The following is a 72,089-nucleotide window of genomic DNA, read 5'->3' on the forward strand; positions in this document are numbered from 1 at the left end:
CCTCCTCCTTATGACACCCTTTTAAATACCTGAAAACTGCTATCATGTCCCCTCTCAGTCTTCTCTTTTCCAAACTAAACAAACCCAATTCTTTCAGCCTTCCTTCATAGGTCATGTTCTCAAGACCTTTAATCATTCTTGTTGCTCTTCTCTGGATCCTTTCCAATTTCTCCACATCTTTTTTGAAATGCGGTGCCCAGAACTGGACACAATACTCCAGCTGAGGCCTAACCAGAGCAGAGTGAAGCAGAAGAATGACTTCTCGTGTCTTGCTCACAATACACCTGTTAATACATCCCAGAATCATGTTTACTTTTTTTGCAACAGCATCACACTGTTGACTCATATTTAGCTTGTGGTCCACTATAACCCCTAGATCCCTTTCTGCCGTACTCCTTCCTAGACAGTCTCTTCCCATTCTGTATGTGTGAAACTGACTTTTCTTCCTAAGTGGAGCACTTTGCATTTGTCTTTGTTAAACTTCATCCTGTTTAACTCAGACCATTTCTCCAATTTGTCCAGATCATTTTGAATTATGACCCTGTCCTCCAAAGCAGTTGCAATCCCTCCCAGTTTGGTATCATCCGCAAACTTAATAAGTGTACTTTCCATGCCAATATCTAAGTCGTTGATGAAGATATTGAACAGAGGCGGTCCCAAAACAGACCCCTGCGGTACCCCACTCATTATGCCTTTCCAGCAGGATTGGGAACCATTAATAACAACTCTCTGAGTATGGTTATCCAGCCAGTTATGCACCCACCTTATAGTAGCCCCATCTAAATTGTATTTGCCTAGTTTATCGATAAGAATATCATGCGAGACCGTATCAAATGCCTTACTAAAGTCTAGGTATACCACATCCACAGCTTCATCCTTATCCACAAGGCTTGTTATCCTATCAGATTGGTTTGACATGATTTGTTCTTCACAAATCCATGCTGGCTGTTCCCTATCACCTTACCACCTTCCAAGTGTTTGCAGATGATTTCCTTAATTACTTGCTCCATTATCTTCCCTGGCACAGAAGTTAAACTAACTGGTCTGTAGTTTCCTGGGTTGTTTTTATTTCCCTTTTTATAGATGGGCACTATATTTGCCCTTTTCCAGTCTTCTGGAATCTCTCCCGTCTCCCATGATTTTCCAAAGATAATAGCTAGAGGCTCAGATATCTCCTCTATTAGCTCCTTGAGTATTCTAGGATACATTTCATCAGGCCCTGGTGACTTGCAGGCATCTAACTTTTCTAAGTGATTTTTAACTTGTTCTTTTTTTATTTTATCTGCTAAACCTACCTCCTTCCCATTAGCATTCACTATGTTAGGCATTCCTTCAGACTTCTCGGTGAAGACCGAAACAAAGAAGTCATTAAGCATCTCTGCCATTTCCAAGTTTCCTGTTACTATTTCTCCCTCTTCACTAAGCAGTGGGCCTACCCTGTGTCTTTGGTCTTCCTCTTGCTTCTAATGTATTGATAAAAAGTCTTCTTGTTTCCCTTTATTCCTGGAGCTAGTTTGAGCTCATTTTGTGCCTTTGCCTTTCTAATCTTGCCCCTGCATTCCTGTGTTGTTTGCCTATATTCATCCTTTGTAATCTGTCCTAGTTTCCATTTTTTATATGACTCGTTTTTATTTTTTAGATCATGCAAGATCTCGTGGTTAAGCCAAGGTGGTCTTTTGCCACATTTTCTATCTTTCCTAACCAGCGGAATAGCTTGCTTTTGGGCCCTTAATAGTGTCCCTTTGAAAAACTGCCAACTCTCCTCAGTTGTTTTTCCCCTCAGTCCCCTAAGCCCCATGGGACCTTACCTATCAGCTCTCTGAGCTTACCAAAATCTGCCTTCCTGAAATCCATTGTCTCTATTTTGCTGTTCTCCCTTCTACCCTTCCTTAGAATTGCAAACTCTCTGATTTCATGATCACTTTCACCCAGGCTGCCTTCTACTTTCAAATGCTCAACGAGTTCCTCCCTATTTGTTAAAATCAAGTCTAGAACAGCTTCCCCCCAGTAGCTTTTTCAACCTTCTGAAATAAAAAGTTGTCTGCAATGCAGTCCAAGAATTTGTTGGATAGTCTGTGCCTCGCTGTGTTATTTTCCCAACATATATTTGGATAGTTGAAGTCCCCCATCATCACCAAATCTTGGGCTTTGGATGATTTTGTTAGTTGCTTAAAAAAAGCCTCATCCACCTCTTCCACCTGGTTAGGTGGCCTGTAGTAGACTCCTAGCATGACATCTCCCTTGTTTTTTACCCCTTTTAGCCTAACCCAGAGACTCTCAACACTTCCGTCTCCTATGTCCATCTCTACCTCAGTCCAAGTGTGTACATTTTTAATATATAAGGCAACACCTCCTCCCTTTTTCCCCGTCTATCCTTCCTGAGCAAGCTATACCCATCCACACCAACATTCCAATCATGTGTATTATCCCACCAAGTTTCAGTGATGCCAACAATGTCATAGTTGTATTTATTTATTAGCACTTCCAGTTCTTCCTGCTTATTACCCATACTTCTCGCATTTGTATATAGGCATCTAAGACACTGGTTTGATCTTTCCTCCCAGTTTTGTCCTAACCCTCCTTTCTCTCTGCCAGTTTAGCCCACACTCCCTCTCGTTTCCGACCCATCTTCCAGGTCTCCATGTTCCCCACTATTTGGCCAGTAATAGAACAAAACTTGACTTGCAAGATCTAAAAATCTCTCATTTTCCACAAAGCTCTAACTTCAGGGGAATTTCACTTCACTTCATTTTAAACATTGATATGTGTATAGTCATTATAATCCAATTTTTTGCACTTATATCTTCAAGTATCTCAAACTGCTTTACAAATGAGGTTTAGGATTATTACTGTTAACTTCAGGTGAGGAAACAGAGGCACAGAGAGGGCATGTTACTGGCCAAAAATGCCAGAGTGAGTCAGGGAGAGTTAGGAATACAACAAAGATGCCAACTGCTCTAACCACTTGACGTTGCTGTCTCCAAGTCCTTCCAACACAGTGGAAAAAATACAAAGGATTTTTTTTTAAGTTCAGTTGACTTATTATTGAAATGTAATTTTTCAGAGCTAATGTGGATGGACTGCATGATTTCTATTGTCAGCAGGGTAAAACATGTCAACAAACTTGCAGCAAAAAGATAAGAGATTAATAATGGTTACTCAATAGAGGCTTATCTATTTTTTCTGATTTTTTTCACATAACCTTAAGAAACAACCCTGCAATGATATGCAGCCTTCATTTTTGGGTTCCTGCTCTATGAAATAGTGCACTGGACCTAGATGCATTAAATAATTCCTAAAAGCATATCACAGATCATAGAGCTTTTGAATTGGCAAGTCTTTATAATTTGCAAGTACAGGAAGAAAATGAATCTCTGAATATAGTTGATATTGGAGATTTATTAGATTTTCATTTCTATGAGAAATGACATGGGCTAGGTGCAGCATAAACTCTGTTCGACTGTCACATGATGCAGTCATACCACTTAAATAGGCTTGGGAGGATTTTTCATAATTGTGGGAAATTATTGGGGAGTGGAGTTATTTAATGAGAGTGGATGTTGGAAGTTTAACTTTCAAAAAGTTAAAGCTTTATAACCATTAACACACAAATTACCAACATCACATGTCAAAATATACAAAGTAAATATTCTTAAATCAAACTCTAATAAATTCTGAAACAACATTTTTCTTTCTGTGCCTATCTGTAAATTTTGATTATTACCCACGGAAATATTTCCCCATCAATTTGTGTGTGTACAGTTTATTGACATTTACCAATAAAAATCTAATCCTTCCAAGCCTATATATAACTGAGAAGGTAGGAAAAATTTTGGCAGAAATGTCATTGAAGTCTGCTTATGTTCAAAGACTACTAAGGAAATAAACACCCCACAGCAATCCTAAATATATCTACATTATATGTCACTCTTGAAAGTACTTACTAAATCTCTTGAAAACTCAACCAAGTTCCAATTAGTTCTTTATTATTTAGTTTGCAAAGCAAAGTTTTTAATCTAATTGCACATGAGCAAGAGTTGAAAAAATATTTCTGATGTAGGAAAAAACTAGCCCATGATTTGATTTGTAGAAAAAAATGTGGCTAATGAATAAATTAGATTTCAATCTTTATGGCTATAATTCCATAAGGAAGGGACAAAGCTGTTGAAAGCAGAGATGTTGTATTGTCCATTATTATGAAATTGATTATGTTACAAGATAATTACATAGAAACTGATGTAAATGGTAACCCAACAGCATTCACAATTGTAAAAATCCATTTGCTAACGGCTTTGCATACAATTCTTTCAAAAAAAGTTTAGACACAATATGAAGAGATTACACTGGGGTTAGACAAATCTGTTGTCTGCTGTGGATAATTTAGTAATTCCAATACTTTGTACAATGAGAAATTGTTCAAAACTCAAATGATAGCTGCCTAGAAAAAATAATAAAATTACAATTTAGTTCTCAGAACATAGTCATCAAAGGACACCAGGCAAGGGACATTTCTTTGCTGATATTCAAGTGCAGTGATTGCTAGCTACCCTTGGTGCTAACTTGAAATGAATACTGTCAGCTCTCTAATATGAATAAATTATTTTCAGTACTGAGGTGAAATAATTGGGGCCAGTTCCCACCTCTTCCGCTCCCCTTTGACTTCTTCTGCACCACTCCAATCTGAGCTAGGGGGAACTATGCTTGCATATGCTAGGGTATAATTTGGTCATTGGTGTAGGGTTGGTGAGGCTATAATGAAAGAACGCAATTTGGTCCACTGGGACCTAATAAAACCCCTATGAGCTCAGTGAGAGACTTTTCATTGACTTTAATCAGAGATGGATTGGGCCATTGTTACATTTTCCTATTCGTTATCATTAGATGATAACTCCAATGTAATTATTCCTACTTAGGCAGGCTTATGCAAAGGTTCAGGTTCAGTTTTCTATGACATTGAATATCCTCTATAGCATGGATTGGCAACCTTTGGCATGCGGCTCCCCAGGGTAAGCACCCTGGTGGGCTGGGCCGGGCTGGTTTGTTTACCTGCTGCGTCCGCAGGTTCGGCTGATCGCGGCTCCCACTGGCCACGGTTCGCCGCTCCAGGCCAATGGGGGCTGAGGGAAGCAGCGCGGGCCGAGGGATGTGCTTGACTCAAGCTTCATACCCACTACGTCCTGGGATCCTGCAATTTGTGTATAGATAGAAGTGGGTTAGGCTTGAACCTTAGTTCAAACTCTGGGCTTACACTGCAGTGTACACATACCCTATGTTGACTGGCATAAAGTCCCTTAAAGCATTCTGGGGGTTTATGATCCAGAATAAAGTGTGCAGAGGGAGTTTTGAAATCTCTGGCCACCCACTCAAAGAACCCCTCAAAATATCAACTGCTTACAGTAATAATAAAAAACAAAGAATTACCCCATGCAGGGATTAATCTAAGTAATCTACACAGCAAGGTACTTAGGCATTATTACCAGAGAAAATTCTCCAGTCTCTACTTTGTATTTCTGATCTCCATTCTGAATAAGCAAAAATCACTCCACTCTGAGATGGATACTGTGGACCCTGAGCATGCTCAGTAAGAAATTAGGATTTCTTTAAAAAAAAAAAAATAATTAAAAAGTGCCCTGGCAGAAAGCCCAGAATTTCCAAGATGGCACCTTGGCAAAAAGCCAAGTGTGCATAGGGCATAGGTGCCGACTCCAGGGCATACCATATCATCAAAGGGGCTGACAAAGGAGGTGCTGTAGTCATAATGAACAAGTCGGATTATGAACAGGAGGCTGCCAGGCAACTCTCCAAGACCACATTCTACAGGCCACTATCCTCTGATCCCACTGAGGAATACCAAAAGAAACTACACCATCTGCTCAAGAAATTCCTAGCTACAGTACGGGAACAAATCTACATGGACACACCCCCAGAACCCCGACCAGGGGTATTCTATCTGATACCCAAGATCCATAAACCCGGAAACCCTGGACGCCCCATCATCTCAGGCATTGGCACTCTTACAACAGGATTATCTGGCTATTTGGACTCTCTCCTCAGACCCTACGCTACCAGCACTCCCAGCTACCTTTGAGACACCACCAACTTCCTGAGGAAACTACAATGCATTGGTGTTCTTCCTGAAAACACCATCCTGGCCACCATGGATGTAGAAGCACTTTACACCAATATTCCACATGAGGATGGACTACAAGCTGTCAGGAACAGTATCCCTGATGAGGCCACAGCATACCTGGTGGCTGAGCTTTGTGACTTTGTCCTCACCCACAACCACTTCAGATTTGGGGACAACTTATACCTTCAAGTCAGTGGCACTGCCATGGGTACCCGCATGGCCCCACAGTATGCCAACTTTTTTATGGCTGACTTAGAAGAACGCTTCCTCAGCTCTCGTCCCCTAGTGCCCCTCCTCTACTTGCGCTACATTGATGACATATGGACTCATGGAAAGGAGGCCCTTGAAGAATTCCACCTGGACTTCAACAATTTCCACCCCACCATCAACCTCAGCCTGGACCAATCCACACAAGAGATCCACTTCCTGGACACTACAGTGCAAATAAGTGATGGTCACATAAAAACCACCCTATACCGGAAACCTACTGACCGCTATACGTACCTACATGCCTCCAGCTTCCATCCAAGACACATCACACGATCCATTGTCTACAGCCAAGCCCTAAGATACAACCGAATTTGCTCCAACCCCTCAGACAGAGACAAACACCTACAAGATCTTTATCAAGCATTCGTAAAACTACAATATCCACCTGGGGAAGTGAGGAAACAGATTGACAGAGCAAGACGGGTATCCAGAAATCACCTACTACAGGACAGGCCCAACAAGGACAATAACAGAACACCACTGGCCATCACATACAACCCCCAGCTAAAACCTCTCCAGCGCATTATCCACGATCTACAACCTATCCTGGAAAATGATCCCTCACTCTGACCGACCTTGGGAGGCAGGCCAATCCTCACTTACAGACAACCCCCCAACCTGAAGCAAATACTCACCAGCAACTACACACCACACCACAGAAACACCAACCCAGGAACCAATCCCTGTAGCAAACCTCGTTGCCTACTCTGTCCCCATATCTACTCTGGCGACACCATCAGAGGACCCAACCACATCAGCCACACCATCAAGGGCTCATTCACCTGCACATCTACTAAGGTTATATATGCCATCATGTGCCAGCAATGCCCCTCTGCCATGTACATTGGCCAAACCGGACAGTCCCTCCTCAAATGAATAAATGGACACAAATCGGACATCAGGAATGGTAACATACATAAGCCAGTAAGTGAACACTTCAATCTCCCTGGTCATTCTATTACAGATTTAAAAGTCACTATCATTGAACAAAAAAACTTCAGAAACAGACTTCAAAGAGAAACAGCAGAACTAAAATTCATTTGCAAATTTAACACCATTAATCTGGGTTTGAATAGGGACTGGGAGTGGCTGGCTCATTACAGAAGCAGCTTTTCCTCTCCTGGAATTGACACCTCTTCATCTATTATTGGGAGTGGACTACATCCACCCTGATTGAATTGGCCCTGTCAACACTGGTTCTCCACTTGCGAAGTAACTCCCTGCTCTCCATGTGTCAGTATATAATGCCTGCATCTGTAACTTTCACTCTATGCATCCGAAGAAGTGAGGTTTTTACCCACGAAAGCTTATGCCCAAATAAATCTGTTAGTCTTTAAGGTGCCACCAGACTCCTTGTTGTTTTTATATGCTATTATGGTTCAAGTGCTCTTTAACTTGCAATAAGGGATTTATGTCTCAGGGATTTTGTGCTTTATTTAGGATTTTTAGAGTACACTGTTTGTGGGATTATTAGATACTTTAATAAAAAGATACTTTGTTTTGGAAAGATTACTGTCTGTCTCAATTACTTTATTGGAAGGTTATATCTGTGTCTTTTGAGTGTTTCCTTAGAAACCCTGGGAACTTTTATCTCAGGAAGAACAGATTAAGGGGGCAATAGGCAAGTTAGTATAGCAGCACCCCAAAACTCATTTTTCAGGATAACAGCATGTGGTACTAAAGTTGTCCTACTTCAGAAAGGTACTTAAGCATACACCTAATTTTAAACATATGAATAGTTCTATTGATTTCATGTGATTTCTATGGGACTACTAGGGTTGCCAACTTTGTAATATTTAAAAACCGGACACTCCAGCAGGAATGCCAGAACTTCCCCTGCCCTACCATTTCCCCCCAAGGCCCTGCCCCTTCCCCAGGCCCCGCCCCTTACCCAGCCCCCATCTCTGCCCTGGACCTTCACCTGATGTCATGCTCCACCTCTTTCTCCAAGGCCCCATCCCCGGTTCGCTCCTCTTCCCCCCCTTCCAGTCGCTCTCTGCTTTTCCATTCTTCCTCCCCTCTCCTCCCCCGCCCATCTCGCCGCTGCAACCTGGGTTGGGATGGACTCACCTGCGCAGCTGGGGCTGGGAGCTGCAGCCATCCCATGCAGGTAGGAGGCGGTCCTGGCTGAGTAGGGGCTGGCATGAGTGATGACCCAACACCTCCCCGGCTCTCCAGCCCGCAGTAGCCAGACTTTGGGTCTCCAGTCAGTGGATCTGACCGGACACTGTCAGTTCCCCTTTTCTAACAGACTTTCAAACCAGACACCTGGCAACCTTAGGGACCAACTCATGTGCTTAAAGTTAGGTGCATGCTTAACAAGGCATCTTTGGTGCATGCTTTATCCAGTAACAATTAGAAAACTGAAACTACCCACAAAAAGTTTGTGAAAAAACAGAAATGGTTTTAACTCTTTGTTTCAAGAGAAAAAAAATCATCACATGAAACTGTCAGTCACTAATATCCAGCCACTCAATTTTCCTGTGGAAAAAAAACCACACACACAAATGGCTTTCATTATTTAACTGCAGCTGTAAGAACTTTAATCAACTTAAACTGTTTAGTCTTTTTCCCTGAGGAAAATCATAAGTCAAATTCAAATTTAAACCAGTTTAAACTGCAGCTCCTGTCAGCACCTTTGTTTATATTAATATTATAGACATGAAATGCACTAAAATAAGAATAATGTTATACTGTCTTAAGAGTACATTGTTAACTTAGGTCTCATACAAAAACTGGGGAAGACAGGCTGAAGATTGTAAATGATTTTTATGTATTTCTTATATTTATGTGAGGAGATTTCTTCTACCTGTTTAACAGTTGCTCTGAGTTCCTAAATATCTTTTTATCAAGCTGTTTCTTCAGGGTATTCTCTGCCTATCAAGGGCCAGATTTTCAATAGGACTCAGCAAATGGGTGCACCACTGGGCATTGAGCATTTTTGAAAACTGGACCTCAAGCTCTTTCAGAAACCTGTCCCTAAATATCTAAAGCCAAGATTTCTCAGTTCTAGTCAGTGAACCTCAGACCCCTGTGACTTATTTCACCAACCGAAGAATGTCCTTAGGAAGAAATTTAACCAACTTGTAAAACAAACCAGCTAACAACAGGAGAACAGAGATGCTAGAAAAAGTCTTAGAACTGGTGGATAAGTGACCTTGGACAAACCCCAATATGGAATTTCATTAATCTTTCTGAATAGAAGCAAACCAGTCAAGTGACCAAAATCTTACCTTGAGAATAAAATTCAGGTTTGTTTCCACACTGGGTTTTGAAATTAAAGTTTGTTAAGCACTTTAAGATTAAAAATATCCACTGTCGGGATTATTTTCCTGAGGCCTGGAGAGATCAAGGGATTAGTAAAGCAACATACAGTGAAGCATGTTACCTCCTGAGTCAGTGGTTCAAATGATGCCCAAAACACTAAGTGATTAATATGTGATGGCCTATGTGAAATAAGTCTGTAACCTTTGTGCAATTTCTGATGGACAGATGTCCATAATATGGTGCCAGTTGCTTAACACTTGCCACTTGCTGAAAATCAGGCCTTCTTAAGGTATCTCAAGTTAGGCATCCAAAATCACTAGTCACTTTTGAAATTTAGGTTAGTACTTCATAAGTGAATGGATCTGTTTCTGCATTCCTGATCCTGATGCATTCAAAACTCCCACCTACTTGTATGAAAGATTTTTGGCAGCAACAGTAGTGTAGTGTTACGACTAGTGTTAGATTTGTAAAGAGCTCTACAGAAGAAAAATGCAATATACGTGTATATTATTTCAGCATATTTCCTGGCATTTAAGGCTCTAGGTGCTACTGCAATATAAGTATAATAATAGTTATAGTTTAGTAATAATAAGCATATCCAAACATTTTCAAAGATGGGACTACAACTTCACCTAGTGTAAATTGGCATAGCCCCTCTGAAATCACCTTGAAGTCACTGAGAGTTTTGCCCTTGGTTTCCCTGGTATCGGGATTATAAATTTACAACTATTACACCTGTGTCAACTGAGGACTTTTTACAGATGTGGTTTTGGAAACAGTCTTGCATTCTAGCATTAATCTTGATTTTCTTCTTTGGTTGTCCTCTACAGTCTTTACTGAGATTCTTCTTGATTCACAAATTATAAAAAAAGCCTTAAAAGAACTGAAAATATTTGAAAACTAGGTGAGATTGCACATCCTTTTAGGTAAAGTTTGCTGATGAGAACCATTACCGCAACAGAGGTAGTTTCCTTCTACTTTTTATCAGTTTGTTTTTGGTCTTAGGACATTATTTCCTCAGTAGAAAGGTATAACAAGAAGGGTAAAACATCAGAATTAATGAGATAAAGTTCAATATTGTTGGATAAAGAACAGGAGTACTAGTGGCACCTTAGAGACTAACAAATTTATTAGAGCATAAGCTTTCATGGACTGCAGCCCACTTCTTCGGATGCATATAGAGTGAAACATATATTGAGGAGATATATATACACTCATATAGAGAGCATGAACAGGTGGGAGTTGTCTTACCAACTCTGAGAGGCCAATTGAGTAAGAGAAAAAAACTTTTGAAGTGATAATCAAGATAGCCCAGTACAGACAGTTTGATAAGAAGTGTGAGAATACTTACAAGGGGAGATAGATTCAATGTTTGTAATGGCTCAGCCATTCCCAGTGCTTATTCAATCCTGAGTTGATTGTATCTAGTTTGCATATCAATTCCAGCTCAGCAGTCTCTCTTTGGAGTCTGTTTTTGAAGTTTTTCTGTTGTAAAATAGCCACCCGCAGGTCTGTCATAGAATGACCAGACAGGTTAAAGTGTTCTCCCACTGGTTTTTGAGTATTATGATTCCTGATGTCAGAGTTGTGTCCATTAATTCTTTTGCGGAGAGACTGTCCGGTTTGGCCAATGTACATGGCAGAGGGGCATTGCTGGCACATGATGGCATATATCACATTGGTAGATGTGCAGGTGAACGAGCCCCTGATGGTATGGCTGATGTGATTAGGTCCTATGATGATGTCACTTGAATAGATATGTGGACAGAGTTGGCATCGGGCTTTGTTACAAGGATAGGTTTCTGGGTCAGTGTTTTTGTTCAGTGATGTGTGGTTGCTGGTGAGTATTTGCTTTAGGTTGGGGGGTTGTCTGTAAGCGAGGACAGGTCTGTCTCCCAAGATCTGAGAGAGTAAAGGATCATCTTTGAGGATAGGTTGTAGATCTCTGATGATGTGCTGGAGAGGTTTTAGTTGGGGGCTGAAGGTGACAGCTAGTGGTGTTTGTTATTTTCTTTGTTGGGCCTGTCTTGTAGGAGGTGACTTCTAGGTACTCGTCTGGCTCTGTCAATCTGTTTTTTCACTTCAGCAGGTGGGTATTGTAGTTTTAAGAATGCTTGATAGAGATCTTGTAGATGCTTGTCTCTATCTGAGGGATTGGAGCAAATGCGGTTATATCTTAGAGCTTGGCTGTAAACAATGGATCGTGTGGTGTGTCCTGGATGGAAGCTGGAGGCACGTAGGTAAGTGTAGCGGTCAGTAGGTTTCCGGTATAGGGTGGTATTTATGTGACCATCGCTTATTAGCACAGTAGTGTCCAGGAAATGGACCGCTTGTGTGGATTGATCTAGGCTGAGGTTGATGGGATGGAAATTATTGAAATCATGGTGGAAATCCTCAAGGGCTTCTTTTCCATGGGTCCAGATGATGAAGATGTCATCAATGTAGCGCAAGTAGAGTAGGGGCGTTAGTACTCCTGTTCTTTTTGCGGATACAGACTAACACGGCTGCTACTCTGAAACCTATTGTTGGATAGTCAATTTGTGGAAGCAAGATGCAATTAATTGCTCTATTTCATTTCGAATTAGTCTAATAGTTTTCATGATGAGTTTACTTATGACTGATGACTGTCTTAACTTGAATGGGGTTCAAGTTTTGTATTTTTTAAACAGAGGGTAAAACAAATTATGCTGTGGGTATCGTAATATGAAGGGCCTCTGTGATGGAGTTGATAATGTCCAGGAACAATGTTCATAGGAAAACACTTTTCACAAATCAGGTTTCAGAGTAGCAGCCGTGTTAGTCTGTATCTGCAAAAAGAAGAGGAGCACTTGTGGCACCTTAGAGACTAACAAATTTATTAGAGCATAAGCTTTCGTGGACTACAGCCCACTTCTTCGGATGCATACTTTTCACAAAGACTACTTTCTGGTTTTTAATTTTGTTTTTAAAGACTGCATTGGAGTGGGTACTCTGAAGCTGAATTTAGCATACTGGTATCCTGTTTTGCTTTGGCAGTCTGAATGTGGGTATTGCAAACACACAGTCTGGATGCTCCAAATGCTAACACTTATAGGCCACTGACTGGTCTCCCTCCACTATTGAATTCAATGGGAATTTTGCCAGCATCTAGAGTGGAAACAGAATCAGGACAAGATAGCATGTTTCATCTGTGGATCTAAAAACACCTTATCAATAGATCTGGATAGAAAACTGTTTTCCTATTCTCTGAGAATTTTGAGATTTCAAAAATATTTTGCTTTATGAATCATTTTGTTTTGATGACTTCAAAATGTTTAATTTTGGCTTTAACTTTTAAAAAAAATTCAGCTTTTTTTAAACTACAAATTAACTTAAAATTTTGAAACAAACAGTATGTTTCAACAATTTGACAACTTTTTTTCCCCAAAAAAGTTTTCAGAAGGGAAGTTTGTCAAAAGCAACCCTTTCCCACAAACCATTTTAATGAATTGGTATCCAACAAAACAGATAATAAAAATTTCATAACTATTCCTACTTAATATTATTTAAATAAGATTCACACCACTCTTGGGAGATGGTAAGTATTCTATGCACTTAACAGATAGGTAAACCGAAGTACGGAGTGGTTATCTGTCTTTGGTCGTGAACACTGAAATTAATCCAGACAAATCTCATGCAAAGATATGTTTAAGTCCAAGAACCTCTCACAGAAACGGAAAGTAAAACATAGTGCTTTCTCTGGATAATGTTCAAGCCTCGTTTCTGATATTATACATATTTTGCTGAAACTTGTGATAACTTTGTAACAAACACACAGTGCACAAAGCTTAGTGAAACTCCCATTTTACTTTTGACACACTGGTTTCCAACAAATCCTTCTCTTAAGATGAAACTAGCAGGGTGTGAAACCATGATATGACCTCAAACTGATGGGTAAGTTTGAATAACACATGTAATCCAAAACCAGCAATTCTTACAGAACTGTAGTTTTGATCTGAAATCAATACATCCATTTCCTAATTATTTTAACCCTGATAACAAATGAGTTATTACTGTTGCAATAAATACATTTTCATTTAGATTCTCTGGATAACCCTCAAAGGCTTAGTGAGCTTCTTAAAATACAAATAAGGTGTTACTAAATGTACATACGATACTAATGAGCTGCAATACAGAAAATACAGTACAAATAATAAAGTGGATTTATTGCCATTAGCTCAGGGCCAGTCACAAAACATCCATTAAATCAATCACTAGTCAGATTTTCTTAATTGAGCATAACAATGATGCTCTAAACGATCTCATTTTATTTTGTCATGTGTTTTTTTTTTAATATTATTAATATTTTTTTAAAGCTCACTGTGTTCTACTCAATGGAATTTGTCCTTCTGTGATAGACTATTTAGGAAGTAAGCTTTGCCTCCCTCCTCATGCCGTCTTTCAAATCCTCAACAGCACATTCTCTATGGAACTCCCATCTCTTCACAAAGCTCAGCTAACTATAATCAATATGACTGGACCTTCTTCCACAGTCTTCCAAAAGTAATTATTGTACATATTAAATTCCCTTCTCACTGCTACCCAGATCACATTCTTTAATCAACTACTCTTCGGATGTAATAAATTGTCCTTCTCAAATTCCTTCTCACTTTCCTCTTTCTCTTCCTCATTTTCCTACATCCGTCAACGTCTATGACCTTTACTTTGGATTCGTAGGCAGAGTCGCAGCCAGTATAAGTCACTGGAGCATATAATGGATTTACATCAACTGAGAATCTAGTCATCAGTGTCAAGATACTATTGCACCACTTACATGGAGGGATCCCAGTGAATCATCATACTAACTACTTTGCAGGGCACAGGAAGAGAATGATAAGATAGAGGTCTATATATTGATTGTGTGACAGTGTTACAATGTCTTGTAGGCCATTTGATAAGATTACAAAAATTACAGCAATTCATTGAGGAATGTAAAAGACACACAATATCTAGCAAGCTACTTCATTACTTAATTTTTTTACAAATGAATTGAAATTGGAGTAGGTAATTTTATTCTATTACAAAAAAAACCCTGCATAAGCGCTACCAATACAAATGCCAAGTTTCCGACACTCTGTAGGATTAGTTATAGAATTGTTCTCAACTATACTTTGCTCTCATTTGCCTTCAAAAAATAGTAAGATAAAGCTATATCTAAACAGTTAAGCTTTCTGGAAAAGACAAGAAGGCGAGCCCATGCCTCGTCAGTGGGATCTAAATTCCAAAGTTGAAGCTTGTGTCCCTTTTTTCTTTGTTATCAGTCACTGGTGCATCCCTAGTTAGATTCACATGGGACTGTAGTTCAGTTTTCATGTTGTGAATCTGACCTGCCCCAGCTGCAATTCACTTATCTACATTCAATTTTTTACAGTGTAATCTTCAGCACTTGCATTTTAATTGCTTGGAAACACAGAGTTGTTTTGGTTCAGTCAAACCACAGAGGCGACATTTATCACAACCGTTACATTGCGAACTGGTTCAGTTCTCACCAAAAGGAACTGTTATTCCCATCAGTGACATTGTGTTCTGAAAACAAGGCTACTGATTTGGCTAAAGTAAACAAAACAGCCTTTCTCACTCCAAGATAGCTACTAGACTCATCTCAACTGCAGAATAGAAGAGAGATGCCAAAGGACCAAGGATATTACAGCTCCTGGAGGACCATGTTACTGATATAGGGCCCAGTTCATAGTGAGTGAAAGAAAGTTGCTTCATTTAGTTCTGTCCTTCTCATGGATAAAAAAGAACCTTAAGGCCTCTTGTAAGAAAACAATATGATCCATATTTATGTTGGGGCTACTGTAAAATGTAAATATGGCTTAACACTATTCCTGCTCCAAAATGTATCATGTATAATCACCAGAGGAGAGGTGGGGCAGAGAGAGAGAGTCATTATTTAGGCTACAGGTGGCTGAATCACATGGGGATGGGGGGACAGAATCAAAAATGTCTTTTAAGAGCCTAAAGTTATGTTCCTAAATCCATGATTAAGTAACTACCTGATTTTCAGTGTTGAGCACCAGCAAGTGGACACTTTTGAAACTCAGGAAGTTGCCTAAATACCAGCCTACCTTTAGGCTTCTATTTTTGAAAATCTTGGCTTGGTATCATAAATGGTCTTTGCTGGTGGTCTCAGCAGAGAAATCAAGGACTGAATGTACATGGGATGGGAATTTCAAAACGTCAGCAGTGGCCTAACTTTGTTCCCACTAAAGCCAGTGGCAAAACTCCCATTGAGATCAATGGGAATCAGGCCAGCATTTCTGAAAATCCAACCCATGGAGACAACTACTTTTCTTCCTAATCAGGGTTGTTTCACATTGGTGGAATGCCATAAGGACACTTACACTGTCACTATGTGTGCTGTACCCCCATTCTATTGCTAAACAGGAGACTCTAATGACCAAGACTTAGATCCTGCAACTTCTTCCTGCATGGGCAGACCCTGGCTCCAGGACACAGCTCTGTTAAAGTTAGTTAGCAAGGACAGAGTGCTAATTTTTCCAGGTTTCAGAGTAGCAGCTGTGTTAGTCTGTATCTGCAAAAAGAACATAAGTACTGTGGCACCTTAGAGACTAACAACTTTATTTGAGCATAAGCTTTCGTGGGCTACAGCCCACTTCATCAGATGCACAGAATGGAACATATAGTAAAATATATATATATACAACCAGAGAACATGAAAAGGTGGAAGTAGCCACACCAACTGTAAGAGGCTAATAAAGTAAGATGAGCTATTATCAACAGGAGAAAAAAAACTTTTGTAGTGATAATCAAGATGGCCCATTTTAGACAGTTGACAAGAAGGTGTATTTTGCTTACTATATGTTCCATTCTATGCATCTGACGAAGTGGGCTGTAGGTGCCACAAGTACTCCTGTTCTTTTTGCTAATTTTTCCAGATCCTGCAAACTGAGGCCCACGTTTTTTAAAAGAAGATTTGACAGGGTAGATATAGAAGCAACACAATATTATCCTGCAAAACTCCATGTTACCTAACAGACTCAGAAAGATGTTTATCTTGATTTAATTATAGCTAAATTGTTTGTTTTTGAAGCTTCCTAAGGTAGAGCCAGCTTCTTACATTGTTACTCACCTTGAGTGTAGTGGTTTGCTTTGATGTCACTGACACCACTTGTGGATTAAGGTGGTACTCCATGAGAGTATGGGTATCAGAATTTGGCCCATAAACATTAGCTGAGGTCCAGTCTTTTGAAGATGCTAATGCTTTCAACCCTTCTAAAAATTCTTACTTTACAGATTTTTATGCAGAATATCCTTAGCTACTGAATTTAATAGAGTTGTGAAAAACGTTACTGATAAGTAGAAAGCCAATTCCATTAGAAAAATTTTACAATATCTCTCACTATGATTCAGTTACTTGGCATCCAGATACTTGTAGTCTATTTAGATTTTGTAATAATTTTCATGTTTCCCCCCACTTCTTGTGTTGTATTAACTGTAATGTGCCAGCAAATTCTTCATGTGGTTTAAAAACTAATATATATATATATATATAAATACTTGTATAAAAAAGCTTGGATCTCAGAATCACTCCATGACCAAAAGCTGATGGTGATTATGTCACTGTGATAGCTCCATTTCATTATACTGAAAATATGGGATTAAATGCAGCATTTACAAGCTGATGCCCAAAACTGGGCTAGAAACTTCCTGAGAACAAGTTTCCTCCTAAGAATGCTATTATATCCTCATTCTGGTCCAAATGGAAACACATGTCCCAATGGTCTCTTTTGTGCTTTACGTTAGCATTTCTGAATTTTGAGCCTGAACTCAAAACTGCAAAATCAAATCAGAGGGAAAATACTAGGGAAGTGGCAATAGGAGAATGTTAGCCAATCTTTCTCACATCACAAAGTGGTTTGGTTCAGTTTCAGTTATTTGGGCAGGTGTGGGGGAATTCCTATTTTATGCAGGCCAGTTTGTTAAACTCTACAGCATCCACTATGCTCATGGGAGGAGGTGGGCGGGAGAAAGAGAGAGACAGAGATAGACAGTAAATAGTGATCAATTGATAATTTGCACTATATTCAAAAAGCTAGGTACTGTATGTACCTGCTTAATAAGGATTCAGTGGCACATACAGCTTGTTTTCTATCAGCTTACTGACCAGAGTTCCATACCACAGAACAGATGTTCTGAACTCAGACTGGATTGCAGTTACCTGAGCTAGTTCTCTTATCTTGCCTAATTCTGCATAAACTTGAACTGACAAATTCTATGTGTTTTCCCCTATTTTTGATATGTCACTACATATGTTGTTTCCCAAAGGTGGGTGAAGCTTCAGTCTCTGAGCCTGGAAGAACAGAGATGTTGCCCCATGCCTGAACTAAGTTCAGCAGTGCTTAAGTCCTATGGAAAGAAATCAAGCAGACCAGAGTTTCGGGTATCTGGTCCCAGAGCTGTAATCATTATGTATTAGTTCTGATTAGACCAACATATTAGAATGGAGCAGGGCTACACAACATGACTGCTAAGATGTCCAATCACATTTGTCAAATGTTATGTTGCATTCACATCAGGAACACCATACCAAGCTCATGTTTCTGATTCTGGAAAAGACCTTGGAGAAATCTGTCATCTACCTACATTCGGTCAGGAAATAAATATTGTTTTATATAGCTGTGCTTTCAAAAGCAACCAGACTGTTTTGTTTTTAATGTGAAGAAGTTTTTATTTAAGATGGATTTTTCTCTGCCTATGGTTTCTTTTGGCTCAATTGTTTTGGTTCTCATTTTTTTAAAAAAAATTATTAATTGCCAGGACACTGTCTCCTTCAAGAGAGGAAGGATGATCTTGTGGTTAAGGCACAAGACTATAACTCAGAAGATTGAGATCTGCATTCTGGTTCTTGTCTTTGTTTTGGACAAGCCTTTTAACCTTTCTGTGCTTTCAATTATCCCTCTCATAGGGACATTGAGAGACTTAATTTACCAATTGATATAAAGCACCTTGAGAGTCTTAGCTGCAAAGCACTTCAGTGCTGGCAAAATTATTATTCAGAGAAGGTGACACTTTTGTCCGGCTATCCTGAAAGAAGGACAAGAGACACTTGTATGTCCACATGTTTTTTAGTACTGCAAAATATTCCTACAAAACATAAAAATATTCTTTTTAAAAATATGTGCTTGGGTTGTGTTCTTCCAGCTTCTGAATCAATGATTACACATGCATACTCCTTGATCTAGAGGATTTTTTTAGGAATCTAGTTTTCTGAATGAGTTTACTATGAAATGTTGAACAAGGTTTCTTAACATTCCCAGAGCAAAAGAAGAGCTCTGACAGTATCTACACTTATTTGACATTTCTCTTCACTTCAAACTATACATCATGCTAAACACTTGTTCCATTGGACTGCTTTTTCCTGGTAAACACAGAGCACTTCTACTTGGTATATCAATACACCCTGAACAAACATTTTTGAGTTATAAAATATCCAAATGTTTTCATTGATTAAATAAAAAATTGGGATATTGCAGTTGTCTTTAAAAAAGGTCCTGAGACAGTAAGATATTACATGATAAAAACAGGACTGTCATTACGTTTCATAAAGGGCTACTCAAGTACAGATAGTTCATGTCCAGTAATAGACATAATATACCTTATAAATGTTATCAACTTTTTTGATGTGTATTTTAAAAATCAGTTTCTCACCTAGAAGTTATATTTTGAAATGTCACTTTTTGAGAGGTCCATCGAAAGGGATCCTGACGATGTATTAATATGCATTCCCTCTGAGGCTTTCAGCCAGATAGATATCAAAGCAACTTACCGAAAGGACTATTCAAACTACAGTATGGACCAGATTCACCGTTGTATGACTCTAGATTTACGCTAGTGTAAATCCACTGAAATCAACATTTACACTATGTAAAACTGGATTAACAGTAAGAGAGTCAATTTCCTTATATATTCCCAGACAACAACTACATTAAGGTTGAGACTACTAGCACATATCAGTAATTTAGGTTAAAATACTGTCATGAGCTAGGTGAAACCGTATTATGGGTTGAGTTAAAACCTTGTTAAAACTAATGTGTAATGACCCCTTCCCTTAAGATAGTTGTAAGGAACACTTAAGGGGGCTACACCTACAATAAAGTCCAACAGAATCTGCCCAGAAACTAGCACCATGTGGGCACGGGGTTCCACTGAGTATTGTGATCAGGGAGTGTGTGTGTATGAGGGTATGTCTACACTGGCAAAGTTACAGTGCCGCTCAGAGAGAGCTGAAGGCAAACCGCTGTTGTGTGTTCACACTGACAGCTGCCTGCGCAATAGCGTGTTCACATTTGCGGCACTTGCAGCAGTATTCGGAGTGGTGCACTCTGGGCAGCTATCCCACAAAGCATCTCTTCCTCTTCTGCTGCTAAGAATTTTGGGAAGGCAGAGGGGGTTGCGGGGCATCCTGGGTCCTGTTCCAATGCCCCGTGATCCATTGCTTCGGATCCCAGCAATCCCTGTGCTTCCGTCCACATTTGGCACCATCTTTCAACGGTTTATGTACTGCATGCTCTGTCTCTTTGGTCTGCAGGAATGCATCCCAAACTATTGACCAATATGCTGTTTGCTCTGACTAACACGTCACCAGTGGCAGTGGAATTATTCCTTAAACTACAAAGGCAAGAGGAGATGTCCTATCTCCTAGAACTGGAAGGGACCTTGAAAGGTCGAGTCCGGCCCCCTGCCTTCACTAGCAGGACCAAGTACTGATTTTGCCCCAGATCCTTAGTGGCCCCCTCAAGTATTGAACTCACAACCCTGGTGTAGTAGTCTCGGCCGAGATCCGGCCCTCAGCGGGGCTGTGGGGTAACCCACCGCCTCGCTCTGGTCCACTATCAGTCCTGGTCCAGCGGTAGTGTGGGACAGCAAACACATGGTTAGGGGCTCAGGCCCTTAAGCAGAGGCTGAGCCAATAGGTCAGAAAAAGCCCCGGACCCTCAATCAGGGCGGGGCAGCAACCACACAGTCTGGAGCTCAGGCCCTCAAGCAGGGGCTGAGCCAATAGTTCAGGAACCCAGGCCCTTGAGCAGGGTCTGAGTCAATGGGTTGTAGCAGCCCAGGCCCTAGGTCAGGGCGGGGCAGCAATCAAATAGTCAGTCAGGAACCCAGCCCTTAAGCAGGGGCTGAGTCAATGTTTGTAGCAGCCCAGGCCCTAGGCCAGGGCAGGGCTGGCTCCAGGCACCAGCTTGTCAAGCAGGTGCTTGGGGCGGCCGCTCCGGAGCGGGGCGGCACGTCCAGGTATTTGGCGACAATTCGGCGGACGGTCCCTCACTCCCTCACTTTTTTTGGGGGCTGCTTGGGGCGGCCAAAACCCTGGAGCCGGCCCTGGGTCAGGGCGGGGCATCAATCAAATAGGCAATCAGGAACCCAGGCCCTTAAGCAGGGCTGAGTCAATGTTTGTAGCAGCCCAGGCCCTATGCCAGGGCGGGGCAGCAATCGAATAGGCAATCAGGAACCCAGGCCCTTAAGCAGGGGCTGAGTCAATGAGCAACAGATCCCAGCCTCTCTAGGCCAGGGAAAAGGGGGAATCTGCCACCCAAGGACTGGGTGGCAGGGGGGACGCAGGCCCTCCCACTCCACTGCATCCCAGCCCGGGCCCTAGCAGCGGCGGAAACTCAATGCTGTGAGTGGGGATCCTGGCCGCAACACACTGACATAGGCTCTGGCAGTGCTGCAGACTGCCAGACTGGGGTCAGCTGCCCCTGGGCTACTTCCACACTCCTCCTCGTAGGGTACCTGGGCCAGACTAGTGTCCTCGGTGCTCTCCACCAGCATCGGTTCCTCCGGGTAGGTAGCGAAGGGTATGCTCAGCTCCTCCTCGGGATAGCAGGAAAGGGGCAGGCTCGGCTCCTCCTCAGGGTAGCAGGAAAAGCGCAGGCTCGGCTCCTCAGGGTAGCAGGAAAGGCGCAGGCTCGGCTCCTCCTCAGGGTAGCAGGAAAGGCGCTGGCTCGGCTCCTCCTCAGGGTAGCAGGAAAGGCGCAGGCTCGGCCAGTCCTCCTCCGGGTACCGGGCAAGGGGTAGGCTCGGCTTGCCTGGTGAGTCAGCAGGCCGGTTGCGGCCTGCTGCTGTCTCCCAAGCGGGAGCTCGGCCATAGACGTCTGCTCTCTCTGCCGGCTTGTACTCCACTGAACTCTGCAGGCGGGCTTTTATACTTCTGGGTCGGCACCGTGACCTCTGAGGGGCGGGCGCTGGACCCGGTGGCTCCACCCACGTTGGTGTTAGGGGAGGTTCGGCCCTCAGCGGGGCTGTGGGGTATCCCACCACCTCGCTACACCCGGGTTTAGCAGGCCAATGCTCATGATCTCGCCATGCGTACTAGTTACGACACGAGATTGCTTGTGGCATTGACGGAGGTGCTGAACACAGTGGAACGCTGCTTTTGGGCTCGGGAAACAAGCACTGAGTCATGGGATCACATCGTCATGCACATCTGGGATGACAAGCAGTGGCTGCAGAACTTTCGGATGAGGAAAGCCACATTCATGGGACTCTGTAATGAGCTCACCCCAGCCCTGTGGTGCAAGGACACGAGAATGAGAGCTGCCCTGCCATTGGAGAAGCACGTGGAAATTGCACTTTGGAAGCTGGCTATTCCAGACTGCTACCGATCGGTTGCTAACCAGTTCAGAGTGAGAAAGTCGACCTTGGAGCTCGTGTTGACGGAAGTGTGCAGGGCCATTAATCACATCCTGCTCTGAAAGACTGTGACTCTGGGCAATGTGCATGACATTGTGGATGGCTTTGCACAAATGGGCTTCCCTAACTGCGGAGGGGCGATAGATGGGACACATATTCCAATTCTGGCACCAGCCCACCTAGCCACATAGTACATTAATCGGAAGGGGTATTTCTCAATGGTTCTCCAGGTGCTTGTGGATCTCCATGGGACATTAACGCAGGCTGGTCCAGAAAAGTGCATGACAAGCATCTTTCGGAAAACTGGCCTGTTCAGGAAGCTGCAAGCAGGGACTTTCTTCCTGGACCCGAAGATGACCGTAGGGGAAGTCGAAATGCGCATTGTGATCCTGGAAACCCCGCCTACTCCTTAATGCTGTGGCTTATGAAGCCAGACACAAGGAACCTTGAAAACAGCAAGGAGCAGTTCAACAATAGGCTGAGCAAATGCAGAATAACTGTTTGTGTGCTTTTGGCTGTTTAAAGGCCTGCTGGTGATGCCTATATGGGAAGCTGGACCTGGATGATGACAATATTCCTATGCTTATAGCTGCATGCTCCATAATATTTGTTAAGGGAAGGGTGAAAGCTTCACTCAAGGCCAGACCACTGAGGCTCAGCTCCTGGAGACTGAATTTGAATAGCCAGAGACCAGGGCTATTAGAGGGGCGCAGTGTAGGGCCATAAGGAGCAGGGATGCCTTGAGGCAGCAAGTTGAAGCTGAAAGCCACTAATATTTGTTATTATGCTTGGGAGTGTAGTGCTTGTAATGCTAGGAGATGATTGTGATTGGTGCGGACGATGTAATATGAAGGTTTAAGATAATTGTCTGTTGCTTTGCAGGGCTCTGTTTGCTTTCAATTAATAGAATAAAGATTGCTTTCGAACCCACACAATTCTTTTATTAAAAAACAACAACAACTGGAGGAGAGAGTCAAACAAAAAAAAAACCACATCAGCTCTGAGGGGGACGGGGAGAGGGAAGGTCCCAGGAGGAGGTGGGGTCCTGGGACTGCTAAAGATTTGTATATGTGCAGGGATCATATCCAACCTTCTCATTTGGAGTACAGTGCAGGGGGTACTGTACTTCAGCAGGGCCAAACTGCAGAGGGATGGGTGTTGAGTGCAGTGGGTAGTGGGAGTCCGCAGGGCTGGACTGTGAGGAGGAAGGAGTGGAATGCTGCGGGTACAGACTGGAGCCAGGAGGTTGATAAGAGTGTATTGGTGATGTCTGGGGGGTGCATGGGAAAGAGTTTTGTGACAGCAGCTGCAGGGAGGGCAGGCACAGAGATACTCAGTTTGCAGTGCTAGTATCACCTGAAGCGTGTTTGCTTGGCACTCCATAACATTTAAGAGCCACTCCCTGGCTTCATTCTGGCATGCTGCATTCTCCTTTCGGTCCTTCTTCTCGCTGTCCCAACACTCCTTCGATTCCTGTTTTTCGGCCGTGGAGTGCATCACAATATCATGCAGAAAGTCCTCCTTAGTTCTTCATGGCCACTTTCTAATTCTGCACAGGAGTTTAGCCAGCAATAACAAAGAGGGAGGCTGGGCTCCCAAGGTCATCTCTGTGAAGCCAAAATGCAACATTTTACAGAAGCAGTGTTGTTTTCAACACACAGGCCTGGTCTACACTAGGCGTTTATGTCGAAGTTAGCGCCATTACATCGAATTAACCCTGCACCCGTCCACACTGCGATGCTATTTAGTTCGACATAGAGGTCTCTTTAATTCGACTTCTGTACTCCTCCCCGACGAGGGGAGTAGCGCTAAATTCGACATGGCCATGTCGAATTAGGCTAGGTGTGGATGGAAATCGACGCTAATAGCTCCGGGAGCTATCCCACAGTGCACCACTCTGTTGACGCTCTGGACAGCAGTACGAGCTCGGATGCTCTGACCAGCCACACAGGAAAAGCCCCGGGAAAATTTGAATTTGAATTCCTTTTCCTGTCTGGCCAGTTTGAATCTCATTTCCTGTCTGGACATCGTGGCGATCACAGCAGCACTGGCAACGATGCAGAGCTCTCCAGCAGTGATGGCCGTGCAGTCTGTGAATAGAAAGAGGGCCCCAGCATGGACTGATCGGGAAGTCTTGGATCTCATCGCTGTGTGGGGCGATGAGTCCGTGCTTTCTGAGCTGCGCTCCAAGAAACGGAATGCAAAGATCTATGAGAAGATCTCAAAAGACATGTCAGAGAGAGGATACAGCCGGGATGCAACGCAGTGCCGCGTGAAAATCAAGGAGCTGAGACAAGGCTACCAGAAGACCAAAGAGGCAAACGGACGCTCCGGATCCCATCCCCAGACATCCCGTTTCTACGAGGCACTGCATTCCATCCTCGGTGCGGCCGCCACCACTACCCCACCACTGACCGTGGACTCTGAGGATGGGATATTGTCAACGGGCGGTTCCTCGGACATGTTAGCGGACGGGGAAGATGAGGAAGGAGATGAGGAGGGTGAGGCAGTCGGCAGCACTCACAACACTGATTTCCCCGACAGCCAGGATCTCTTCATCACCCTTACAGAGATCCCCTACGAAGCGTCCCCAGCCGTTACCCCGGACACAGAATCTGGGGAAGGATCAGCCAGTAAGTGTTGTAAACATCTAAACATTTATTTTTAACAGAACAGGAATATTAACAATTAAAAGAATGGGTTGTTCATGATTACTTTGCCCTAGGCACTTAACGGTTCAGTCATGGGCAGTGCAAGTTTTGAAAAAAAATCTAGCAATGTCCGGTTTTCCGTGATTGTCCTGCCCAAGCCGCTCTACTGTTTAGTTCCTGCTACTGCAGCTAGAGTAAAATGCGGTCTATATGTGCAGGGATAGAGCAGTAATCCTCCCGGGACATCTCGATGAAGCTCTCCTGGAGGTAATTGGAAAGCCGTTGCATGAGGTTCCTGGGGAGAGCGGCCTTATTGGGTCCTCCGAAGTACGACACGTTGCCGCGCCACGAGACTATCAAGTACTCGGGAATCATTGCTCTGCACAGCAGGGCGGCATACGGCCCTGGTCTTTGGAGGCTTTCCCGGAGCATTCTCTCTCTCTCGCTGTCAGAGATCCTCATCAGGGTGATGTCGCCCATGGTGACCTGCTTTGAATTAGGTAGGGGAATGTTAGTGTTGGGACTGCTTGCTCGTTCCTTTACAGAACTGTAACAGCTGGTTTGCAGCCACGCGGTGGAGGCGGGAGAAGGGCTGCCGAAAGGGATCGTTCCTGGGGACAGCCGCGAGGGGGTGGGACAGGGGCAGAGTTCCCGCTTGCCGGATTGCTGGCAGCAGGGACTGACATTGCTTTAAATGTGAAATGAGGCCAGTGGTAATATAAAAGTTTTAAACTGCCACAAGTCTACGGCTTACCATGTCTGCCTGCAACAGAAATTCCGTTGTGCTGCCCCGCTTCTCAAATGTGCTGTGGAAGACCCCAGGCACTGAATGCGAAGGCCGAGAATTCGACCTTGTGCTGAGTGCGCATGTGATAGGTGCTGTGCATGGTCTTGTTCACAGAGAAAGACTATGTTCTTTGTTCACAACTACATTTATCTTTCTGAGGAATTCACTCCCTTTTTCCCATTCCCACAGCCACATCTGCGACTGTCTCACAACCTAGCCTGGCATCACACTCCCAGAGGCTAGCGAAGATTAGGCATAGGAAGAAGAGGACACGGGAGGACATGTTCTCTGAACTTATGGCCTGTTCCCAAGCCCAGGCAGCACAGCAGACCCAGTGGCGGGAGAAATTGACCCAAATGCAGCAAGCAAACATGGATCAGGAGGAGAGGTGGTGGCAGGAAGACCAGCAGGCGACTCAAACGCTGCTTGGACTACTGAGGGAGCAAACAGACACGCTCCGGCGCCTTGTGGATGTTCTGCAGGAACGGAGGCAGGAGGACAGAGCCCCGCTGCAGTCCATCTCTAACCGCCCTCCCCCGCCACCAAGTCCCATACCCACCTCACCCAAAGTGCAAAGAAGGAGAGGCGGCAGAGTCCCTGCTAACTCTCACTCCACCCCTGCAGAGAGCTCTAGTAGCAGAAGGCTCTCATTCCCCAAAACTTGAAAAGTTCTTTCCTTCCCGCCTGACACAAGCCCCCGTCCAAGTTTCACCTCCCAGTTCCATGTGTAGTTGATAATAAAAAATACGTTCATGTTAAGTACTGTTTCAATTATGTTCTTTTGGAGGAGGAGGGGAAAGGGGGTTGGTAATTGGACAGGACAGTCGCCTTTGGCAGGGTACATAGGCGGGGGCAGGCACAGCAGCAGGGCACATACACAGTGCAGTGATGCAGTGACTAGTTACCCTGGTTAGTCTGGGAGGTTGTTTTCATGTTATGTGGTGGGGGGTGGGTTGCTCTGTGACTTTGTGGCGGGGGAGGGCAGTTACAGATCTTAAGCGGTGGTCCTTATGCAGGATCACAGAGCCACGCAGCAGGGGATCTGTAACCGTCCTCCCCCTGCCACAAAGTCACATAGCCCCCCCATACACACAGTCCCGATCAGGAGGGGTGACAGGCTCCGTTGAAACAACCATCCCACCGCAGCGGAGCCCGTCAATCCTTGAGTTTAGAAGCTTCATTCGCGTCACTACACTACACCCGCTCCGCACCACAGTCTGCATCCCAGTTTTAAAAAATTCCCGCGAAAACAGTATTAAAGAAAACGGTGTGCATTAACAAAGTAGAACTATTTTTATTTCGAAACGTGTGTTGGAAGGGGGTGAAGGTGGTATGTAACTGGGTAGGATAATCAACATTAACTGGGTAAAGAAACGGGGGCAGGTTCAGCTTCTCTGTACACAAACTTAAAAGTCACAGGTTACCCTGCTCACTCAGGAACTTTGCTTTCAAAGCCTCCCGGATGCACAGCAGGTCCCGCTGGTCTCTTCTAATCGCCCGGCTGTCTGGCTGTGCGTAATCAGCAGCCAGGCTATTTTCCTCAACCTCCCACCCCGCCATAAAGGTCTCCCCCTTGCTCTCACAGAGATTGTGGAGCACACAGCAAGCTGCTATAACAATGGGGATATTGGTTTCGCTGAGATCACAGCGAGTCAGTAAGCTTCTCCATCTCCCCTTGAGACGGCCAAAAGCACACTCCACCACCATTCTGCACTTGCTCAGCCGGTAGTTGAAGAGTTCTTTTTCAGTGTCCAGGGCGCCAGTATAGGGCTTCATGAGCCAGGGCATTAGCGGGTAGGCTGGGTCCCCGAGGATGACTATAGGCATCTCCACATCCCCAACAGTTATTTTGTGGTCCGGGAAGTAAATACCTTGTTGCAGCCGTCTAAACAGACCAGAGTTCCTGAAAACACGAGCGTCATGAACCTTGCCCGGCCATCCCACGTAGATGTTGGTAAAACGTCCCCTGTGGTCCACCAGTGCTTGCAGCACCATGGAAAAATAGCCCTTTCGGTTAATGTACTGGGTGGCCTGGTGGTCCGGTGCCAGGATAGGGATGTGAGTTCCATCTATGGCCCCACCGCAGTTTGGGAATCCCATCGCTGCGAAGCCATCTATGATCGCCTCCACGTTTCCCAGGGTCACTACCTTTGGCAGCAGTACATCAACGATTGCCTTGGCTACTTGCATCGCAACAACCCCCACGGTAGATTTGCCCACCCCAAACTGGTTCGCGACTGACCGGTAGCTGTCTGGCGTTGCAAGCTTCCAGAGGGCTATGGCCACTCGCTTCTGTACACTCAGTGCAGCTCGCAACCGGGTGTCATTGCGCTTCAGGGCAGGGGACAGCAACTCACAAAGTTCCAGGAAAGTTCCCTTCCGCATGCGAAAGTTTCGCAGCCACTGGGATTCATCCCAGACCTGCAGCACTATGCGGTCCCACCACTCAGTGCTTGTTTCCCGTGCCCAGAATCGCCGTTCCACGGCATCAACATGACCCATTGCCATCGTGATGTCCTCGGCGCTGGGTCCCCTGCTTTCTGAGAGGTCTGTGCTACTCTCAGACTTCAGGACATCACCGCGGTGCCGTAGCCTCCTCGCCTGACTTTTCTGCATCTGCCTCAGGGAAACCTGTATGATAAGCTGCGAGGCGTTGAGAGCGGCCACAACTGCAGCGATGGTCGCAGCGTGCTCCATGCTCGCAGTGCTGTGGCATCTGCGCTGTCAATGACTGGAAAAGTGCGCGAACTGATTTCCCGCCGGCACTTTCAGGGAGGGAGGGCGGGAGTGATGGACGGATGACGACAGTTACCCAAAAGCACCCTCGACACATTTTGTTACCCAGAAGGCATTGCCGGCTACACCCAGAATTCCAATGGGCAGAGGGGACTGCGGGAACTGTGGGATAGCTGACCACAGTGCACCGCTTCGAATGTCGACGCTTTCACCGTTAGTGTGGACTCACAAAGTCGAATTACTGTCCTTAGTGTGGACACAGACGTTCGACTTTGCAATATCAATTCCAAAAATTCGATGCAAGTAAATTCGAACTACTCTCGTAGTGTAGACAAGGCCTCAGAACACTGATTCAGTGATTTAAAACACAACCAGTATTCACATACCTGTCACTAACTGGCTGATCCCAGGCAAGCACACATGGGCCACAAGACCCCCAAAATGGTGAGTAGCTGCAGGGGCAGGGTAAATCAGTGTTCCTGGACCCTACTGTACACTGGGCATGTGGCTCTTGGGGACAGCCAGCACTGTAGGGGGGGCCTTATAATCATTCCTGTCCCCATATTTTCCACAGGCTGTGATCATTATGGAAGATATCTCGCTGCTGAGCATGAGCAGGGAATCAAGGGAGGGTCTTCTCCAAGACTGCAGCTTCCGCCATGGCCCTTATGTGGCTCACCTGTGTGCAGCAATGGTCCCCACCCCATGACGACACAGTGGTGCAGGAAAGTTACCGATAATGGGGCAAGAAACAAAGCAGCTCTGCCAAAGAACCTGTGGCAGCGGATTTCCCAGTATCTCCATGAGAGTTTCCTGGAGATCTCTGAGGCAGATTCCCACGTAGTGAGGGAGTCAATCAACAGCCTGTTCCGCCACTAGACTAGGCATGTGGTGGTACATACATCATATAGACACAAGCCTGCTTTCTGAAACCCTCCTGCCCCCAACAACTCGCTTCAGCGATTCCCAAAATCAAATTTACTTACCAGGGACCTCTTCTCCTGTTTGCACTTCACCAAGATCCGACATCTGTGACTGGCTTCCCTCCTCAGGGGTAAAAAAGAGCTCCTGGCTGCATGCATCTCTGACCTCCAAAGTCATCCTCTGCCTCTGGGTCACACTCCCTCTCCACATTCTTGTCCAAGATTTCCTCCTCTTGGCTCAGTCCACTCTCGACTGGCACACAAGCCACTGAAGTATCCAAAGTGGCCTTCATAGTGCAGGTGGAGTCGCCACCAAGTATCGCGTCCAGCTCCTTGTAGAACCAGCAGCTTGTGGGCACAGCACCGGAGTAGCAGTTTGTCTCCCATGCCTTGTGGTAGGCATTCCACAGCTCCTTCACTTTTACCCAGCACTGCAGTGTGTCCCAGTCATGGCCCCTTTCTGTCATGCATCATAATTCCTATGACTGGAGCGCAGCTGGGACTGGATAGCCCGCGCCCTCCAAATGCTGATGAGGTCCAGCAGCTCGGCATTGCTCCAAGCGGGAGATCACTTGGTGTGTGGAGCAGGCATAGCCACCTGGAAAGATGCACTGAGACCACTGCATACATCACCAAGCAAACAGGAAGGGGACTTTCAAAATTCCAAAGGAATTTACTGGGTGGGGATGACAGTTGGTCACCTAAAGGCAGGGCAGTAGAGTTCAAACCGATGACCAGAGACACAAGAATAGGTATTGTGGACACCTCCCCGAGACCAATCAGAGCACTGTAATTGACCAGGGTGTCTACACTGGCACCATGGTGCTGTACCCCCGGCGCAGAAAGCTGTATGCCTCTCGGGGTGTTTTTTTTACAGCGCTGCAACTGCTCAGTTTCTGAGCACTAAGTGGCTTGGCAATGTGTACACCTTGGGAGTTACAATACAGAAAGCTGATTTACTGCACAAAAACTTGCCAGTGTAGACAGTGCCAAACAGACACTAAAGCTGGAAACTGGGAGAGATCGAGAGGCAGGAAGAGACCCAAGCAGCCACCTGTAAGCACAATGTGATCCTGGAAAAAGCTAGAGAGAGTGTTTTTGGATCTGTTGGCTAAAGGGGCTTGGGGCTGCAAACTAAGAAACTACTCCTTCTGTTCTTGTTTCATTTAGAGAAGCAGGGCTTTGTACATTCCTTGTAAATAAACAAGACTGCATCTTAGAAAATACCAGACTCCATCAATTTCTACTTCCATCTGGAACATCCCCAGGGGCCCAAACTTTGACTAGTAACTCAGTTCAAAAAGGGGCAACAGTACATTACAATGATGTTGTGTTTATTCCCAAACAAAGCATTATAAATTCATGCAATTCAGAATTAAGGTTACATTTAAAAGGACAAACATGTTAAGGTATAGCAATGCATTGTTAGGGCACTCAAACAACCCTAACTCTGCCCTGTAGTGACACCATCCAATAAGTATATTATTATGATTAGCACATTTTAGTTCTTGTCAACCAAATTAGATTAAACTGATTTTAAACACATTTTCCCCTCTCATTGTGTCACTACAGGGCACAGCAATGATTGTTGGGTGCCCTAAATATGCATTTCTATACCTCAACAAAATGGTCACCTAACTATAAGGAAATTGTATCAGAGGGGTAGCCGTGTTAGTCTGAATCTGTAAAAAGCAACAGAGGGTCCTGTGGCAGCTTTGAGACTAACAGAAGTACTGGGAGCATAAGCTTTCGTGGGTAAGAACCTCACTTCTTCAGATGCAAGTGCACGAAAGCTTATGCTCCCAGTACTTCTGTTAGTCTCAAAGGTGCCACAGGACCCTCTGTTGCTTTTATAAGGAAATTATTATTTCAGTTCTGTTGAGAACAATGGGAGATGGCAATCAATCATTCTACATGGAATTCTCTGTAGTAGAACATGATCTGTCAGCCTCTGCTAAAGGAAAAACTTTCAGTTATGAAGAATAACAGGAAAAAATATCTTTAATCCTAAAGCATCTTCAAATATAACATATGCATTAGATTTCAGTGGATTTTAACTATCAGGGAAGTTTGATGCCACCTATGTTGTTATTAAGATCACTCAGGAGAAAGAAATGGTGTGGTTCTGGGCCCTAAATTTCTTAAAGGACCACTTTACTTGTAAAGTCTCAGTAAATTTATTCTTTACTCAGGGTATGTCTACACTACGAAATTAGTTCGAATTTATAGAAGCCGGTTTTATTGAAATCGGTTGTATACAGCCGATTGTGTGTGTCCACACAATAAAATGCTCTAGGTGCTATAGTCGGCGGACCGCGTCCACAGTACAAGGCTAGCGTCGACTTCCGGAGCATTGCATTATGGGTAGCTATCCCACAGCTATCCCACAGTTCCCGCAGTCTCCGCCGCCCCTTTGAATTCTGGGTTGAGATCCCAATGCCCGGATGATGCAAAACAGTGTCGCGGGCGGTTCTGGGTACATGTCGTCAGGCCCCTCCCCCCTCGTCACAGCAACGGCAGACAATAGATTCGCGCCTTTTTACCTGGGTTACCTGTGCAGACAACATACCACGGCAAGCATGGAGCCCGCTCAGCTCAGCTGAGCTCACCGTCACCATATGTCCTCTGGGTGCCGGCAGACGTGGGACTGCATTGCTACACAGCAGCAGCTGCTAACTGCCTTTTGGCGGTAGACGGTGTAGCATGAGTGATAGTCGTGGGGCTGGCAGCCGTAGGGCTGCATTGCACCAGCCCCTTGCAGGCGATGGTATATTATGACTGGTACCCATCGTCGTCATACTGGTATGGCTGTCAATCATGGCCACCTGGGCAGACATGCTACTGTTTTGATGATGATGGTTACCAGTCGTAATATACTATTTTCTGCCAATTGCCCAGTATTGTCTGCTAAGCACCCAGAAGAGGCCGAGGGCGATGCTGGGTTCTGGCGGACGTGGGGCTGGCAGACGTGGGGCTGCATTGCTACACAGCAGCAGCCCGTTGCCTTTTTGCAGATGATGGTATTTTATGATTGGTATCCATCATCATCGTACTGGAGAGGCTATCACTCATGCTGCACCGTCGGCTGCCACCTTAAGATGTAAAAAATAGATTTGTTCTGTATTCATTTGCTTCCCCTTCCTCCGTGAAATCAATGCCCTGCTAAGCCCAGGGTTTCCAGTTTAATCTTTGGGGGGACCATTCTGTGTGACAGTTGTTTGTGTTTCTCCCTGTTCCTGTACGCCATGTCGTCACTCGGCCCTCCCTCCCTCCCACCCTCCCTCCTTCTCCTGGTCCATCAGATACTACTTTCGCGCCTTTTTTCTGACTAGGCGCCATAGCTAGCACTGGGATCATGGAGCCCGCTCAGATCACCGCGGCAATTATGAGCACTATGAACACCACGCGCATTGTCCTGGAGTATATGCAGAGCCAGGACATGCCAAGGCGAAACCCGGACCAGGCGAGGAGGCGATTGCAGCGCGGCGACGAGAGTGATGAGGAAATTGACATGGACATAGACCTCTCACAAGGCACAGGCCCCAGCAATGTGGAAATCATGGTGTCACTGGGGCAGGTTCATGCCGTGGAACGCCGATTCTGGGCCCGGGAAACAAGCACAGACTGGTGGGACCGCATCGTGCTGCAGGTATGGGACGATTCCCAGTGGCTGCGAAACTTTCGCATGCGTAAGGGCACTTTCATGGAACTTTGTGACTTGCTTTCCCCTGCCCTGAAACGCCAGGATACCAAGATGAGAGCAGCCCTCACAGTTAAGAAGCGAGTGGCGATAGCCCTGTGGAAGCTTGCAACGCCAGACAGCTACCGGTCAGTCGGGAATCAATTTGGAGTGGGCAAATCTACGGTGGGGGCTGCTTTGATCCAATTTGCCAGGGCAATGAAAGACCTGGTGATAGCAAGGGTAGTGACTCTGGGCAACGTGCAGTCAATAGTGGATGGTTTTGCTGAAATGGGATTCCCAAACTGTGGCGGGGCCATAGACGGAACCCATATCCCTATCTTGTCACCGGAGCACCAAGCCACCGACTACGTAAACCGCAAGGGGTACTTTTCAATGCAGCTGCAAGCCCTGGTGGATCACAAGGGACGTTTCACCAACATCAATGTGGGATGGCCGGGAAAGGTACATGATGCTCGCGTCTTCAGGAACTCTGCTCTGTTTCGAAAGCTGGAGGAAGTTACTTTCTTCCCGGACCAGAAAGTGACCATTGGTGATGTTGAAATGCCTATCGTGATCCTTGGGGACCCAGCCTACCCCTTAATGCCATGGCTCATGAAGCCGTACACAGGCAGCCTGGACAGGAGTCAGGACCTGTTCAACTACAGGCTGAGCACGTGCCGAATGGTGGTGGAATGTGCATTTGGACGTTTAAAAGCGCGCTGGCGCAGCTTACTGACTCGCTCAGACCTCAGCGAAAAGAATATCCCCATTGTTATTGCTGCTTGCTGTGCGCTCCACAATATCTGTGAGAGTAAGGGGGAGACCTTTATGGCGGGGTGGGAGGTTGAGGCAACTCGCCTGGCCGCTGATTACGCGCAGCCAGACACCAGGGCGGTTAGAGGAGCACAGCAGGGCGCGGTGCGCATCAGAGAAGCTTTGAAAATGAGTTTTGTGACTGGCCAGGCTACTGTGTGAAACTTCTGTTTGTTTCTCCTTGATGAACCCTCCAACACCCCCCCCCCCCGACCCGGTTCACTCTAGTTCCCTGTAAACCAACCACCCCACCCCACCCTCCCCTCCGGCTTGCAGAGGCAATAAAGTCATTGTTTTTTCACATTCATGCATTCTTTATTAGTTCCTTACAGAGGTAGGGGGATAATTGCCAAGGTAGCCTGGGATGGGTGGGGGAGGAGGGATGGAAAAGGACACACTGCATTTTAAAACTTTAACTCTTATTGAAGGCCAGCCTTCTGATGCTTGGGCGATCATCTGGGGTGGAGTGACTGGGTGGACGGAGGCCCCCCCACCGTGTTCTTGGGCGTCTTGGTGAGGAGGCTATGGAACTTGGGGAGGAGGGCTGTTGGTTACACAGGGGCTGTAGCGGCGGTCTCTGCTCCTGCTGCCTTTCCTGCAACTCAACCATATGCTCGAGCATATCAGTTTGATGCTCCAGCAGACGGAGCATTGCCTCTTGCCGTCTGTCTGCAAGCTGACGCCACCTATCGTCTTCAGCCCGCCACTTGCTCTGTTCATCCCGCGATTCAGCCCGCCACCTCTCCTCTCGTTCATATTGGGCTTTTCTCATCTCCGACATTGACTGCCTCCACGCATTCTGCTGTGCTCTATCAGCGTGGGCGGACATCTGCAGCTCCGTGAACATATCGTCCCTCGTCCTACGTTTTCTCTTTCTAATGTTCACGAGCCTCTGCGAAGGAGAAACATTTGCAGCTGGTGGAGGAGAAGGGAGAGGTGGTTAAAAAAGACACATTTTAGAAAACAATGGGTACACTCTTTCATTACAAGGTCGCATATTTCGGCTTGCAGGCAGCCATCGTAGGCCACAGTGTTTTGGCTTTTTTAACCTTCTTAACATGCGGGAAAGGTTGCAAACAGCAGCGCATTTCCCATATCAAGGATGAATTGGGTTGTCCATTTAAAATGGGGTTTCAATGTAAAAGGAGGGGGCTGCGGTTTCCCGGTTAACATGCAGCACAAACACAAGTAAACCCCCCCACACACACACACACGATTCTCTGGGATGATCACTTCACCCCTCCCCCACCGCGTGGTTAACAGCGGGGAACATTTCTGGTCAGAAGAGCAGGAACGGGCACCTCTGAATGTCCCCTTAATAAAATCACCCCATTTCAACCAGGAGAGCTTTCTGGAGATGTCCCTGGAGGATTTCCGCTCCATCCCCATACATGTTAACAGACTTTTCCAGTAGATGTACTGGCCGCGATTGCCAGGGCAAAGTAATCATTAAACACGCTTGCTTTTTTTTTGTAATGTTTAGAAATATTTACAAAGTTACACTCACCAGAGGTCTCCTGTGTGCCCTGAGGGTCTTGGGTGAGTTCGGGGGTTACTTGTTCCAGGTCCAGGGTCACAAACATATCCTGGCTGTTGGGGAAACCGGTTTCTCCGCTTCCTTGCTGCTGTGAGCTACCTACAGTACCTCCATCGTCATCTTCTTCGTTCCCCGAACCGTCTTCCCTGTGTGTTTCTCCAGTTAGAGAGTCATAGCACACGGTTGGGGTAGTGGTGGCTGCACCCCCTAGGATCGCATGCAGCTCCGCGTAGTAGCGGCAAGTTTGCGGCTCTGCCCCGGACCTTCCGTTTGCTTCTCTGGCTTTGTGGTAAGCTTGCCATAGCTCCTTAATTTTCACGCGGCACTGCTGTGTGTCCCTGTTATGGCCTCTGTCCTTCATGGCCTTGGAGATCTTTTCTAATACTTTTCCATTTCTTTTACTGCTACGGAGTTCAGCTATCACTGCTTCATCTCCCCATATGGCGAGCAGATCTCGTACCTCCCATTCGGTCCATGCTGGAGCTCTTTTGCGATCCTGGGAGGACTCCATCACGGTTACCTGTGCTGATGAGCTCTGCGTGGTCACCTGTGCTCTCCACGCTGGGCAAACAGGAAATGAAATTCAAACCTTCGCGGGTCTTTTCCTGTCTACCTGGTCAGTGCATCTGAGTTGAGAGTGCTGTCCAGAGCGGTCACAATGAAGCACTGTGGGATAGCTCCCGGAGGCCAATAACGTCGAATTCCGTCCACACTACCCCAATTCCGACCCGCAAAGGCCGGTTTTATCGCTAATCCCCTCGTCGGAGGTGGTGTAAAGAAACCGGTTTAAAGGACCCTTTAAATCGAAAGAAAGGGCTTCGTCGTGTGGACGTGTCCAAGCTTAATTCGGTTTAACGCTGCTAAAGTCGACCTAAACCCGTAGTGTAGACCAGGCCTCAGAGAGTAAGAGTGGTAATTTCAGCGAGGACATGTTGTATTCTTCAGATGAAAGAAAATGGCTGAATCCCTACTTCATATTGCAATGTGCTGAGTACTCTATCCCATATCCAACAAAATATTTAAGCATGTGCTTGACTTTAAGCATATGAAGGGTTGCATTGACTTCAGTGAGGCAACTTGTTGGCCTAAATACTTTGTTGGATTGGTGCCAGAGTGGATAACATCTGGCAATATTGAGCCTTAAGTACAAAACTTAACCTCAAATATGGAGCTATGACCAGCACTTCCATAATTAAGTTGTGAGTATATGCTAGTAAGCTAAGGATAAAAATATTACAAGAATATTGTAACCGCTATTCCAAAAACAAGGTTACAAAACCTACAAATTCAGAGTTAAAGTTAAACTTAACATGCCTGGATTTCTACTAAAGTGTGGAAATGCACAGTTGAGGAACTCAAATAACCTTAACTCTGCCCTGTTGTGACACCATGAGATGAATATATGACAATAACTCAATCTATTTAAGAATGAGTTTCATCCAACCACTGAAGTCTATTTTCATAATCACATTGTTAATCCATTTGTACTATGTACTCTGAAATGCAATGTCTAGGAATTTCCTAGAATTATTGTTTAAATTATTAAAAATACATGAATACTAACCAAGAAAACCAAAGAGGATGTAACTATGTGATATCTGCAATTAAACTGAACTGAAATTATTGAGCAGCAACTTTAAATATTTTTGTAATTTTTCATTTTTAAGGCACAGTCCTCGCATCACTGACTATGCAAATTAGCTAGAGGAGAAGGTTTATAATTGGTTTAGTCACTGTACTTCTGATGTCAAAGTGGCCACACTGACGAGAGATATGAACTATTGACCTGGCCCTGTCTACTAATGATAATCATAACAATTAAATACAATTGTTAATAGCTTAATTAAAACCTAATCTCTTCAAATATAGTTTATGTACCAGATTTTCAATAAATTTTAGAAAGTTTAAAGACTTATTCTATTGGAGCAAAAAAGCTTTGACATCAAGTGATAATTTATTAAAGGGTCAATTTTTATTAGTTTCAGTTAAAATTAATTAACAGATTTACTTGTATATTCTCAGAAAATTCATCATGTGCTCAAAAGAGTAAAGGGCTTTACCACTACTGAATTGCAGACATTTCTGGTGTAAAATACTTCAGCAATTCTATCCATTATTACTTTGAAATAAGTAAGTGTCAGGGTGAGAAAATGGCCTGTCATTGCTATTTTAATTATTTTTAAATTTGTCAATTTTGACAATCTTCATCAAACCCGCTCCTTTTCTTCCTCTTTACAAGTAAAAGCCCACCCAGGTATTCTCCTATACCAATAGCTGTAGCTTCCTAAGGAGAAATGAAGGACTTCTGTGTTAGCATCCCATAGATCTAAGGCCTGACTCCTGCAACAAGCACTGTTCAGGCAGATCCCTGCATCCACATGGAGCTCCAATGAACTCAATGGGGCTCTACATGGGCACAAAGTACCCTCATACGGGGCTCACTGCAGACTTGGGACCTAAGATATACAACGAAGGGGATATCCTTTCTCCTCCTCACCAAATAATCTGTAGCAGCGAGGGAAATTGGGTTGCTATTTGCAATCAATGAGACAGAAAGCCAGTTGGGAGCACCTAACCATCCCAAATTCATATTAAAATAATTTTTAAAGAGCCCTAAAATTGTCATTTACTCACCTGCTATTAAAAAAGTGCAGCCACAGTTTAACAGTTTAGAACAGGAAATGAAGAATATTATATCTAGCTGAAACTACAGGGGGAACTTATATTAGCAGGATATAATTAGCTAAGTTGGAATTTGGCCAGGACACTAGGGTTAACATCCTTATGCTTATAAAAAGTGTCATGGGATCTTTAATGACCACATGTGGTCAGGACCTTAGTTCTCCCTCTCACAAAAAACACAAGTGTTAATCATTATTTTCTTTGTTATTCTCTCTCATTTTGTTATTAGCCATCAAACCCTCTTCTGGTATCATAAGTTCACTTTATATATACACCTTTGTCACTTGTAACAAGAAATTTCACTGTAATATTAGTTACCAACTTTTTTTTTTTAATTGTAAAGTACTACTGGATCATCTTGGAAATTAAATCCTGGCCACAGGCTATATAGCCTATTATAGCTCTTAGTAGCTTGAATCTTATTCAGTCCATGGCTATGGAAATCAACTAGTGTCTATAGTCACAAAATAAGATCGATTGCTTTTCTGTCTGTTTTTAGTCCTAATTTCTACTGTCAAAAGCTACGTACATGGGAATTTCAAAGTTTGATAAATTGTATATAGACAAACATACTTTCAATTTCAAGGAATCTGCAATGGAATGTTACAGGGAGTAAACGCTAGACATAAACTCACTATTCCCGGTTATCTCTAACTAGCCAATTCTCAGTACCTTTGGTTCTCCAATTGGCTTCTTTGCATCCACAGAGATAGCTGTTTAATTGCTTTAGCTGATTAGCCTTCACAGCTGCATCTGTAGTGAGGAGGCTCCTTTTAAAATTAACTCATCTATCAATCAGCAGAGTAATTTGCTAAGATGAAAACGCAACTGCTCAACTATACACTTATCAACATTGAAACAGCAGAGAGCTTCTCTGGGAAAATTTCTTTTTATATTTGCTGGAATAATTATAGCCTTTCCCCAAACACTTATAACATTAGTATAATTACTAGCTGACAGGGCAGAAAAATATTTTAACAGTATTTTGTACTTTCTTTTTCTTGCCTTCTCCCCACATACCATCCTACATTCCACCACAATCACCAAAGAAAACCTTCTTATTTTAATATGTAATGAAAGTCTGTCACACATCAAAGGTACTTTGGGCTTATGTCACAGATATGAAACTTAGTGATAGCTAATTTTCTAACCACAAAGTAGTCTCCAGTCCAGTCTCAAGTAATGCCACCATCTGGTCTGCTACCCTGGCAAACCTCTCACCTCACATAACATTGTCTATTCAGTGCCAGAAGCTCAGTAACCATTCTTTTTGCCAGCCACATTCAAATGTGGAGACATGAGAACCCCTGCAAAATACCCAGCAGCAAATGTTAGTAGGTTCTACCAGGCGGCCAGTTTGAAAACTCATCCTGCTGAGCTGAGCTGTCCATTGCCAGCCACTGCTGATTGACAAGCTGCTCATCCTATCAGAGAACAGCTACCCTGCCCTGCCCTACTTCCGAAATTTTCCCAAACTTGAGCAGCAAGGTGGATAGGAGAAGGGTAAGGGAGGCAGCCTCCTCTAATACAGCTATGTTTTTAATGAAAGGGACAGAGGCCCAGATCCTCAACAGAATTTTAGCACCTAACTCTCAAATCACTGGGAACTAAACACATAAATACTTCTGAAGATCCGGGCTGGAGTGCCTAGCTTGTGCAGGACCAACAGCTGCATCCACCTATTGCAGTGGGGAAACAGCCACTAATAGAGATACAAGTTGAGAGACAGACTAGAGAGTCTATTGAGGAGAGAGTTTTTCTCCACATCCACGTTTTTTTTCATAGCTCCCCAGCTCTGGCTGCTGAATGCCAGATTCTGTCATTAGCTTGGTGAGACATGTAGATTTTTTGACATAACTGACATACTCTTTTCCACACAAAATCCACCATGTACCAGGTGATTTTCTTTGAGGAAGCATCTATTTTGTGATTTCCAGAGTGGGCACTATTAAATCTTATATTGGGTTCGTGGGTTTGTTCCCTATTTATTACAGTTTATTGTCCCTGTCTTTGGCACTCACCCTCCTTTTTCTTTATTGAAGGTGTTTAGAGAGCAATAATTCTCTGATTTTTGATTTACAAAACCATACTTCAACGTGTTGGTCACCTGATGAGTTCAGAAACACAAGGTATGCCAGGATCTTTTATTTTCTATTCCCAGAGCATGGAGAGCAAGTGTCTAAGTGGGAGCTTGAGCAAAAACTTTATTTAGTTTAGGAACCTCTAAAGTGTGACCAAAAGAAAATATTCTGGTGTCCCTACAACCTGGCCTCTAATACTGTCTGGAACATCCAACATTAGGGCACACACATAATAGGCTGAAGAAATGGTTACATAAGACCAAATGGGACAGGTAGAAAGTAGGAGGACAAACATGTTGGAGTGTGCAGGGATGTCACTACTACCCATTACTTTGTTCACTGACCTTGCTATTTTGCTTGAGCAAAGCTTTTAAGATACAAATACAGCTCACCCCTGTTGGATCTCAGTTAAAGATCTTGTTGCCTGTATTATTATATTTCTAGTGATCTGCTGGAGGCTTGAAAAAATATCAAAATGACCAGTTGGTGAAAGTTGCCATTATATTTTCTTCATGATAAATCAGAGTTGGAGCAATTCCAGAGACAAAAGAGATTAGGCTGGGCCTAATGCATCCTACATTATGAGCAGTTTTGTATTCAGTTGGGTATCCAAAATGTTGCAGAGGGCTAAGTAGAGGCAGAGCATTTAACAACAGTTCAGTGTAGTACACTTCCCCACAGGGGTCTGAATCAGCTCCTTAGGAAATGCCTGCAAATCCAGAAAATAAATTGTTTCACATTTCCACCAATCTACCTTTTCCAAGTGTTGCAGAAATATGAACATTCTGTCCAGAGTAAAACAGAGATACACTGGTCAGAGCTCTCTCAATCTGGCAGTCAAGCTGTCAGCTTTCTTCAGCATAGTACAGCTGGAAACAGCTGCCAGTGGTGTTTATTAGGTCTAGCCTGAATTGGCTTGGCTTTCCAACTGCAGAAATTGATCAGGATTCAGATATTGTCACATAAAATGACAAAAATTCCAGCCTGTCTGCGATTCTTTGAAGACCTTGTACACTTGTGTCACAGGGATATAATTTATTATTTCTGAGCATATGGGACAATTCTGCAATCTGCACAATAAAGGAAATGGCTTGTGTGGCAATTCCTCCTCCTTCCTCCAAGCCCGGGAAGATGATTAAGGTGGCCTGCTGCTGCCTTTTTATAATTCAGTGAAAATCAAAGTATTCCATATACAACTCTACCCCGATATAACGCTGTCCTCGGGAGACAAAAAATCTTACCGTGTTATAGGTGAAACCACATTATATTGAACTTGCTTTGATCCGCCGGAGCGTGCAGCCCCGCCCACCCGGAGCGCTGCTTTACTGCGTTATATCCGAATTCGTGTTATATCGGGTCGCGTTATATCGGGGTAGAGGTGTATATACCACAGAATAATAATGCACTTCTGCTTTGTCTCTTCTTCAATTTTGTAGACTATTATGCTGGCGTGTGGTAAACAGAAACTTCAATCTCCATGTGATCACAAAACCAGGATCAAGTTCTCTTTCATGATGAGTGAGACTGCATCATATCTATGTACGTTTGCTGTAACTATGTAAATAGGTTAGGGATAAAAGAAGTTCTATACTGGATCAAACAAGTGGTTCATCTAACCTGGTATCTTGATGGCCAGTACCAGAAGCTTCAGAAGAAGAATCCTCATGATAGGGAAAGTTTGTTCCTACTTGCCTATGCTTTCATGATTGCAAATCTTGTTATTGGGATTAGAAACTATTGTCTTTCCACAGCAGTGGCTTCTCTGTGAGTGTTCCACATTGGAATTTAGGGAAATATTTTTGTTTTCTTGCTGTTGTTAAGTATTTGCCAGAGTACTTTTAGATGCTAAAGTGCTTACACTTACTATCAGCCCTGTTAAAAAGAAAATAGGGCATATGAAAAGATTAATGAAAGATTAACACATTCACTAATGTGTACATCAACAATTATGCAGTGGGCCATTTTAGTGCCTCAGATTCCTAGTTTAGCCTCTGACATCAGTAATTTACAGCAATAAAATGGGAATACACTACCCTGATATGAGGTGGATTTCAGCTTCATATTAGGGACGTCAAGAAGTATGACCAGAACAAGAGAAAAAATGTTAGCTAACACAACCTACTTTAAAAAAAGAACAGGAGTACTTGTGACACCTTAGAGACTAACAAATTTATTAGAGCATAAGCTTTTGTGGACTACAGCCCACTTCTTCGGATGCATATAGAGTGGAATAAATATTGAGGAGATATATATACACACACACAGAGAGCATGAACAGGTGGGAGTTGTCTTACCAACTCTGAGAGGCCAATTGAGTAAGAGAAAAAAACTTTTGAAGTGATAATCAAGATAGCCCAGTACAGACAGTTTGATAAGAAGTGTGAGAATACTTACAAGGGGAGATAGACGTCTACAACCTACTTTAAGACAGGTAGAGATTAGCTTCAGGCTATTAATTCACTTGAAATAAATCAATAGCTGATGCTGTGACATACAAAGGTAAGTCCCAGGCTGTTTTATTTACCTCTCTAAATCCTACCTGCCTTGGTACAAACCTTTTGTGCCCTACTATTTTCCTATTGAAGTTAATGGGAGTTTTGTCATTGACTTCAATGCAAACAAGTTAAGACCTTGTGCCCATGCAGAGCTTATTCTAGGACGAGAGCCTTAGTTGTACAGTGATTTTGTAAAATATTTTTGGGCAAAGTTTGTACAGAGTAAAGTAACAGGAAGAGAAGAAATTAATGGGATCTAATCAGGCGCAATCCAGTAACAAGAAGCAGAATATTTTAGAGGTTACTATTTGCAAGTTTATATGCAATATGCTGGTAAATATTACTGCTATAATTCAATGTACTTCAGTATTCCCTCCATACTCATTTAGGACTATTTCCCAGGAGCTAATTGAGAGGAAAGGGGAAACCTTGACAACAGCTGTGGGCTGGCAAAACAAAAATAAATCCAAAATTTGCAATGTGTGATGTAATCCACATGATCAGACAGCATGTCGGGCTCATTTTGGGCTTTCCTGTGTTACTGATACACATTTTATTCAACAGTACATTTTATAATCAGGGTTTGAACTAAATCATTTTAAAAGAGAAGAGAAGAGAACATTAGATGAAAATCCTGCTCCTGTTGCCTATAGCTTTTTCTAGATTTTTATCAGGCTGGAAGAATTTGTTAGGTTTTTAACTCTTTTTTATGGATCTGATCTGCATTCATTTTATCCTCCAGTCCATTTTAAAAAGGGGGTTTTAAGCTTTTCTGTATCTATAATCCAGAGTCTCTTTTCTGTATGCAGTACAACTACGCTTCCTGTATGGGCACTGACCCATAACTGTGAACAGATGTGCTTCTTCGGTACAGACGGAGGTTACAGATGTTCTTCTGCCAGAAAAACTGCTGTTATTTCAGTGCAGCAAGAGGAACTTAGAGCACCTTGACCCATCCAAGGAACACCTTACCCTTTGCTTTACTGTGCTGCCAGGTTTTTCTTCTTTTCACATAATGTCGTTGATGAAGCTTTAATGTGTGGGAGACAAGGCTATTGCTGTTTATCAAGCCCTTTGAAATGTCCAAAAGCTTTGCCAGAACTGGGAAGCACAAGTTTTATTGAACTGACTCTGCAGTGAACTCTCTACACTAGGGGTGCTTCCCTTGCCCCTCCTCTCTTCCCCTCCCACCCCCCCCCCCCCAAAGTGGCAGTTGCCTCAGTTGACACACCACTCTTGCTGCTCTTCTGAATGGGGGGTTACTGCACAGAGAATTTTTTGGTTTGAGGAGGGAGACTTTTTTTCAAACACAGCTTCTTCATAATTTTGAGCTACTCACTGCATTGCTCCTTTGTATCTGATGTTTCTACATCACACTGAGGAGATGCATGTGATACAGGCATGAAAAATAGGACAGGGAAAATAGACCAGCAGCAGACAAACCTGCATTGACAACTGACACTCCCACTCCTTGTTAGTTTCTCTCACTCAGAAGAGAGGCTCTTGGCCAGGTGCAGGAGACCCTTTAATTGTCACTGCTATTGGAGGTTGGTTTCTAATTTCATGCTAACATTCGTCACTAGATTTAGCCCAAAGAATCTATCAAGAGACATTTTTATAAAGACTTGTCTCAGCAGACAGCCAGCCACCTTGCTAGAGCCAACAAACTCTGCCAATGAGAAACATCCAATGGAAGGAAACTAAAAAAAAAGTTTGTGCTTCAGCGGCACCTGGTCAAGCAATATATAGAAATTGTTTACTTTACAGATAATAAAATAAGTTCAATTTATTCTTGTTATATTTCATATAAGAGATAAAGGAACTTTTTCTTTCTTTAGTATTACAAGAGATAAAAATAACTTTAGCCAGTGCAGAATTTCTACAAGCAACCTGTTGTTTTTTTGTTAAGTGCATTAGCTTTCTATATAAAGACAGATTGTATGCTAGATTAATTATATTTTATTTACTTCTATTCTTCACTTCTGACCCCTCTTTCCACCTTTTTTCACTCAACTCCTAAAATAATGTTCTCACGGTATAATTATAAATCTGCAGACCTACACAATATTCTAGGAGGAATTCACTTTATTTTCCTTACCTTACATTACAGCACACACAAGTAATACATAGATATGGTTTAATGACAATTCCCTATAAAACACTCCATTGACATGACTGTTATTTCATTTTTGTGTCAAATAGCCAACTTAATACTCTTCAAACTCTACTAAGGCCTTTCAGAGTCCTAACCACAAGTTCTGGCATACAAACAAGTTCACAGATTAGCAAACATTGGTGGCTGGTAAAATATCAGTCTTTGCAACAGAACACCAGAGCTGCCCATTCTCAAACCCTGCTTCCTTTCATGCAGCAGAAACATCAGTCCCACTAGCTTAGGCCCTCAGAAAGCTACAGAGGAGAGGACAAGGCATGTCCCATTGCAAATTATCTCTTTTTGAACATAGAGAAACTTGTCCTGACAATACAGTGAACTGTTCATATTGCAAATGAACTCTCCAGAGTAGACCCAAACTTTAAAAGTGCATCAGACCACATATTCTTCTACAATTGGATGAGAATGGCTGGGCTTATACATGCTTCATCGGGTTTGGCTGTACTTCTGACTGGGTATAATATCTTCCCCTCTAAGGTCCCAGCCCTGCAACTGGACACAGACTGACTCTTGAACCTGCACAGAACCCGCTGATTACATTATCATCTTCCTTCTTTACAATAACTTATGATATAAATGAATATTGTTTTGTATGTGTTTACTTAGTATTGTACAAATAAAAGAAAAATCACAACCAACTTTGTCTATGCTTAGCAAAGTGCACATGGCTAAATGTTCACTGTATTCCTGTCCCTAAGCCTCAAATGGCATCTTACTTAAGTATCATTTTGGAAATTATTTTTTGTAAAAAGGAAGAGTTTTGTGAGTCTCTGCCAAATCAGCTAGGAAGGAAAATAAAATGATGACAAAACTCAACATTTTTAATGATGTGTTGAAAGAAAATGATGTTATGTGGTTCTCTAGTTGCACCCAGCTGTTAAACAGAGATACTTCTAATTCTTCAATCTGTACACAGTATCCCCAAACTAAATGCTGTCTAACGGCCTGTGGATCTGTGGGTTTTTGTTAATTGTGTCTGAACTAAGATCATCTAATTATAAAACAGATATTCTTCAGAAGGAGATCAGACTTATAAAAATCAGCATGAAAAGAACCTAATGATTTATTGGCATGACAATATTAAGTACAATTGCTCAAAGTACACGGAGCCATTTAAATCAATGTGACTAAATGTGGAGTAATATTCCCTGTGAGTAAGGATGACAGAGTCTAGTCCATACTGTTTTACATGTTCCTTCACTTGTTTTAATTTCAACTTTTTCAAGCAAAACAATGACAGCATCTGATAATCATATTACCTTAGATTTATATAGCACCACAATCTAAAGAACACCAAACCACTCTCCAAAGATAAGTTAGTATTTTTAAGATGAGACAGATGTTAAGGGGGAGATTTTCAAAGGCCCAAAGGGAAGGTAGATACCCAGCTCTCATTGAAAGTCATTTGTGTATTTGAAAATCTCTCTCTACACGACCTGACCAAGGTCACACAAGGCCAAATAGTGATACCCTTATACTGAGCAGTACCTTACATCTTAAGTGGTCTAAAAGTCACTGGGTCTACTTGTGCAGTAAGGCACTGCTCAGCGTGAGTAAGGGATCACGTTACACAATGAGTAAGTGGTAAAGTACTAGCAGACCTCATGAATACTGAGTCCTAGTCACTAAAAATATTGTCTGCAGATGCACAATAAAATCCTGGAACTTCAAACTATACTATCTCCCTTAAATAAAGCTGTGTCTTCATTCATGTCTAATACCATAGGATAATAGATAGTAAATAGATTTCTATATTCAAAATCTAGGCTAAGGCTTATATGTTACCAGACCAAAGAGAAAATGTATTCCTGTATCTCTTCCTATATAGTTTGCAATTTTGTATGCAAAAGTATAGGGACGTATCTAAACTTTTATAATGCTCTCTAGAATGTAGGCCTAGATGGGAGGAAGTTAGGTGCCTAAATATCTTTCAGGGTGGGGGTCATAACTCTTTGATTCAATAAAATGAGAGAAAGTGTGGTCAAGAGGAGGAAAGCCTAGTATCTCAGGGTCAAGGCACTTGGTGCAGACATTTGGCTCCACTGGCACTGTTACCTACGCTCTTTGGTGCATTAGACAGCAGCATCAGGAAGCCAAATATTTTCACTCATATTTATAGACCTGCCGCTGACACACCCCACCTTCTCCAGCACCACCACTGACATGCCTGCTATGCTAGGGCTTCTTAGGAGATCTGTTGAAGGCAGCCATATGGCTGTCTTAGCCAGTGCCTAACATTAGGGGAATACTCCACAAGCCAGTTATGACATTCTGGCCCTTTTATTTTTGCCTATATAGCCTATAAACATGGTTGGCGATCAAAGTTTGGTTGTTCAGGGCGGGGAAATGTGGTGGTAGAAAGGGAGGTAGTTGAGGTTGAGAAGGGCAGTGGGTGACTGGAATGCAGATGGGGTTTTGAATGAATGAATTGCTTATTTCCTTGCCTTTTATTCTTTACATTAAAAGCTTATGTAGTCTAGGAACCTTAACTCAAAGGTAACAAAGTGTGTATTGAGAAACACACATACATATGTACTCACACATGCACCCTTTGGACTCTGCTGTTATTTGTTTATTTTTTAAATAATTTCCTAATATTTTGATCCCTGAAGAGGACTCATCAGAAGCTGACAGACAGGATCCCTCCCTCATCAACTGTAAAATTAATCAAAACACAATTTCTTATTCAAAAGGACACTCAAATTTAAATTATATCTTTTGTGAGATTACTTTCCCTAATGCTTTGTTGCAGTCTAAACTTGATAACCACCTGGTTTAGGAACCTTCAACTTTACACTGTTTTAAGCCTGTAGTTCCATATCTGGATCTCTGCCACTTCATTTCCACATTCATCAAAGCTTTGTGTGGGGGAACAAGATACACCATCTCCTCCAACTCTTCAGTCCAGTAAAAAGCAGATGGCTAATTAAGTAGACTGTCACTTTTAAACATTTATTTTTTATCTTCTGAAGCATTAGGCCCTGATCCTGCACAGGGATCAACCCTATGGAGCTCACTGCAGTACTGAAGCCTTCATTTTCTTTTTAATCTATATGCAGGTGAGGTTAATCTCTTTCCCACAAGGCATCAGATAGTTCTATTCACTTACCTACATGGAACATATTTAACCCCTGAGAGAATGCATACAGTATAAAAGATTTGCTATTCTAACTGAGAGAAAGGGTATCATCCTGCCTTCTGTCCGCATGGTGAACACTGAAGTCAATCGGAATTCTGGGCACAAAGGGGTTGCAGGTTGGTGCCTACAGACTGTAATAAATGTTGTACTGTAACAGGTGTATTTGGGTTTATGGAGATTGCCAAGTTCAGGTACCCCACCTAAGATAATAGCAATTGCTGCCATTTATGACTAAGTATGTTAATAAGCAAGTTAATTGGCCACCTTCCGTAGATTCAAGGCTAGGAGTTTAAGAACATAAGAACGGCCGTACTGGGTCAGACCAAAGGTCCATCTAGCCCAGTATCCTGTCTACCAACAGTGGCCAATGCCAGGTGCCCCAGAGGGAGTGAACCTAACAGGTAATGATCAAGTGATCTTTCTCCTGACATCCATCTCCACCCTCCACCCTGACAAACAGAGGCTAGGGACACCATTCCTTACCCATCCTGGCTAATAGCCATGAATGGACTTAATCTCCATGAATTTATCCAGTTCTCTTTTAAACACTGTCATAGTCCAGCCTTCGCAACTTTCTCAGGCAAGGAGTTCCATAAGTTGACTGTGCGCTGTGTGAAGAACTTCCTTTTATTTGTTTTAAACCTGCTGCCCATTAATTTCATTTGGTGGCCCCTAGTTCTTGTATTATGGGAATAAGTAACTTTTCCTTATCTACTTTCTCCACATCACTCATGATTTTATATACCTCTATCATATCCCCCATTACTCTCCTCTTTTCCAAGCTGAAAAGTTCTAGCCTCTTTAATCTCTCCTCATATGGGACCCATTCCAAACCCCTAATCATTTTAGTTGCCCTTCTCTGAACCTTTTCTAGTGCCAGTATATCTTTTTTGAGATGAGGAGACCACATCTGTATGCAGTATTCAAGATGTGGGCATAATCAATTTATATAAGGGCAAAAATATATTCTCCATCTTATTCTCTATCCCCTTTTTAATGATTCCTAACATCCTGTTTGCTTTTTTGACCGCCTCTGCTCACTGCGGGGACGTCTTCAGAGAACTATCCACGATGACTCCAAGATCTTTTTCCTGATTTGTTGTAGCTAAATTACCCCCATCATATTGTATGTATAGTTGGGGTTATTTTTTCCAATGTGCATTACTTTACATTTATCCACATTAAATTTCATTTGCCATTTTGTTGCCCAATCACTTAGTTTTGTGAGATCTTTTTGAAGTTCTTCTCAGTCTGCTTTGGTCCTAACTATCTTGAGCAGTTTAGTATCATCTGCAAACTTTGCCACCTCATTTTTTACCCCTTTCTCCAGATCATTTATGAATAAGTTGAATAGGATTGGTTCTAGGACAGACCCTTGGGGAACACCACTAGTTACCCCTCTCCATTCTGAGAATTTACCATTTATTCCTACCCTTTGTTCCCTGTCTTTTAACCAGTTCTCAATCCATGAAATGACCTTCCTTTTATCCCATGACAACTTAATTTGCGTAAGAGCCTTTGGTGAGGGACCTTCTCAAAGGCTTTCTGGAAATCTAAGTACACTATGTCCACTGGATCCCCCTTGTCCACATGTTTATTGACCCCTTCAAAGAACTCCAATAGATTAGTAAGACACAATTTCCCTTTACAGAAACCATGTTGACTTTTGCCCAACAATTTATGTTCTTCTAGGTGTCTGACAATTTTATTCTTTATTATGGTTTCAACTAATTTGCTCGGTACTGACGTTACTGACTTACTGGTCTGTAATTGCCGGGATCACCTCTAGAGCCCTTTTTAAATATTGGCATTAAATTAGCTATCTTCCAGTCATTGGGTACAGAAACCGATTTAAAGGACAGGTTACAAACCCTAGTTAATAGTTCTGCAACTTCACATTTGGGTTCTTTCAGAACTCTTGGGTGAATGCCATCTGGTCCCTGTGACTTGTTAATGTTAAGTTTATTAATTAATTCCAAAACCTCCTCTAGTGACACTTCAATCTGTGACAGTTCCTCATATTTGTCACCTACAAAGGCCGGCTCAGGTTTGGAAATCTCCCTAACATCCTCAGCCATGAAGACCGAAGCAAAGAATTCGTTTAGTTTCTCCGCAATGACTTTATCATCTTTAAGCGCTCTCGATCATCCAGAGGCCCCACTGTTTGTTTTGCAGGCTTCCTGCTTCTGATGTACTTAAAAATCATTTTGTTATTACCTTTTGAGTTTTTGGCTAGCCGTTTTCAAACTCCTCTTTGGCTTTTCTTATTACATTTTTACACTTAATTTGGCAGTATTTATGCTCCTTTCTATTTACCTCACTAGGATTTGACTTCCACTTCTTAAAAGATGCCTTTCTATCTCTCGCTGCTTCTTTTACATGGTTGTTAAGCCACAGTGGCTCTTTTTTAGTTCTTTTACTTTACTGTGTTTCTTAATTTGGGGTATACATTTAAATTGGGTCTCTATTATGGTGTCTTTAAAAAGTGTCCATGCAGCTTGCAGGGATTTCACTTTAGTCACTGTACCTTTTAATTTCTGTTTAACTAACCCCCTCATTTTTGCATAGTTCCCCTTTTTGAAATTAAATGCCACAGTGTTGGGCTGTTAAGATGTTCTTCCCACCACAGGGATGTTAAATGTTATTATATTATGGTCACTATTTCCAAGCGGTCCTGTTATAGTTACCTCGTGGACCAACTCCTGCGCTCCACTCAGGACTAAATCTAGAGTTGCCTCTCCCCTTGTGCGTTCCTGTACCAGCTGCTCCAAGAAGCAGTCATTCAAAGTATCGAGAAATTTTGTCTCTCCATTTCATCCTGAGAGGACATGTTCCCAGTCAATATGGGGATAATTGAAACCCCCCACTATTATTGAGTTCTTAATTTTGATAGCCTCTCTAATTTCCCTTAGCATTTCATCATTACTATCACTATCCTGGTCAGGTGGTCGATAATAGATCCCTAATGTTATATTCTTATTAGAGCATGAAATTACTATCCATAGAGATTCTATGGAACATGTGGATTCACTTAAGATTTTTACTTCATTTGATTCTACATTTTCTTTCACATATAGTGCCACTCCCCCCCGCTGCATGACCTGTTCTGTCTTTCCGATATATTTTGTACACTGGAATGACTGTGTCCCATTGATTGTCCTCAGTCCACCAGGTTTCTGTGATGCCTATTATATCAATATCCTCTTTTATCACGAGGCACTCTAGTTCACCCATCTTATTATTTAGACTTCTAGTATTTGTGTACAAGCACTTTAAAAACTTGTCACTGTTTATTTGTCTGCCCTTTTCTGATGTTTCCGATTTTTTATGTGACTGTTTCTCATTTGATCTGGCCCTTACATTATCCTCTTCCATCCTCTGCTCCTGACTGTAACCTAGAGAATCTCTATCAATAGACTCTCCTCTAAGCGAAGTCTCTGTCCGATCCACATGCTCCTCTGCAGCAGTCGGCTTTCCCCCATCTCTTAGTTTAAAAACTGCTCTGCAACCTTTTTAATGTTAAGTGCCAGTAGTCTGGTTCCATTTTGGTTTAGGTGGAGCCTATCTCTCCTGTATAGGCTCCCCCCATCTTAAAAGTTCCCCCAGTTTCTAATGAGTCTAAACTCCTCCTCTCTACACCATCGTCTCATCCACGCATTGAGACTCTGAAGCTCGCCTGCCTACCTGGCCCTGTGCGTGGAACTGGGAGCATTTCTGAGAATGCCACCATAAAGGTCCTGGATTTCAGTCTCTTCCCTAGCAGCCTAAATTTGGCCTCCAGGACATCTCTCCTACCCTTCCCTATGTCATTGGTACCTACATGTACCATGACCACCGGCTCCTCCCCAGCACTACACATGAGTCTATCCAGATGCTTCGAGAGATCTGCAACCTTCGCACCAGGCAGGCAAGTCACCATACAGTTCTCCCGGTCATCACAAACCCAGCTATCTATGTTTCTAATGATCGAATCTCCCATTACTAACACCTGTCTTTTCCTAGTGACTGGAGTTCCCTAACCTCAGTGTGAGAGGATACCCTAACACCATCTGGAAGGAGGGTCCCAACTATGGGAAGGTTTCCCTCTGCTCCCGTTGACTGCTCTGCTTCCCTGGGCCTTTCATCCTCCTCAACAGCGCAGGGGCTGCCTGACCGGAGGTGGGACAATTCTACAGTGTCCCAGAAAGCCTAATCAACATACCTCTCTGCCTCCCTTAGCTCCTCCAGTTCCGCCATCCTGGCCTCCAAAGCCCGCACATGGTCTCTGAGGGCCAGGAGCTCCTTGCACTGAATGCACTCATGCGACACCCGCCCACAGGGCAGGTAATCATACATGCTGCACTCAGTGCAATAAACTGGATAGCCCCCACTCTGCTGCTGGTCTTCTGCCTGCATTGTCTCCTGCAGCTACCTAGTTAATGAAAGGGTTTTGTTTAAATCAAGAAGTTTTGAATGTAGTTTCGTTTACAGGTTTTAAAGGACAGCAAGTGAACCTTGCCCCCTTCCCACTCCACTTCCAAACTCCCTTGCAAAACTCCCTGTTAGCAGCCCCTGTTTGCTTGCACACTGCTTTATAAAGCCCTGGCCCTCTTGACAGCCCTGCCCACTGACTAAGGCTCAGCTAATTAACTGATTTCAGAGTAGCAACCGTGTTAGTCTGTATCCGCAAAAAGAACAGGAGGCTTCTAGCTTTCAAACCTTACTTTGAAGCTCACAGCTTCCAACTGCCAGCCACAGCACATGGTCCTTCAAACAGCCAAGCAAACAGACAGACAAACACAAGCTCAGCACACAGCGAGTAACCCCCAAACACAAACTACAGACAACCACTTACCCCAAAGGTACTGTATTTGCTCCTCCTTCACCTGGAGAACTCCCTTGCGAAACTCCCTCTTAGCAGCTCCTGGTCGCTTGCGCACTGCTTTATAAAGCCCTGGCCTTCTTGATAGCCCTGCCCACTGACTAAGGCTCAGCCAATTAACAGAGGCTTCTAGCTTTCAAATCTTTCTTTGAAGCTCACAGCTTCCAACTGCCAGCCACAGCACACAGTCCTTCAAACAACCAAACAAACAGACAGACAAACACAAGCTCAGCACACAGCAAGTAACCCCCCAAACACAAACACACACTACAGACAGCCACTTACCCCAAGGGTTTCAAATGTGCCTAACTGCCACTGGAGTTGGTGTTAAATTCCTTTAGGCCCCTTTGAAAAATCCCAGTCTAAATACTGTTTTGTGCCACTTTCTAAAGTCTTTTCACACGTCAGTGCAATCTTTATTTAGCTGCAGGTCTGATTGACATTACAATGACTACACTGAAAAGATGTATCTTCACTGTCCCATTCAGTTCTGGAATTTAGCAGTCAGGTTACTCTACTCTGAATGCTTCAATACCCCCTCGCATTCTGAGTTGAGAGTTTTTGCATATCACTGCTGCATTCCAATGAGTAAGGTCACAGTACAAGAGATTCAAAACTGAAAAAAATAACCCAATTTTTTTTTTATAAAAAAAAACGGTTTGTAGAATAAATTGGATTTATACATCTAGTGCTATTCTATAGTTCTGTTTGTTTTAGCCCCAGTGGTCTCTGCTAAACTGTCAACTTTTACCAAAAGTGGTAACACCAAGTGGCTTCTGCAATACTGTACTTAGGTCCTGCTCAGCAAGATACTTAAGCACATGCACAATTTTAAGCATGTGTGTATCTCACTGACTTTCAGGGACTATACATGCGCTTGAAGTTCCATATATTCTTAACCATCTTGCTAAATCAGAGCCTTACTGATTTGATACTGCTCTCCTCGAAGGCAATGGCAAAACTATAATTGACTGCAATGAGCACATGCAGCCCCTAAATTTTTACTTTAGTTATAGAGACAGATATCACTGAGTGGTGATTGCTGGCTTTTTTTAGAGAGAATCATCCTTGTATCTATAAAATATTCTGGGTCTCATCTTCACTTCCTTAAATACCTTTAGAACCAAATCTTACAACATTCAACCAAGGTCTATTGCAGGCAAGAAGATTGCAGATTTGGTCCCAGATTTTTGTTTTATATCTGCTTTAAGTATCACTCTTTATGTAGATAAATGGGTACTTAGCGCAGCCCATTTTCCCCTGAGTTACTAGAATTTCTGTTAAGTTATTTGGGAGTAATTTAGAAAACAAAAAGGTAGAATGGAATTCCATAAGCTGCATTGCATTATAAATGCCATCAAGACAGGCTGAAAATTACTGATCCTGCTTCAGTTGGAATTTGTACAAGTAATGTTATCTAAAGAATAAACATATGATGGCAAATTGAGCAGTACAGAATGAAAGCTAAGAAAGTTGAAGCTGGAGGCAAAGTACCTAAAAAATATCACATGTTCAGCCATATATCTGAATGTCTCTCTGGATACCTTATGAGCACATTACAGTCCTCTGATTTTCCTATGATAAATCACAATAAAGTATCCATAAAATGTTACTACTCAATTTTAGCTGCACAATGACATATGATGAAGAGTACATCAGTCTTTCATGGTACAAAATGCCACATGTGCACAAGCAGATATATGTTGTATGAATCAAAGAGGCACTGTAGAAGTATATTTATTATTGTAGCATAGCTATTTATAAGCTGATTCATACCAAATTTCTCCACAGTATGTTGTTTAGATTAGCAGAAGTATGAGCAACTGTGATGTTGGCAGGGAAATCAGGCAGTGAATTTTTGTGTATCCAAACTATTTCTGGTTAATTCAAAATATCTGCTTTTATTTAGTACTACATTTGCTCAAAGCATGAACAGTATAGGTATTGAATGGTAACAGTATTTCATACAGTATCCATTGCATGTGTGTTGGACAGCACATCATAAAGTGTTTGTGATGGGGCTAACCTAACACAGAACAATATGATGTAATATGCAGTATAGTAACTGTAATGAAAGGCTATCAGAAAGAGAATATGCTGTGTAACGTCTTCCTCAGCAAACTAAGAGAGGATGGGAGGCCTTGTGGTTAAAGTACAAGCCTGGGAGACAGGAAATCTGGGATTTATTCCTGGCTCTGTTATAGATTTCCTGTATACCTTTGGGAAAGTCTCTTTGGGGTAAATTTCAGTCAGATTGCCTGCCTTTGGATGGGGGCGGGGGTGGTAATCTGTGCTCACATTTTGGCACCCGCACCTCATTGTGGGCTGACATATTCGCACTTCAACAGATGGCTACCTGATCTGTACAAGGTGCAAACCTTGTGAATGCAGCTTTTGGGCCCATAATCTCTGAAGTTAGCAGAACAAGTCTCACCAGGTATGGCTCTTGGGTGATTATTTATGAGCAGCCAAGTAAAACATTTTGAGCAATGGAAAAATTAGCAATGGAAAAAAGATTAGAAACCATTTTGATTTAGGATTTTAATTGGCCTTGTAAAAAAAAAAACATTATTGAACTTCTGAAGTTAAAAAAATGCTAGTCCCTTTAATACCAGAACTAACTCCTCAGTTTCAAAATAGCTGTTCAATCTTTTACTTTTAGATGATGGAGACTGGAATCTTATTCCAGCCAGAAGCAATTCTCCTGGTTTCAGCTCAGTGGGATTTTGGATCTGGGAGATCTCCCTCTGCTCCAAAGCACTTATAAAGAGGGACATGTGAACTGGTATTTCTAGGCACAACCTCTGGCTCCTTCTTTCTGGTCTAAAGCATTTCCATAACTGAAGAATCACATCTTTTGTTTAATAAATAATTTTAAATATATTTACGGACTGGGATCAGGTTTCCAGAAGACCTTGGCTCCCATTTAGGCACTTCAGTGAAGTGTCCAGTTTCCCAGGAGTACTGATCATCACTCAACAGCTCCCGCAGATCTCACTGGGAGCTGCTGGGTATGGATGAGTACTTCTGAAAATACGGATATTTATTTAGGTGACTAAATGGGACCTGTTAAGTGTTGAGCTCTTTTTAAAATTTGAACCATAAATGACTGCTCTAAGTAATGACAGCTGGTCCCAGCAGCAGAGTTCTCCAGAATGTCCATAAAAATATGTTCTGCACTCCCACTCTTGGCATGTTCCATCTGGCCCCTGGCCCTAACCCTAGAACATCCCCTGCACCAGGATTTGCAAAGGGACTCCACACAGTGCCTGTACTGGAGAGATCTTCCCCAGATGGCTAGGGTGGCATAAAGGGGCCATAGCAAAGGCAACAGTCTCTGGGTGACGTTATCTATTGAAGTATGAGAGGGGTAGCCATATTAGTCTGAATCTGTAAAAAGCAACAGAGGGTCCTGTGGCACCTTTAAGACTAACAGAAGTATTGGAGCATAAGCTTTCGGGGGTGAATGCCCACTTCATCAGATGCAAGTAATGGAAATTTCCAGAAGCAGGTATAAATCAGTATGGAGATAACAAGGTTAGTTCAATCAAGGAGGGTGAGGTGCTCTGCTAGCAGTTGAGGTGTGAACACTAAGGGAGGGAAAACTGCTTTTGTAGTTGGATAGCCATTCACTGTCTTTGTTTAATCCTGATCTGATAGTGTCAAATTTGCAAATGAACTGGAGCTCAGTAGTTTCTCTTTGGAGTCTGGTCCTGAAATTTTTTTGCTGTAAGATGGCTACCTTTACATCTGCTATTGTGTGGCCAGGGAGGTTGAAGTATTCTCCTACAGGTTTTTGTATATTGCCATTCCTGATATCTGATTTGTGTCCATTTATCCTCTTGAGTAGTGACTGTCCATTTTGGCCAATGTACATAGCAGAGGGGCATTGCTGGCACATGATGGCATATATAACATTGGTGGACGTGCAGGTGAATGAGCCAGTGATGTTGTAGCTGATCTGGTTAGGTCCTGTGATGGTGTTGCTGGTGTAGATATGTGGGTAGAGTTGGCATTGAGGTTTGTTGCATGGGAAGGAGACCCTGGAAGAATTCCACCATGATTTCAACAGTTTCCACCCCACCATCAACCTCAGCCTGGACCAATCTACATGGGAGGTCCACTTCCAAGACACCACAGTACAAATAAGCGATGGCCACGTTAACACCATCCTATACCGAAAACCCACCGACTGCTACGCCTACCTTCATGCCTCCAGCTTCCACCCCGGACACACCACACTATCCATCGTCTACAGCCAAGCGCTGAGGTACAACCGCATCTGCTCCAACCCCTCAGACAGAGACCACACCTACAAGATCTTCACCAAGCATTCTCAGAACTACGATACCAACACAAGGAAATAAAGAAACAAATCAACAGAGCCAGACGGATAGCCAGAAGCCTCCTGCTACAAGACAGGCCCAAAAAAGAAACCAACAGAACTCCACTGGCCATCACCTACAGTCCTCAGCTTAAACCTCTCCAATGCATCATCAGTGATCTACAACCCATCCTGGACAACGATCCCTCACTTTCACAGACCTTGGGAGGCAGGCCAGTCCTCGCCCACAGACAACCCGCCAACCTTAAGCATATTCTCACCAGCAACCGCGCACCGCACCATAACAACTGTAACTCAGGAACCAACCCATGCAACAAACCTCAATGCCAACTCTGCCCACATATCTACTCCAAAAACACCATCACAGGACCTAACCAGATCAGCTACAACATCACCAGCTCATTCACCTGCACGTCCACCAATGTTATATATGCCATCATGTGCCAGCAATGCCCTTCTGCTATGTACATTGGCCAAACTGGACAGTCACTATGCAAGAGGATAAATGGACACAAGTCAGATATCAGGAATGGCAATATACAAAAACCTGTTGGAGAACACTTCAACCTACCTGGCCACACAATAGCAGATGTAAAGGTAGCCATCTTACAGCAAAAAAACTTCAGGACCAGACAACAAAGAGAAACTGCTGAGCTCCAGTTCATTTGCAAATTTGACACCATCAGATCAGGATTAAACAAAGACTGTGAATGGCTATCCAACTACAGAAGCAGTTTCTCCTCCCTTGGTGTTCACACCTCAACTGCTAGCAAAGCACCTCACCCTCCCTGATTGAACTAACCTTGTTATCTCCATACTGATTTATACCTGCCTCTGGAAATTTCAATTTCTTGTGTCTGATGAAGTGGGCATTCACCCCCGAAAGCTTATGCTCCAATACTTCTGTTAGTCTTAAAGGTGCCACATGACCCTCTGTTATTATCTATTGAAGTGAACTGGGAAACATAGAGAAGGCCAGAGTGTATGCCATATAGGTCAATATCCCATGGAATTTGTTGTAAATATTTTGCATGGGTTTTTTTTAAAAGAAATGGACTTTAGCAATAATGTGTTTGTTGAGTGACAATAGGGATAGTTTATCTCACTGCTGTAAGTCAAAAGAAACTATTGCCTACTATAGAGATTTGTAGCAGTGTAGCAGAGCACAATTCAAAACAGTTGCACTGGGAGGAAGGCATGTAACTCAGCTGACATGTACAGTTCACACTGCTGGGTTTCTTGTGGGTTTGGGGTGGAAATACATCCAGTGTTAATAGTGTTAATCCATGTAGGGGAGAGAAGCATGATGGTAAGTTGGTGTGTCCCAGAAAAATTCCAACTTGGGTATTTACATTCTGCCTATCTAAGCTCCCTCCTGCAACTTCCATTGGATATGGTGGTCCCACCAGTCATGTGGTTTTGCTAGACTACTAGACACTTACCGCAGTTTTACCTCAAAACTGTCTGCATTTTACCCGAGTGAAGTTATTTTTGCGTACTGTCAGTACTGCGTAAGCTACTTTGACATCCTTCTAGATAAAATAAAATGTAAGATACTGTCATTACATTGATACTACAATGACCAGAAGACTCATCTTGGGTCAGCCTGCTACTTTCTAACAAAAATAGAAAGTGAAAATGAAAAGCATATTGATATAATTTCCCCACTACAGGTACATCAACTATAGGCAAAAGAAATTCTAGGCCTTCATACTAAGACATCGTCAGCTTAATTTGACAACAATAAGCCCTGACATGTAGCAGCAGGCACATGTGCTGGTGGATGACCCAGCCTCCCAACTGTTTTTTCCACTGCAGCCTGACCATAAAAAGATACTCAGTGTTTGTCTCCAGCAATTCTGCAGGACTTTCTTCAACGATGAAACATGAGGAAATTCCTCATAATCAAAGCTGACTTATGGGAAAATAAAATGCACAAGGACATGACAGCCTAGCAGAAGACTAATCACTTGTCTGCCCCAAAGACTGTTCAAAAGCTAACAGCCAACCTAAGACAGGGTGCTGCTGACCCCACGTCTTCACTGAAGAGATGTGACCTAAAGTGTGACATTTAGATTTGTTAGTTGACAAGGTCAAACCACCTGGAATAGGGTGCACACTGGCATAAAACAAACCTTTTTAAATCTTCTGAACGCTTTTAAACTCCCATGACTATTAACAAAAGACCATAGCCTCATTTTGATAAGCATCTGTGTTGTATCTGAAAGGTATCATGTTCAAATCCTGTTAAGGATGAAGTGCTATTGACTTTTTCCATCAATTACAAATTAATTCTGATCACTTTTTAAATGACTAAAAGAAGCAAAGAGAGCTGATGAAAACACCCTTCATGTTAAAAAAACAAGTTGGAAAATTAATGATTTGATTATGCCATGATGTGGGGCCAGAGACTTGGGTACATTACAGATGCTTGTGCCACATTTCAGCTGCAATAGCAAAGAAAATGGCCCAAAGAGGTTGACCCCACTCATCTTCTCTGCTGCCAGTATAGCACAGAAGGCAAGGCACAGTTACCAAAAAGTGGGCTTACTCAGAGTGCAATTCCACACCACAGTGATCTTGAGCTAGGTGTTTGTCCCCTTATTCGGAGCTAGGCACTATTGTCATACAAATCACATTTGTAAATCTGCACCAACATGCCATCTTTGCATTGCACATTTTGTGAAGGGCATCAGCTACAGACAGAGACCCAGATCCAGAAAAGTATTTAGAATAATAACTTCCACTGAAATCAATGTTTGCAGTGTTGTTGCAGCTGTATTGGTCCCAGGATAAGACAGATAAGGTGGGTTTGAGGTAATATCTTTTATTGGACCAATTTCTGTTACTTCAGCAATTGATCCATTAAAAGATATTCCTTCATCCATCTTGTCTCTCTCTATTGAAATAAATGAATATTAGGAGCCTAAATACCTTTGTGGATCTGGTCCAAAGTGTCAAATTCACCATTATTTATGCAGGGGAAATGTCTTTGACTTGGCCCAGAGTTGGATTTTCTGCTTAATAACTAGCATTACTGTAAAGTGACATACAGTAACTTACTTTAATTAATGTGCCCTTTCCAGCTCCTTTTATCATGTGGTATATGGCAAAAGCCCTTTTTTATTATTCTATAGTTCACCTTTGACACTAGTTTTGCTATTATTAAGGGTATGAACAAGATCCTCAGCAGGTGTAAATCAGTCTGTCCCTCAACTTCAAAGAAACTATGCCAGTTTACACAAGCTGAGGATCTAGCTCTGTTTTTGTATTTAGAAAAGTGCAAACGATCTATCATTTATTCTGAAAAGAGAAGAATACAATTTTCCCATTCTTTCTAATTACTGAACTTTGACAGCCCTAGATGATTCCTTCAGCATCAGGATTTGTTTATAATGCAGTCACTGTTACTTTGGTTTAGTTTATTATTCATTCATTTGAATTTTGTGTTCCAAGGATGTTTCACTGAACATTCACTGTAAGACCTTCAACTATGACCACCCACATCCTGAAATTCTCTCTCACATAATCTGAGGTCCTTCCTTTTGTTGGGACAGAGTAAATAAGTAATAAATTCAAAATATTTTACAAAAACAGACCACATAAATTTTTTCCAGCCAAGTGTATTAATCCTACAGAATGCCTTATGGTATTCTGAAAGTTTGTGGGCTTTTTTGTAGTTTTTATATATATATATGGACCTATTGTTGAGAACTTTAGTTCAATCCACATAGAGGAAATCCAGCTGCCACAGCTCAGGATGTCCTGTTGCTATGAAGGATGTTGGCCACTGGTTGGTCATTCTGTCATTGAAAATATAGCTCTTTATGAGAGACGTTTTTGTCATTTTACCACTACTAAAGAACAGCAATTTCTAAAAATTCATTTTGTGAGGGGCTTTCTTTTAATAAACTAAGAATTATTGAAGGAGACTGTGGGGAAATACAGACCTTGAGGATCTCAGTAGGAGAGCACCCTGCCCTGATTTTGACATAGTGTAGGGGGAAAATAAAACAAAAACAATTAATTCTGTAAATAGCAAAGGGATGTCTTCAGGTCTCCAGTTGTGATCCCAGAAGCCAACTACTGTTCCCAGGGGATCTTTACGGACTGGGTTGCCTTCCAATTCAGATCCTAACCCAGTCCTGTGCATTCTTAGTAGCAGAATTCCTGTAGAGTGGGTGGGTTGCAGTTCTTACCTCCCCAGCCTGGCCGGGCTGAGGGGAAGCAGCTGTGCTTCTGACTAATCTACTCAGTCAGAACAGGTGGACCTCATTACCCTGATAACCCATCAAGGAATATAAACGGCTGGTCTCCTGTCAGAGGGGAGAAACAGAAGGTCCTTTGGGGAGAGGCTCCTGATGAACAGCTGGCTTGTGATGGCAATGTAGACATAGCTTGAGGTTTAAGGTCTCCTTAAAACCTGTCTTTTGCTTGTATTAAAAGGTAGATTGCTACAGAAAGGATGAATACAGTTCAGTAATTAATCTGGACATTGTTTGTTAAATGACTCAAAATGAAGTCAAATAAATACAACCCCTAAAAGGGAAGATTCTCTTTCATGAGCAAATACTGCAGGGACTGTCTCTTCAGTGCTGCTGTCCAAGGCCTTCTACAGATATTCAATATTAACTTGAGTTGATTTAGATCTTTACTAATCTTCCTGTAGGAGGGGGATCTATTGCACAGAGGTCTTTTACTAACCATGTTCTTGGAAATAACAGCCCAGTTCCTCAGGTTTAGCCTTGTCTTGCCTGCAGACATCATAGGGTGATGCAATCTGTCACACATGAGCACAGATGTGATGGGTGCCCCAAATAAGTGGCAGGGCTGCAGCCAGCAGTACCCTCTCCTGCCATGCCTCTCAAGTTAGTTGTATCTTCAGAATAGAAAAACTGGGAAATTGTTCATGTGTGTCACAGGGGAGAGTATTTGGGTGGGGGATAAAGAAGGATGGGGAAGTAGAAAGAAAGAGTGTCCTCTCCTACCCCTTCTTTGCAGAGTGAAAAACTAGAACATGCCAAAACGTAGGGTAGGACAGAATTGTCTTTGTCCTTCTTTGACCTCTTTATTGTTCTCACCTATTCCCATCCTCTCCCCTACTATGTCACCCTGCTATTTCTCTCTCTCTCTCTCATTCTCTCTCTCTCACACACACACAGAAAGAGAGAGAGTCCCCTAAAGCTTGTATTTCCCAGTCTGTATTTCCTCCCTCTATTGGCTGAGGCAGATCTAAGGGCCAGAAGTCTTGTGGCAGCTAAATGTACAGTAACTCCTCATTTAACATTGTCCCGCTTAACATTGTTTCAATGTTACCTTCCTGCTCAATTAGGGAACATGCTCATGTAAAGTTGTGCAATGCTCCCTTATAACGTCGTTTAGCTGCCTGCTTATAAGATTCTGTAGAAGAGCAGCAACTTTACAAGGAAGCATTGCACAAGTTCTGCTTCTCCACCTCCTTCCCCTGCCCTCCCAGTGCTTCCCCCACAGCTGTTTAGCGGCATTTAGGACTTTCTGGGAGGGAGGGGGAGGAGAGGGGAAGCCCTGCGTCTCCACTCCTCCCCCTTCCTCCCAGAAAGTCCGAAGTGCTGGGAGGGAGGAGGAAGAGCAGGGAAGCCCTGCGTCTCCACTCCTCCCCCTCCCTCCCAGAAAGTCCTAAGCGCCGCCAAACAGTTGTTTGGCGGCGCTTAGGACTTGGGGGGGGGGGACCAATGTGGCATGCTCTGTAGAGGAGGTGGAGTGGGGGGTGGGAAGAGGTAGGCCTGGAGTGGAGCGGGGACAGGAAGAGGTGGGCCTGGAGCATTTCCGGCAAAATCTGAGCCTGTTCTTCTCCAGGGAAGCTGCCGCTGCTGCTGCAAAAGTGCTTCCTAGCGTCCTTGCCTGCAGCGGGCTGTGCCTGTGTGGGGTAAGTCAGGGACACTTCCCAACCACAGTACTGTATAGTATAATGCCTTTTGTCTGCCCCAAAAAATTTCCTTGGAACCTAACCCTCCGCATTTACATTAAATCTTATGGGACAATTGGATTCGTTTAACATTGTTTCACTTAAAGTTGCATTTTTCAGGAACATAACTACAATGTTAAGTGAGGAGTTACTATACTATAGCCTGAAGATCATCCACCGCATATGTGCAGCTCTGACACAATGCATACAATATCATGCTGAGGTATACATCCAAAGACATACATAAAGTGCTCTTACATAAATGATTTCCATCTATACCTCTTTAAAGCAGGACAATCCTAGCCAGAAGTCAAATAAAATATAGCAAGATTTGCTGGAGAAACAGGAAACATATTAAAGTTAGCCCATTTGAAAAAAAATGGTGAAAGTTCTGCACAAAAAAGACATTTTATTTTTTGTGCAAAGTTATAATAGAAATTTCAAATTAAAAAAAAGTGTTAACCACCTCTATAAGCTTGTCAAAACCAGCCAAACTACTTCTGAAAAACTTTCATCAAAATTTTAATAAGTCCTAATTAAAATGAATAAAGCAACATGTAGAAGAAGTGACACACGCATGGCGGGGTGGGAAGATCCATAAGCAGGATGGAGACATACAGAACTAAAATATAGATGGGGAAAGGGTTCCGGGGGCAGCAGAAGGGTATATGTGAATGAGAGAGGTCCCCCAATGCACTAAACCTACCTAATTAGGGCCTGATTCTGAATCCAGCCCTTGAGCAACTTTTATGTATTCTGTATACAAATGAAGTGATTCTGAATACTCTGCTTTCTGTTTCAAGCTATCCAAAATAAAATGCTAATTAAATAGGAGTAATTGCACTCAGTTCTATACAACAGATTTCACCACAGAATAATGTTTTTTTCCAAACAACTTTTGTTTAAAATATTAACATTTTTCCCCTCTTCAAAGCCTTGCATTGTGTTAAAGGTCATTTGAGGGGAGATGGGAGGTTGGCATACTGGCCACATTATTTCTTCCTGTTCTACAGTAAGGAACATTCTGATGATATCAGGGACTGAAAATTCCCCTTTTCTGTAGATTTGTCAACTTGATAGGCTTACAGTAGATGAAAGGAGAGCAAATGATGTACTCACTAGTCTAACAAAGAAATGTTCCCCATTAATCACACTGCAGGAAAAACGTGTCTGCAATGCATTCGTACTTTTCAGAGTGCAGAAACAGAACATTTCAATGTTTTAATTGTTTTCATAATAAAGACACAATATTACAAATATTTTTGGAGGATGAAGATTCTTTCGTGTATGAATGTTCTGCTACTGTAGTTTTTGTGAGACAAAGCCGGACAGTGCCATCTAGCGTTCCTTTGGTGATAAAGGAAATTGTATTTGTGTTGAGGATTTAGCTTTAAGATTGTAGCAATGGATGTTCCAAATTACTTGGGTAGCAATGAATGCTGACCAGATTTGAATTTTCAGGTATATAGCACTACCAGTTACTACAATCCCAGCTTCATGCCTCCAGCTTCCACCCATGAAACACCACACGATCCATCATTTACAGCCAGGCGCTGAGGTACAACCGCATCTGCTCCAACCCCTCAGACAGAGACCAACACCTACAAGATCTTCACCAAGCATTCTCAAAACTACGATACCAACACAAGGAAATAAAGAAACAAATCAACAGAGCCAGACGGGTACCCAGAAGCCTCCTGCTACAAGACAGGTCCAAAAAAGAAACCAACAGAACTCCACTGGCCATCACCTACAGTCCTCAGCTTAAACCTCTCCAACGCATCATCAGTGATCTACAACCCATCCTGGACAATGATCCCTCACTTTCACAGATCTTGGGAGGCAGGCCAGTCCTCCCCCACAGACAAACCGCCAACCTTAAGCATATTCTCACCAGCAACCACGTACCGCACCATAACAACTCTAACTCAGGAACCAACCCATGCAACAAACCTCGATGCCAACTCTGCCCACATAGCTACACCAGCAACACCATCACAGGACCTACCCAGATCAGCTACAACATCACCGGCTCATTCACCTGCACGTCCACCAATGTTATATATGCCATCATGTGCCAGCAATGCCCTTCTGCTATGTACATTGGCCAAACTGGACAGTCACTACGCAAGAGGATAAATGGACACAAGTCAGATATCAGGAATGGCAATATACAAAAACCTGCTGGAGAACACTTCAACCCCCCTGGCCACACAATAGCAGATGTAAAGGTAGCCATCTTACAGCAAAAAAACTTCAGGACCAGACAACAAAGAGAAACTGCTGAGCTCCAGTTCATTTGCAAATTTGACACCATCAGATCAGGATTAAACAAAGACTGTGAATGGCTATCCAACTACAGAAGCAGTTTCTCCTCCCTTGGTGTTCATACCTCAACTGCTAGCAAAGCACCTCACCCTCCCTAATTGAACTAACCTTGTTATCTCCATACTGATTTATACCTGCTTCTGGAAATTTCCATTACTTGCGTCTGATGAAGTGGGCATTCACCCACGAAAGCTTATGCTCCAATACTTCTATTAGTCTTAAAGGTGCCACAGGACCCTCTGTTGCTTTTTACAATACCAGCTGTTAACAATAAGATCACGTACTATCAGGAACTGGTATTCTCATTTGAGAAACATGGGAGAAAATAGCAGGTTTTATTCTTAACAAGAGTAATTGAATGTGAACTAAGCATCATTTAACTACAATCCTACCAACAGCACAACTGGCATAAGCTGAACAAAACAGCTGCTATCTGCAGCACACAGTGCAGTACGTATGATTAAGTATTCTGAAAGAATTCAGTATTTAGAAGAGGTTGTGTAGTGAAATGTGAATGTGTAGTGAAAAATATCAGACAACTTATTAGAAAGTTTCCTGGCTTTCTGGCCATTGCTAATCTCTACACTTTCCGTTGCAAGTGGTCCTTTCTTATTCATAGCAAAGAAGTGTACAACACAAGTATATATGACTGTTTTAGGGCCCAATCCTGCAAACCCTTACAGTGCTCACTATAGTTCAAATGATCGCAGAATATGGAGAACTTGAGTCTCACGAAATTAAGGCTATAGTAATGCAATAAGAAAGAGGCAATAAGTTGTTGTGTGGATCGTTTGCCTTCCAATAAAAATCTATGGAAGCTACATTTTTCTTCTGTGAGAGAAATAGGTTATTGGTCAGAGCATAAAACAGGAATTGAAGAACTGCTACTCCTGGGGGGATTCTGCATGACTGCGTGCCCACAGAAAATTGCAGGGAAGCAATGGGAAGCCACACGGGGCAGGATGACCATGGGTGCAGTTTTTTGAAGGGGGTAGCCCCCTCCAAACAGAGGTGAGGCATGGGTGGGGGGCAGACGGGGTTATGTGTAACTGCCCCCACCCCTCATTTCTGCAAGTGCAGAGCTGCCCAGCGGAAGGAATCTGTCTGGGCTCCCCTGACTCTGCAGCTGAATGCTGCCTCCTGGGTCCTAGTGCCAGTTGTTCTCCCCTTCCGTGTGCTGGAAGCCTTCCTTTTTTCTGTGCAACGAGGGAGACCAGCTGTCCCGATTTTATAGGGACAGTCATGATTTTTTGTTTTTTTTTCTTATATAGGCCCCTCACCCCCTGTCCCGATTTTTCACACTTGCTATCTGGTCACCCTATGTGCAACGGGGGGATAGGGAAGTGAGGGAAGGGGGGGGAAGAGGTCTGGGAAAGAAGCAGTGGGGAAGGAAGGCGGGTGGAATAGGGCAAAGGAGGCGAATGTGAGAGTGAGGGGAGGGGGATGGAGAAGAAAAGAGGATGGGGAATTGCAGGGGGAAGCGGGAGCCCGGCATGCGGCATCCCCTCAGCAGCAGCTGGGGCTCCCCAGTTAAGCAGGCCTATCGAACCCTCATCCTGACAAACCCTACCCCCCTATACATGGACCCCTCTGACGAGCCCCACCTACACCCAACTGATCCCCAACCAACTGCACCTGGACCCCCACCCCATCAAGCCCCACTCCCCCAGCACCCAGACCCCCCCGACTAAGCCACACATACCCAGCCAGACACCCCTGCCAAGCCCCATCACTCCACACCCAGACCCCCTGCCCCCGCTGAGCCCTAATCACTTACACCTGGATCCCGCAGAGTCCCATTGTCCCTGCAGCCAGAACCCCTCAATGAGCCTCTGTGCATCCAGATCTCCCACTGAGCTGCCCGCACCAAATTGCCCCACACAGAAACCTCACACCCCACACCTGGATCCCTCCACACTAAGCCCCTCCACACTTGGATCCTGCTGGGCTGAGCCTGCCCACCCACACCTGGTGCACCTGGCACAGAGGGGCAGGGCCCCCGGGTGTTTCTGGGGCAGGCCCAGCCCTTGCACTGTGTCAGGGTCAGGTACAGCCTCAATGCCGAGTGGGGAAGTGGGGGCTTTAGGGTGATCTCCCACCTCTGTGCACCCCACCCCAATGCCATGCTGCAGCCACATTTATTTATTAACAAATAAAATTTGCAGAATTTTAAAATATTGTGCACATAATTTTTAATTTTTTGGCACAGAATTCCCTCAGGAGTAAACTGCTGAGCAATACCAATACCAATACTAAGTAATGGGGGGCAGTAGAGGGAGGGAAGTGAAAAACTGGTTTTGATAAGATAGTCACGTTAGACCAGATTCTCATCTGTGATGTTCCCTTTGTGCTGCTCCAAAGGGGATGGAATCTGGCTTTCTCCCTCTTGTTGGGGATCAAAGTTATTTACATCTTTAAGTCTTTGTAGGATCAGGGCCTGAGTTTATAGATGGTATTATCATGCTTTTACTGCAAATTGAGAGAGGGAATTTTGAGTTCTATTTAATGGCTGTCATGGGAACATACTGTTCCAGTTGTAGACAAAGATGTCTAAACCAGACAGCATGTGAAACATTAAAACTGTATCCAGGCAGAGTCCAGCACTTCCAACTTTGAAATTTATCTTTAGGTCTACCAGCTACAGCATATGAAATATCTCAGGTTCAGCACATCTCCAGAATTATGCTTGCATTAGGGATGCCTTCAATCTCCTAAATAAATATATCCCATACTTGGACTCCGCATCTTGTATATTCATCTCTGACAAGTGGGAGCAGCCAGCATGGAGTGTGTGAGGCAAACCCGGGCCTGCAATTTTTACATTCCTGTGAGTGATATTTCTTCTAGAGTACTGGCAGGGGCTTTGTTTGTTTGGATTTTTTATTATACTTTCTTTTAGAAACTCACTGCCACATCTCCCCAACTGCTCCAGCTGTGTTATTTATTTTATTTAAACATGTAGAATGTCTATACTAAGCACTAGACATTTACGCTAGTCCAAGTTTAAAAACAGACATGTTAATGATCACATTGTGCACTGTATAGCAGAATGTTTAAGCAATAGAAAAAAAATCACAGATCTGCGGGATGAGACAATAGATTAACTAACAGGTGGACTAGTTTGATTACAGATGTCTAGCTACACACTTGCTTTCACAGAATTAAAGCCACGTACGATTCTTTAATAGCCAGTTTTAAAAGTGGGCTTTGCAATATACATATAGATCAGAGTCTCACCAGTATAAGTCGAAGTAGTTTTCCTCCTGATATGGCTCTCATGGAATCAGCTACTGACATCTCATCTCTGTACTATGTGAAATTCTGCTTTCGGGGTTTGATCCAAAGATAATGGAAAGAAAGACTTCCATCCAGCTTTGGATCAGGTCACTACACCTAGCAACTCACCTGATATCAAGAGAGTTACATGGGTGTAACTGTAAGCAAAAAACTCTGTCCAATAATTATGTTTGGTTAAAACAATTATATGCTTATTGTATTTTTTATTTCTAATATCTTGACTTGCTGGGTTGGAGTAAAATAAGTAAAATAAGAGCAGTGAACATAACCAGGGACTATTATTGTAAGATGAAGACTGAAACAAGTAGCTGACTATTCATTTAATTTTGGGAGTAAAGGCAGCCTTTATTTCTGAGCAGTAGACTCAAAAATACATTCTGCTTAAAAGAAATATGGAAGCAAATTATATAGTCACTCTTTAAAACAAAAAAATACAAAGTTGGCTGAGAATTTAAACTGATGCTGTATCTTCTGCTTCTATGTGATAAAAAATATCTGACTGCATGAGCTGTTTCTTTCATTTGAGCATGGAGGGAAGACAGTGTAGATTTATTTATTGTTTGTACTGGAGAGCACAGCTGGTTTAACTTCGCTGGCAGCACCCAGAATCCTGACTTCATAAAGACATTTTCAATTTGGATTGTATTAAGTTTTGGATCATACCAAGACACTAGCATTGGGATTTTTTTTTAATCCCATTTCTAATGGTTAATAAAAGGAGATACTCAAAATTGGGGGAAAAAACAGTATCCTTTAGCCTCATCATGGAGGCTATTTAACTACATTAACAGTCACAAAATACATGCCTATTATAGCCCTGAACAAAAACAAAAAACAAAACAAAACAAAAAAGGCTCCAGAAGGCAAGGGAAAAAATTAACTGTGGTTAAATGGCAAAAAATGGAAGTTCATTTGAGCCAAAGAAGGTAGGAGGAGGCGGGGGGGAGGGGAACAGAATTCCAGACCAATGGAAGCCAATATAAAATGGAAATTAGGAAGGCTAAGAGGGAATGTGAAAAGCAATTAATCAAAGACATTGGAAAAATGCATCAAGGATATTGGAACCAAGAAGTCTGTGAAAGAATCACTGTTTGATGGAGCATCAGAAGGCAAAGGGAGCAATTGAGAAGGATAGTGCAAAGAAACTACCAAGGAGGATATTGGAGAGGTACTTGCTCTTTTCAAGTGAAAAAAAGGAAGTACTGTCAGAGACAGTGGTGGGGTTGGTAAACTAAGCAGCAGCAAGTCACCAGGAGCCGAGGGTATTCCTCTGAGTTCTGAAGGAACTGAAGAATGAAGTGATTGAGCTTGCTAACAAGATTACACAATCTCTTATTAAAATCAGCTATTAAAATCAGAGAACTACAGGATAACAAATATTGCACCTAACAGAGAGGTGGTAGAGTGATTCTGGGAATTCCTGACTAATAAGTTATAGTCTAATATTGGGTGAACTGGTTGAAACAATTATAAAACATCTAGATGAACTGGGACAAACCATACAGCTTCTTTAAAATAAAATCGTACCTCTCCAGTCTACCAGAGTACTTTGAGATTGTCAACAAAATAATGGCTAAAGGAGAACAAGTAGATACAATTGATTTGGGTTTTCACAAGACCTTTGGCAGAATCCTTCACAAGAGGCTCATGGTGTGAGAGGGTAAGGTCATAAAATGGGCTATGAGAGAAAACCAAAAGTAGGGTTAAATAGCTAATATATATATATTTTAGTAAAGTTACTCTGAGACTGAGCTCCAGCTTATTTTGAATGATATAGAATCATAGGACTGGAAGGGACCTTGAGAGGTCATCTAGCCAAGTCCCAGGCCTCCTAGCAGGACTAAGTATTATCTAGACCAGTGGTTCTTAACCTTTACTACAGCCTGAACCCCTCTGGTTCTCAAAAATATATTCTTGCACCCCTTATCAAAAATCGTTGAAGTAGGTCAGTTCTTTAAACTTAGATATATCAAAACTATATAATGAAAGAGATAGAATTATATATTTTAATTTTGCAGTTAAAATTTAACACAGTAATAGTTAAAAAAATGTATAATGTTAATAAAGACATAGGTTTGATGAAACAAAGTAGTTGTACTTATGTGCCTGTGCTTAATTTGTGTTTTCAATGATTTACCTTCTAAAAAAATCTGGCATGTCTCGCACCCCCAGAAAGGGCATCTCATATCCCCAGGGGGTGCGTGTACCCCAGGTTAAAAACCACTGATCTAGACCATCCCTGACAGGTCTTTGTCTAACCTGCTCTTTAAAATCGCCCCTGGCAGAGATTCCACAACCTCTCTACACAATTTATTCTAGCGCTTAACCACCCCGACAGTTAGGAAGTTTTTCCTAATGTCAAACCTAAAACGCCCTTTGCATTTGTCCTTACTGAATTTCATCCTAATTTACCACTATTTGTTCTTAATATAAGTTTTTACAAACAATTCATGTAAGACCCAAAAAGAATGAATAACCTTTATTTGAACACTATAGATCTAATCCAAAATTCACTGAAGATAACAAAAAGACTGCCAGTGGCTTCAGCGGGTTTTGGAACAGCCCTAACAGAATGACAAAGCAAGCAATATGAACTTGAGTGGAATTCATTTATCTAGTACAAGAGTGGGCAAACTACGGCCCGGGGACCACATCTGGCCCTTCAGACATTTTAATCCAGCCCTTGAGCTCCCGCCGAGGAGCGGAGTCCAGGGCTTGCCCCGCTCCATGCGTGCCGTGGCTCTGCGCAGCTCCTGGAAGCAGCAGCATGTCCCGCCTCCGGCTCCTATGTGTAGGGGCAGCCAGGGGGCTCTGCACACTGCCTCCGCCCCAAGCGCTGCCCCCGCAGCTCCCATTGGCTGGGAACCATGGCCAATGGGAGCTGCAGGGCCGGCACCTGTGGACAGGGCACCACGCAGAGATGCCTGGCTGGAGAGGGGATATGCCGTTGCTTCCGGGAGCTGCTTGAGGTAATCGCCGCCCAGAGCATGCACCCTGTACCCCCTCCCCTAGCCCTGATCCCTCTCCTGTCCTCTGAGCCCCTCAGTCCCAGCCCACAGCACCCTCCTGCACCCCCAACCTCTCATCCCCAGCCCCACCCCAGAGCGCGCACCCCCAGCTGGAGCACTCACCCCACCCAACACCCCAACCCCCTGCCCCAGTCCGGAACCCCCTCCCACACCCTGAACTCCTAATTTCTGGCCCCACCCCAGAGCTCTCACCCCCTCCCGCACCCCAACTCCCAATTTCGTGAGCATTCATGGGCCACCA

The sequence above is a fragment of the Malaclemys terrapin genome, chromosome 9, assembly GCF_027887155.1.
Source record: "Malaclemys terrapin pileata isolate rMalTer1 chromosome 9, rMalTer1.hap1, whole genome shotgun sequence".
NCBI classification, from domain to species: domain Eukaryota; kingdom Metazoa; phylum Chordata; order Testudines; family Emydidae; genus Malaclemys; species Malaclemys terrapin.